The sequence below is a fragment of the Ustilago hordei genome (assembly GCF_900519145.1).
Source record: "Ustilago hordei strain Uho2 genome assembly, contig: UHO2_contig_12, whole genome shotgun sequence".
NCBI lineage: Eukaryota > Fungi > Basidiomycota > Ustilaginomycetes > Ustilaginales > Ustilaginaceae > Ustilago > Ustilago hordei.
The window spans coordinates 237,123-295,885 of NW_024545263.1; the positions used below are offsets into that span (position 1 = coordinate 237,123).

General features: G+C 52.7%; 15 protein-coding genes across 15 annotated transcripts; 9 read left to right on the forward strand and 6 right to left on the reverse strand.

Moving 5' to 3' along the window:
* Positions 1-1,872: 1,872 nt before the first annotated feature.
* On the forward strand, positions 1,873-2,964 carry UHO2_05139 (uncharacterized protein; the record flags this gene model as incomplete). Its single annotated transcript, XM_041556141.1, has 1 exon — positions 1,873-2,964. One exon carries the CDS (start codon positions 1,873-1,875, stop codon positions 2,962-2,964), a length of 1,092 nt encoding a protein of 363 aa, XP_041412075.1.
* Positions 2,965-7,074: 4,110 nt separating this feature from the next.
* Positions 7,075-8,574, forward strand: UHO2_05140 (putative PPZ2 - protein ser/thr phosphatase of the PP-1 family; the record flags this gene model as incomplete). Its single annotated transcript, XM_041556142.1, has 1 exon — positions 7,075-8,574. The coding sequence occupies one exon, from the start codon at positions 7,075-7,077 to the stop codon at positions 8,572-8,574; it is 1,500 nt and encodes a 499-aa protein (XP_041412076.1).
* A 399-nt stretch (positions 8,575-8,973) lies between these two features.
* UHO2_05141 (uncharacterized protein) lies at positions 8,974-11,277 on the reverse strand (the record flags this gene model as incomplete). The annotated part of the gene is made up of 1 exon (XM_041556143.1): positions 8,974-11,277. One exon carries the CDS (start codon positions 11,275-11,277, stop codon positions 8,974-8,976), a length of 2,304 nt encoding a protein of 767 aa, XP_041412077.1.
* Positions 11,278-12,510: 1,233 nt separating this feature from the next.
* Positions 12,511-14,148, forward strand: UHO2_05142 (putative SRP1 - Importin alpha; the record flags this gene model as incomplete). Its single annotated transcript, XM_041556144.1, has 1 exon — positions 12,511-14,148. One exon carries the CDS (start codon positions 12,511-12,513, stop codon positions 14,146-14,148), a length of 1,638 nt encoding a protein of 545 aa, XP_041412078.1.
* A 605-nt stretch (positions 14,149-14,753) lies between these two features.
* Positions 14,754-15,344, forward strand: UHO2_05143 (uncharacterized protein; the record flags this gene model as incomplete). The annotated part of the gene is made up of 1 exon (XM_041556145.1): positions 14,754-15,344. The coding sequence occupies one exon, from the start codon at positions 14,754-14,756 to the stop codon at positions 15,342-15,344; it is 591 nt and encodes a 196-aa protein (XP_041412079.1).
* A 4,052-nt stretch (positions 15,345-19,396) lies between these two features.
* UHO2_05144 (putative NADH dehydrogenase (ubiquinone) 78K chain precursor) lies at positions 19,397-21,652 on the forward strand (the record flags this gene model as incomplete). Its single annotated transcript, XM_041556146.1, has 1 exon — positions 19,397-21,652. One exon carries the CDS (start codon positions 19,397-19,399, stop codon positions 21,650-21,652), a length of 2,256 nt encoding a protein of 751 aa, XP_041412080.1.
* A 1,240-nt stretch (positions 21,653-22,892) lies between these two features.
* UHO2_05145 (uncharacterized protein) lies at positions 22,893-25,940 on the forward strand (the record flags this gene model as incomplete). Its single annotated transcript, XM_041556147.1, has 1 exon — positions 22,893-25,940. One exon carries the CDS (start codon positions 22,893-22,895, stop codon positions 25,938-25,940), a length of 3,048 nt encoding a protein of 1,015 aa, XP_041412081.1.
* Positions 25,941-26,245: 305 nt separating this feature from the next.
* Positions 26,246-29,284, reverse strand: UHO2_05146 (uncharacterized protein; the record flags this gene model as incomplete). The annotated part of the gene is made up of 1 exon (XM_041556148.1): positions 26,246-29,284. One exon carries the CDS (start codon positions 29,282-29,284, stop codon positions 26,246-26,248), a length of 3,039 nt encoding a protein of 1,012 aa, XP_041412082.1.
* A 1,301-nt stretch (positions 29,285-30,585) lies between these two features.
* On the reverse strand, positions 30,586-32,436 carry UHO2_05147 (uncharacterized protein; the record flags this gene model as incomplete). Its single annotated transcript, XM_041556149.1, has 1 exon — positions 30,586-32,436. The coding sequence occupies one exon, from the start codon at positions 32,434-32,436 to the stop codon at positions 30,586-30,588; it is 1,851 nt and encodes a 616-aa protein (XP_041412083.1).
* A 708-nt stretch (positions 32,437-33,144) lies between these two features.
* On the forward strand, positions 33,145-34,326 carry UHO2_05148 (uncharacterized protein; the record flags this gene model as incomplete). The annotated part of the gene is made up of 1 exon (XM_041556150.1): positions 33,145-34,326. The coding sequence occupies one exon, from the start codon at positions 33,145-33,147 to the stop codon at positions 34,324-34,326; it is 1,182 nt and encodes a 393-aa protein (XP_041412084.1).
* Positions 34,327-34,517: 191 nt separating this feature from the next.
* UHO2_05149 (related to TCB3 - protein localized to membranes, bud-enriched) lies at positions 34,518-38,804 on the reverse strand (the record flags this gene model as incomplete). The annotated part of the gene is made up of 1 exon (XM_041556151.1): positions 34,518-38,804. The coding sequence occupies one exon, from the start codon at positions 38,802-38,804 to the stop codon at positions 34,518-34,520; it is 4,287 nt and encodes a 1,428-aa protein (XP_041412085.1).
* A 7,049-nt stretch (positions 38,805-45,853) lies between these two features.
* On the forward strand, positions 45,854-47,608 carry UHO2_05150 (uncharacterized protein; the record flags this gene model as incomplete). The annotated part of the gene is made up of 1 exon (XM_041556152.1): positions 45,854-47,608. The coding sequence occupies one exon, from the start codon at positions 45,854-45,856 to the stop codon at positions 47,606-47,608; it is 1,755 nt and encodes a 584-aa protein (XP_041412086.1).
* Positions 47,609-47,820: 212 nt separating this feature from the next.
* UHO2_05151 (uncharacterized protein) lies at positions 47,821-49,795 on the reverse strand (the record flags this gene model as incomplete). Its single annotated transcript, XM_041556153.1, has 2 exons — positions 47,821-48,049; positions 48,156-49,795. The coding sequence occupies 2 exons, from the start codon at positions 49,793-49,795 to the stop codon at positions 47,821-47,823; spliced, it is 1,869 nt and encodes a 622-aa protein (XP_041412087.1).
* A 994-nt stretch (positions 49,796-50,789) lies between these two features.
* On the reverse strand, positions 50,790-55,995 carry UHO2_05152 (uncharacterized protein; the record flags this gene model as incomplete). The annotated part of the gene is made up of 2 exons (XM_041556154.1): positions 50,790-55,253; positions 55,471-55,995. 2 exons carry the CDS (start codon positions 55,993-55,995, stop codon positions 50,790-50,792), a joined length of 4,989 nt encoding a protein of 1,662 aa, XP_041412088.1.
* A 676-nt stretch (positions 55,996-56,671) lies between these two features.
* UHO2_05153 (uncharacterized protein) lies at positions 56,672-57,029 on the forward strand (the record flags this gene model as incomplete). The annotated part of the gene is made up of 2 exons (XM_041556155.1): positions 56,672-56,837; positions 56,917-57,029. The coding sequence occupies 2 exons, from the start codon at positions 56,672-56,674 to the stop codon at positions 57,027-57,029; spliced, it is 279 nt and encodes a 92-aa protein (XP_041412089.1).
* Positions 57,030-58,763: the final 1,734 nt, after the last annotated feature.

Here is a 58,763-nt window from a genome sequence, read left to right on the forward strand (position 1 = left end):
AGTTCATCCCTGGACTTTGCAATTGTACTATACTGTGAAAGTCACATTTTGAGATGGTGCCAGAGGTGTTCAATCAGGTTTAAGTCCAGCAACTGTGCTGGCCATTGCATAACCTTAATGCTATTGCTTTCCAACCATGTTATTGTCTTCTTTGACATGTGTTTCAGGTCATTGTCTTGCTGAAATGTGATGTCAGTGTATGCATGCTGAAGCTGCAAATCTGAGATTGTTTTCAAAAGCTTGTCATTCAAGATATCAATGTATTGGTCTGAATTCATTGAACCCAGCACCAAGCACATACCTCCCACCCCTTCCCATGTCATACAGCCCCAGATCATGATGGAGCTGCTGCTGAACTTGACCATCAGCCTGACAAGCTTGCTGTTGAAGCTGGTGTTCTTAATCCAACAGAACTGCTTACCATCCAGTCCAAAGAAGTTGATCTTCATCTCATCAGACCATACCACATTCTTCCAATCCTCAACAGTCATGTCCTTGTGCCCATTAGCAAATTTGAAATGGGCTTTGCAATGTCTCTTGAGTAGCTTCAGTTTTTTCACTAACCTTCATGCTTTGTAACAACAGTAATGAAGTGCTTTTCTTACTGTGGTTGGGCATGCTTTGATTTGAAATGTCTCCTGCAGTGCATGACTTGCTTTCCTGACTGTGGAGGTTGAATTGAGCTCAAAATAGTGATCCAGGAAGCAAACATGACAAGGCTGGAGTTTTCTCAGCTGGCCCCCCTTTGACTTTGGAACATCAGCAGAGGTGCTTTTGCTGATGCAATTCACTGTAGACTTGCTCAGACTGAGTTGCTCAGCAACTGAATGGGTAGACTCCCCATTTTGGATGTGAAAGAGTGCCAATTGGCACCTCTCTGGGGTGGTTTTTGGCATGATGGTATAGATATGATGGTGTCAGACTGGAAGTGCTGCCAGATTACTTGCAGTCATCTGATTGAGCTGAAACTTTCCACATCACTACTTTCGATGTATATGAAGGCTCCCACCAAGTTACACTGCAAGTTTCATTGTAGTCAACAGCCCACAAGGTCAGGAATGGAGTGGTGTTGCTATTTGGGAGCATGCTCCATAAACTGTCCCACAATAAAAAAAAATTCAGCTCTTCTTCATAGCACAATTTTTTTAGTCAATGTCAATATCAATTCCACAGTCTTGGAGAGAAGAAGCAGGGCTTTCAGATGATATCAGACAGTGTGGCAATACAACTTATAGCTATTGAGCATTAGAGTGATGTATGGTGACATGTAAAATTATGGGACAGTTTATGCACATGCTGTATATCAAGCTGAGAGCACTAGGCTCTCAGCTCGCTCCACTAGTCAATTGAGTATATGTTTCTGCCTTAACGGAGTAGTGACATCGTACTTAGACTATCCCCGATCACCAGTATCGGGACCCCAAACTTCTTTACGTATATCATAAGATACAAGGATGATCAGGCTGAAACGTAACGGGGAAACTATGTCGGATGTCTGATAGCCGGTATGCCGATCAGACATGTGACTCGGCTTGGCGCTTGAGGCCAACTCTCGACACTTAGCTCAGCTGTTTCTCTCTTCTCCTCCTCCTTGGCTTCGACCGGAAGGGATGGACGGCTTTGACGATCGTCGAAAGGCATATCCCTTGTCGGCTTCTCGGCTTCGTCAAGAAAAGTATGTTTCCCTCCAACTCGGCCCCCATTTCGGTCAAGTGCCTGCCTCACTGGGCCCAACATCAAACAACTAAAGAGCAACTCGAATTCGAAGATACCATCCCGAATAATCCCCCTCAAAGCAGTGTATCACAACCGCTTACCCGCAGACTATTCCTCCACAAGGCCTACCACCTAAACGTATAGCAAGCCGCCAACATGTCCGAGCTTGGCAACGACACGCTTCAGAACAGCTCCCATAACGGCCATGGTTCGGGCAAGCGGCCCGACATGACCAGCTCTTCCGCGCCTCAGGCTCACACCAAGGGCCTCGTCACTGTCCAGCCCTTGCGACGATCCGAGATGCAACCTTCCTACAAGCAGAACCTCGGCCTTGACACTGTCGAACACGGCTTCTATGGTTCGATGATCAACGGTATCGGTGCTATCGCCGGTTGCTTCGGTCAGATCCCCTTTTGCTTCTGCTGTCCCAACCCTTTCAAAGAAGTGGAGCAAGGAAGTGTCGGACTGGTCTCTCGCTTTGGGAGGTTCTATAGGAGTGAGGACCCAGGTCTAGTTCAAGTCAACCGTTGTAGCGAATCTCTTCGACGAGTCGACGTAAAGATCCAAACACTTAGTGTGGCCCAGATGTCGTGCATCACGCGTGACTCTGTTTCAGTCTCGTTGGACTCTGTCGTCTTCTGGCACATCTCGAACCCTTATCGAGCCGCCTTTGGTATTGCCGATGTCAAGTCAGCTTTGACAGAACGAGCTCAAACTACACTGCGAAACGTAGTCGGAGGGCGAACTTTGCAGTCTTTGGTCACGGATCGAGAGCAAGTGGCGCTCGAAGTGCAAGAGATTGTTGGAGACGTAGCCGATCGATGGGGTGTTCAAATCGAATCCATCCTCATCAAGGATATTCTCTTCTCCAAAGAACTTCAAGAATCTCTCAGCTCAGCTGCAAAGCAGAGACGGATTGGTGAGAGTAAAGTGATTGCAGCTCAGGCTGAAGTTGATGCTGCTCGACTCATGCGTCAGGCGGCCGACATTTTGGCTTCCAAGAGTGCCATGCAGATCCGTGCACTCGAGAGTCTACAGGCAATGGCAAAGACTGCCAACAGCAAGGTCATCTTTGTTCCCATGAACCTCAACTCTCTTTCGGAGAACGACGATTTGCCTCCTGGTGGTACTGGCCCGGGGGCTAATATTGCGCCTAGTGGAGCAGCAGCGTCTGCTTCCGGGTCTGGAGGCAACAGACAGGCGAGTATGATCAATACTGCTGCTTTGACGCAGTTGGCTGAGATGTAAGGCGGTCTCAACCTCGACCTCGTACTTTGACACGGCTGTTGATCGAGTGACCTTGTCGGTCAGCGTTGCGATCAATCGTTCCAGCTTGTCAGCAACATGCAGGCAAAGGCGTCGAACTGTGCGACCAACCTGAGATCTGGATCGATCATCAACAACACCTTCGAACCTCCCGACCAGCCTAACTAGTACAGACTGGCACACTGCCAAACATACAAAACAACAACAACAACAACAACAACAACAACAACAACAACAACAACAACAACAACAACAACAACAACAACAACAACAACAACAACAACAACAACAACAACAACAACAACAACAACAACAACAACAACAACAATCTCATCTCTTCCAGTCTCAACATGACTCAGGTTGTACATACAATGTCGCAGATGCCTTTACCTCGCCTTCTGGCGCTTGCTCTCATACCCCATGCCCGCAGAATAATGATACGTGGACAGTTGAATCCCATTCTCCTTCTTGCCTCCTTGTGTGTGTGTGTGTGTATGTGTGTGGGCGCGGAACCGTGGTAGTGTGTGCTAGATACGGTATGTTGAACGGTGTGGGTGGTTCCATGCAAAGCAGGGCGATGGGAAGAATGTTGACGAAAGCACGGTCGGGGCAATATAGCGAGCGGTGAATAGTTAGCATTACATGAGAACTAAGTACAGCAATGTCAAGAGTATATATGCTTCTACCGTCAGTGTGTTAAGATGAAGTGGCACGTATGACTGCATGCTGTGATCGAATGAGATAGGGGTCGTTGGTGGGCAATGACGAGTGTTGGTGCGAGTTTACGCGTGGCGCGGGCGTGTTAGGGGTAAATACACGGTCATGTGATTTAGTTGAGGGAGATGTAACAACGTAGGAATTCCGGTTAATGAAAATTTTTGCAGCCACACACAAGTGGTGAAAGACTTGGGGACCTCCAGACTCAAGCTTGTACTTAGACCATAGCATAGCAAAGCAAAAACTCCAACATCACAACTGATTAAGAGTCTGAAGCTCAGCAGCTTCCAGCACTTTGCAGTCAGCATGCCACCCAGCAACACCAACAATCGCAACCAAGACAGTACAGTCCCTGTGCATAAGTTTGGGGACAATTGGGTAATTTCCTGATTTAGTCAGTTACCCCACATTCAGGTCATCATTGTCATTGAGCAATAGCACTACCATCATACTAATCAAGAACACTTCAAACACCAATATGGTCCATGGCAATGAGCTCTCTCCAAGCAAGCATGCTTCAATCATTGCAATGCATGATACTGGGCTGCCAATTCGATGAATTGCAGAGCTAAGTGGTGTTTCCAAAACAGCAGTTCACAAGACCATCCATAATTTTAAGGAGCATGGTTCCTTCAAAACAAAAGCATGATCTGGCCATCTGTGCTCCTGGACAGCTACCTCAGACTGATACAGCATGAGGTACTCAAAAACCCATTTCTATCATGGCAACAGCTGTCAGCATCGCTTGGCAGCATTCCAGTTATGCAGCTCCAGAAAGCAGCATACTGGGCCAGTATTAACCACTGGATTGTGCTCCAAAAGCCATTTCTGATAGCCAAAAACCAGCATAAATGTCTAGAATGGGCCAAGGCTAACAGCACCACTGATTGGAGGGGTGTGCTGTGTCAGGGGTCTCATGCCTGAAACCCAGGTCAGTCTGTCAAGATACTCGGTGACTATCAAACTGTGCGACAGCTATTGTCTCGGTATCAGTGACTATCAAGTTGTGCAGTGACAGCAGGTGGTGTTCATTGTATATACTATCGTAGGTTTCGGCTGACCTCTGTGGACACTTCATTCAGGGGTAGCTTGGCACGATCAATATCAAAGCTATGATGACACCAAGGTCTGGTGTGAGTGTTGATGATGATGAGGTTGATGATGTTGGTGATAAGGTTGGTGGGTGTTGATGATAATGAGGTTGATGGTGTTGGTGATAAGGTTGGTGGTGTCAACACGAGCATCCAGTGTGTTGACTTGATGCTTGAAGTGATCCCCAGACCACAGTGGACTACTGCCTTTGGTTCTATCTTGATCCGGACCACTAACCTGCTATGGGCACCTTCGGACATCAGGTAGTGGTGATACAACACACACACTACAATGAGGAGCAACCTTGATAGATTGCTGCTATGCTGACTGAAACTAATATATACTTATGCTGAAGTGATAACTAGTTATGGTGAGTAGAGTGGATGAGGATCCACTCGACCTATGATGATGAGAAAGCATGGTTATATACCTCTTCACAGCATCGCCAGCGATGCTGCTCCTGCTCTCTCTCCAGAGAGTACCTTCTTCATCGAGTACTGCTCAGGGGCCTCTCCTGCTTGGCACCCCTGTGCCTCTTGAGTGGTGTCAACTCCTTTGACACTGCTCCTCCTCCTCATGACCTGGTGTCGACTCCTTTGACACTGCTCCTCCTCCTCATGACCTGTTGTCGACTCCCTCGACACTGCTCCTCTTCCTCAGGACCTGCTTGCCAGTGTCCTATGACTCTTGTCTCTCGAGCCCCTGAGTGGTAACCATCTGAGCTTGGTCCTCTTTGTGGCTGTGCCTGCTCCTTGAGCTTGGTCCTCCTTGTGGCTGTGCCTGGCCCTCCTTGCATGTGGCTCGGTTCTCCTTTGCATGTGAGTCCATAGGAGTCCATGGTCTCCATGGAGACTGCACTACGACCATGCTCTCTACTGGTATCAACTAGATCTTTGATACCTGTGCTCCTTCCATATGAACCAGTGACCCTCCTGCTTCTTGAGCATCCAGGCCCATGACAGGTGGTTCATAGCAAACCAGCAGTCTGGATAAAGATAGAACTGAAGGCAGTTGTCCACTGCAGTCTGGGGATCACCTCAAGCACTCAGTTGACACACTGGACACTTGTGTCAGTGGCATCAACAATATCAATCACACCAGACCTTGGTGTTAGTACCAGATCATATCAAGTTATTGATTGTGCTGAGCTACCTCTGGATGGAGTGTCCACAGCAGTCAGTCAAAACCTGCAATAGCAAAACAACTATTACATCTTTGGGCAAGAAAAGTCATAGAGGTTTATCTATGACATACCTCGATAGAAATTGTAATACACCACATGTTACCACATATCTCAACAGGAATCATAATAGATGTGTTTCTATTACAGATATCAGGTTTTGGGTGCGAGACCTCTGACATAACGTAACAGCTCCTGTCTTGCCGGGAATAAGCTTGGAGAACGTGCGGAAGCTCAAATTGATACCAACCGGAAGCGGTGCTGAGATGACTGGTATGCACGGAGCACAACCCAAAAGGAGAGCAAAAGGGACAGGGCGAAATGAGAAGTGACAAATTTGGCAGTCGTCTGATCTCGCCAATCTCGATTGGGAGAAAGAGAGTTGTGCACAGTGACTAACTTTTCCCCCGCTCTTCAGCTGCTTCACTCACTTACCACACACAGACACGCACGTCCCTTCCACTCCACTCGACTTGACTCTCGCCTCCATCCTTCTCCTTTGCTCTCCTTTGCTCTCCTTGCCACATTCTCCATCCTCTGATCATTCTTTCCTTCTACCATAGCCTCGTCGAAGCTCGATCTGGCTAAGAACAACTGTTGCTCTCTTTCATCCTAACACAATTGCAACCCCATTAGCTCAGCAAGCTTTCCTCTCGCGTCCCTTTAAAGGGAAAGCTTGACTTCGATACGAGCTTCGATCACCGGCAGCAAGCAACCTTTACAATCCAAAAAAAAAAAAAAAAAAAAAAAAAAAAAAAAAAAAGAAAAAAGAAAAGCTTCATTGGACTGCTGCTACACTTTGTCGCTCTTTCGGACGCTTATCTCTCGTTTCATCCGAAGTACTGCCGGGCTTGCAACACGTTGACACTCAAAGTGTCTTTCTTTCACCCTTTTGACGATCCCACATTCTTTCTTCTGCTCAGTATAGCTCGTAGCCGTCGAGGAGGACACGCACAGATCTAAACGCCGTTCCTGCATTGCAACCTGGTCGAAAACACCTAGCTTACATTGCTCAAACTCTTGCCCACGCCGCCAGTTGCCCACGCCGTCAGTCGAAGCACCATACGCCCTTCTCCTACTTGCATCTTTACGATACTGCAATCATGTTCAAATCATTCGGCAAGATCATTGGTGGCTCTTCCCGAAAGGGCAAATCCAAGGTCCAAGACGGAGAGGACGCTGCCGAGGCTTCCAACGGTCTCTCTGGCTCCGACTCTTCCAACCTCCTTCGCGCCAAGAGCAAAGACTCGCTCGCGGTCAACGACAACGGTGCAGGCAACGGCATCAACAGCGGCTCATCCGCTCCTGCCAAGATCGAGAAGCGTGGCGGTGTCAGCAGACACGAGTCTCCCCTGCCATCGCCATCACCCTCTGCACGCAACGTGTTAGAAGGTGCCGAAGAAGGAAGCGAAGTTGGTAGCCCAGCTGCCGCAAGATCCGCAGCTGGGCGAAGCGATCTCGATGCTGCTGGATCTTTGTCGGTCAACGATGCTGCAGCAAGCGCTTCTGCTCCCACAGCAGCCACCATTCTCTCTAATCCACTTGCACAGAGCGGTTCCGGCTTCCCAGCTTCCCTCGGTAAAGGCTCGCAAGCCGCAGGTGGCAGCACAGACCAAGTTCGCACATTCGACATTGACGACATGATCTCGCGTCTCCTCGAAGCAGGTTACTCTGGCAAGATCCCCAAACCAGCACTCAAGAACGCAGAAATCACAGCCGTTTGCCAAGCAGCACGCGAAATTTTCCTCTCTCAACCCACACTCATCGAACTCAGCCCACCGGTCAAGATCGTAGGCGACACCCACGGACAGTACCACGATCTTCTGCGTTTGTTCGAGATGTGCGGATTCCCTCCCTCGGCCAACTACCTCTTTTTGGGCGACTACGTTGATCGAGGCAAGCAATCGCTCGAAACCATCTTGTTGTTGTTGTGCTACAAGATCAAGTATCCCGAAAACTTTTTCCTTCTTCGTGGCAACCACGAATGTGCCAACGTCACCCGTGTCTATGGCTTTTACGACGAATGCAAACGACGTGTCAACATCAAGATCTGGAAAACTTTCATCGACGTTTTCAACACACTACCCATCGCTGCCGTTGTAGCTTCCAAAATCTTTTGCGTTCATGGCGGTCTTTCACCTTCGCTTTCCAACATGGACGATATTCGTCGGATTGAAAGACCTACCGATGTTCCCGACTACGGCTTGCTTAATGATCTGCTCTGGTCCGATCCATCAGATACTGCATTGGATTGGGAGGATAACGAACGAGGTGTTTCCTATTGTTTCGGTAAAGCGGTTATCCAGCAATTCCTGGCCCAGTACGACTTTGATCTCATCTGCAGAGCACATATGGTGGTGGAAGATGGCTATGAGTTCTGGAACGAAAGGACTTTGGTTACGATTTTCAGCGCTCCTAACTATTGTGGCGAATTTGATAACTTTGGTGCGGTAATGTCGGTATCCGAGGATCTGTTGTGTGCGTTTGAACTACTGAAACCCTTGGATGGAGCAGCGTTGAAGAAGGAAATGGCGAAGAATAAGAGAAGGAGTCTCTTGCAACATCAATCCCCTCCCGCGAGGAATGGTCAACAGTCCTATTAGATCTAGGTTGGACGACGGAGGATACTGCTAGATGTAGAAGAAAACCTAGATCGAAGCGCTGCTATTCATTGGTGTTCGGATCCTCAAACACTGCAGGCTCACCACATAGGCGAGCACGTCTATACTCATCCCCCAACTCTCACTGTCAGACGTAACTAAAGGTTACTACATTCTTGATTGAAATGGTCCACTTGTTTTTTATCGCCTCTTTCACTTGGCTTTGTTCACCATCGTGCGTGTTTGATTCAATGTGGCTGCTCAAGCTGCAATTTGTGTTCGTAGTCTCACCAGCGCCCTTTTTTTTTTTTTTTTTTTTTTTTTTTCATCACACACAAGCAAGGCTTTTGAGAACAGTGTCAGAAAAAGGTGAGAAAATTGATTCATCTACTGTACTTGCATCTAAACAGCAACATATCTCTCCCCTTCATCCTCCGAATTAGGCTGTGAGACAGGCGCATCCTCCCCCTCCTCCCCTTTCTTCTCAGCTTGATCCGGAGGCAAAGCCAACAAATGCCCCATTCTCTCCACCTTTGTCCTCAAATACTTTTCCAATTCAGGACCCTTGGTGATACTTGCACCAATCATAGTTGTACCTGATCTTCGTAGTACATGATCGATATAAGAATCGCCTGAGTCACTACCACTATCCTCCCCCTCATCTGCGGCATCGCTGTCTTTGTGTTCGTCAAGGTCGGATTCGAAACGGTCTCCAGGGTTGAGGATGTCTTCTCCTTGATGTCGAAGTCCAGCTGTGGTAGGGTCGACGTCGGAGTCTGAGGTACTGGCTTGGGATATCACGTTACTTTCCATGCCTCCGAATGATATTCGACCGAGTAAAGAAGAAGCTTTCTTCCCGTGTCCACCCTGCGCAGTAGATCGAAGAGGAGAGTTGCGGGCTGAACCACCCCCAATCTTAGCTTCACTTTTGCTTCTCCCACTACGTGTCTTCTTACTCTTGCGTTTCAACCGTTTGCCAAACTTCCAAACCCTAGGAACCATCCCCACCCTCTCCGTCACCCTAACTCCCTCAGCCTCCAACGCTTCCATCTTCTCCGGATTATTCGTTAACAACCTACATTCATCCACCCCTAGATCCCTCAAAATGGCAGACGCAATATCGTACTTCCTCGCATCCGGCAAATGACCCAAAAGAACATTAGCCGAGACAGTGTCATGTCCCATATCCTGCAAATTATACGCCATTAACTTATCCAGTAAGCCAATGCCTCTCCCTTCTTGGCGGAGGTAGACGATTACACCTCTACCCAACTTGTTCGGCTTTTTCGAGTGATGCCAAGGTTTAGACGTGTCGTAAGCCTCTGAAATAAGCCGAATCGCCTCATCTAGCTGTTCGCCACAATCACAACGTTGACTACCAATAGTCTCGCCCGTGAAACATTCCGAATGGATTCGAACCAAAGGTGCCAACTCTCCATCATCCGCAGATTTCATCTGTCTACCGTGCAAAGGATGCGCATGACGTGGTAAAGGTTTACTTGCCACTTGGAATGAGGGACCTAATCTGCCCATGTATGCTCCTCGGACGATGCGTTCCATATCGCTCTCTTCTGCTCCCCATACTTCGTCCAAACTCTTACTTCTCAATGCATGCTGCTGGTAGAACTCGTCTGACTCCTTGAGAGGTCGACCATCAGGTCCCATCTGAGTAGATTCCTCGTCGTTTTGATACGGATCGATAACCAGCGCCAGATGCTCCTTTGTATCGTGCGTGTTCTTGTAAAGATGACAAAAGATCTCGCCGTGAGGTGTCGGGACTCTTGTCCTAGCATAACACCTAACACGAACAGGTGGAGGACGAACGATGGAGGAAATGGCAGGTTTACCCACCGGCGTGCCAACTTGCGCAGGCAGCGTCTCGGCGAAAGGAGTAAGCGGCATAGCAGAGGCACTGACAGCTGCTACGGCTGCTTTGCGTTCGTCGAGTGCCTGAGCTATCTTTGTCGCAGGTGCAGGAGGTGGAAGCTGCACAGTTTGGTGTGCTTGGTTACCCGATTTATTGAGCAAATCAGGTTGAGCAGGTTGGCCAGAGGCACGTACACCAACGGCTTGAGCTACGGCATGGGTTTCGGCTGCATCTGCAGCGGCAGCGGTAGCAGTGGTGATGGGTTGGACGGCGGATTTGGACTGCATTCGTCGTTGTTCAAGCTCTCTCTGTTTTTGCAGTCGAACACTGCGAGGAGCTTGTCTACTAGCATAGAAAGCTCTTTCCTCATCGGTGACTTCGGGGGGAGGTTCGATCTTGATAGCGGAAGAAGAAGCCTTGTTGGGAGTGGGAACTTCAAAGTCGTCAAAGTCGCAATTTGCGTAGGAACCACTTGCAGCCGAAGGTCTCCGAGAACGAGGCTGGGAAGGTCGAGAGCCACTACCACTCGAGGTGGCAGTGGCAGCAGCTTTACGCTGACTAGCAGGCATCTGTTGCGACTTGCTACCGTCAGCATGACTACCGAACGAGTGGTAGAAGTGGTGGCGAGTGACATGAGGACCCGAGCTTAGACTTGCAGCCAAGACCATAGGGTCGATGGGAGGTCGACGGAGAGCGTCGAGCGTAGAGAGCGGCCTTGGTTTGGTAGCTGAGGAAGCATAGTCAGGCTGGTGCGGGAAAGAGGAAGGCATCGAAGTGAGGGCATCGAGAAGCTCGAGGTCTCCTTGAGAGACGGAGCTGTGAGGGTTTGCCGCCATCATGATTGTTGATTTGAAACAGGCGTCAACCTAGAGTGTCGGTGCTCGCAGTAGCGCTGTTGCAGACACCAAGCGTTGATGTGAGCCAATGCTATTCGAGATAAGCAAGGACGATGGTGTTGAAGGATAAGAAGGAAAAGCGTCATTGCAAAACGCCGCCGACATTCGGACAAGGGCGAGTGCAAGTACCGGGAGACATTGCTGTAAGAGACAGACTTACAACTAACTTCGCACGAGGGCGGGCAACGCTGAGGCTGTGATTCGCTCTCTTTTCAGCTTAAGGCCGTGAAGCCGAACCAGCTCCGGACTTCGGCCTTGGTTTCCCCTTTTTTTTTGTTGTTGTTGAGAATGTTAGATGTGAGACCGAGTTCAGACAACAAACGACCTTCCCGAAAACCGGCGGTGAGATCTGATGTCTGATCGGCAGACTGAGCATCACAGATCTAGTCACGCGCTGGACTTGAATTGCAACGGCTAAATTCGTAACCTTGAACTTACAACTAGCTTTGCTCTGACGTCGATGTGTATTTCAAACTGACGATGACTGTGCTCAGATGCCTGAAACAAAAACAGCAACAGCAGAGCACAGCAGCCTGTCTTCTCCTCTGGGCGTGTGCGCCTGACTTTCCGAAAAGCAGCAGGAAGGAAAGAAAGCGGTGAGCAAGCACCTTTTTTTTTCTTTTTTCTTTTTTCTTTTTTTTCTTTTTTTTTTTTTTGGTGTGTTTCGGTCTTTTGAGTGAGCCTGGACCACAATCTTTGGTGAGCGAGCGAGCGTGTGAGCGTGTGTGTGTGTGCGGCTTGCGCCGGTCGCTAATTCTGGTGTGGTCTGCGTGAGGGCGAGCTGAGTTGGTTGATGTGTTGGTCTCCGTTTTTTTTTTCTTTTTCTTTTTCTCTTTTTTTCGTCTTTTGATTTGCAACAGCAGAAGCAGAGTTCATCTTCCGCCGCTGAGCTTTCAAACAACTATCAATCTCGTCCCCTTGCCTCATCCGCATCTTCCTTCCCAAACATCATCATCATCCCACACTCTCTTCTTTCTTCTCCCTCGTCATCTCCTTTTCGGTCTCATCTCGTTCTACAGACCGTCGCATCAACCGCACACTTCGGCCGCTTCTAATCCTCGTTCAATTTCCCGTCTTTGTGCTGCTACTACCACCGCAACACTACACAAGCAACCAATCGTAAATCCTCCGACCACTCCTACACCACCACTACTACTCTCCCATACTACACTCACAATGTCGGCCCGTGACATGTCCCGTCGTCAGGACAACTACAAGGCAAAGGGTGTCTTCAAGCAGGATGAGCTTCGTCGTAGGCGTGAGGAGGCTCAGGTCGAGATTCGTCGTCAGAAGCGTGAAGAGTCCATGGCAAAGCGAAGAAACCTCAACGTTGGCGATGATACCGATGGTGCCGATTCCGACGACGATGACGCCCAATCCGCTGCTATCGACGCACAGCTCGCCGACGAGCTTCCAAGGATGATCGAAGATGCTATGAGCGACAACCTCGACCGACAACTCGATGCTACCACCAAGTTCCGCAAGTTGCTCTCCAAGGAGAAGAGCCCTCCCATCGAGCGTGTCATTGCTTCTGGTGTCGTTCCTCGCTTTGTCGAGTTCCTCAGGAGCCCGCACAGCATGATCCAGTTTGAAGCTGCTTGGGCCCTTACCAACATTGCTTCCGGTACTTCCGACCACACTCAGGTTGTCATCAACGAGGGTGCCGTCCCCGTCTTCATCCAGCTTCTCTCCTCTCCCGTTCTCGATGTTCGAGAGCAGGCTGTCTGGGCTCTTGGTAATATTGCCGGTGACAGCCCCAAGTGCCGTGATTACGTTCTCCAGGCCGGTGCTATGCGCCCTCTCATTGCTCTCTTGAGCGAGAACCACAAGCAGAGCATGCTCCGCAACGCAACATGGACTCTCAGCAACTTTTGCCGTGGTAAGAACCCTCAGCCTGACTGGCTCATGGTTTCGCCCGCTCTCAGCGTTCTCACCAAACTCATCTACTCGATGGACGATGAGGTCCTCATCGACGCCTGCTGGGCCATCTCTTACCTTTCCGACGGCGCCAACGAGAAGATTCAGGGTGTGATCGAGTCTGGTGTCTGCCGTCGTCTTGTAGACCTTCTCACTCATCCTTCCACTGCTGTTCAGACTCCTGCTTTGCGTTCCGTCGGTAACATTGTCACTGGTGACGACTACCAGACTCAGGTCGTCATTTCCTCAGGTGCTCTCCCACCACTTCTCTCGCTCCTCTCCTCCCCCAAAGAGGGTATCCGCAAGGAAGCATGCTGGACTATCTCCAACATCACCGCCGGCTCTTGCCAGCAGATCCAAGCCGTTATCGACGCCAACATCATCCCTCCTCTCATCGAAATTCTTCAACACGCCGATTTCAAGACTAAAAAAGAAGCCTGCTGGGCCATCAGCAACGCTACCAGCGGCGGTCTTTCCGATCCCCAACAGATCCGATACCTTGTCTCGCAGGGCTGCATCAAGCCTCTCTGCGACTTACTCCGCAGTATGGACAACAAGATCATCCAAGTTGCGCTCGATGGATTGGAGAACATTTTGAAGGTGGGCGAGATGGATAGGGAGACAGCTGGTGGTGATGCATCCAATGCGTATGCGCTTCATATTGAAGAGTGTGGTGGAATGGTTTCGATTCACAACTTGCAGCATCATGAGAATTTGGATATCTACAAGAAGTGCTTCTATATCATGGACAAGTACTTCCCAGATGATGAGGCCCAAGATACTGGATTGGGTGCTCCGCAGGTGGATGAGACTGGTGCATTTGCTTTCCAGTCCGATTTGAACGCTCCTCAGGGTGGATTTAACTTTGCTCCCTCGCAGAATGGGATGCAGCAGTAAAGGAAGCTCAAAGCCGAAGTCAGGGCAGGGTGTAACGATTGATACCAGGTTGCAACTTTCAGAGTTGTAGTCCGCCCCTTCAAAAAAGGTAAGTTTGCAAAGGCGCACCTGATCTTCACCCAATTGATGGTGAGGTGAGGGTTGGGGCGTCATTAGCGCCAAACAGTGCAGTCTCGAAATATTACCAATGTGCTTAGATCGCTCAGCGCACATAGCAATGTTTATGTGGTCGATTGTTCCTTAGCGATTTCAGTCTTCCGTAGTCACCAATGAAGGAAAAGGAGTGAGTGAGTGAGGTGTGCTTCCTGTTTTTATGTTGAGAAGTGTTGAGGAAGGTGTGTGGGGCCGGGGTGAGAGGCTGGATCGTGCGAGCGTTTCTGAGGTGGAACTTCCACACCTTTTTTTTTTTTTTTTTTTTTTTTTTTTTTTTTTTTTTTTTTAGCTGTTCCGCGGGCGGAAACTTGGCTCTCTCTCTTCAGGGTCTTTTGGCTTTCTTCTCAAACATTCGATCCTTCACATCCTTTACTGTATTTTCCCTCTATCACCGCCACCATCAGTTAACCACAACATTATTAGCACAGCCCAGATCGGCTGGGAAAGGCACAATGATACCAATCAAGCCGACCTCAGTAGCATCTAGATTCGTCTCTCAATCAGAACTAGAAGCAGCCCGTTCCTCCTCCTCTACTGCCCCTGACGGGGACTATGATCCGCGAAGCCTATTCGAACGACTCCAAGCAAATAAGGAGGTGAAGGATGCAAAGTATGATGAGATGTTTAAACTTTCCAATCAGTTCCGGGGGATAGATGAGAGCGAGAGTGAATTTTTAGCGGGTGTAGCCGAGGAGAGGAAAAGGGAAGAGGAGGAGAGAAGACGGAGGGAGAGAGAGGAATTGGAGCTCTTTAGGGCCCAGAAGTCTGGAAAGGTAAAGTTTGGCGAGGGAACAGAGGAGGAACGGGTACGGAAGAAAGAGGTGGAGAAGGAGGAGGAGAAGGCGGATGAGGAGGAGAAAGGGCAGAAGGATGAAGCGAAACTGCGAGGTAGTTGGGGAGGAAAGAAGAAGAGAAAAGCCAACTCTTCGCTATTAGGAGTGGTGAAAAAGAAGCCTTCAACACCCGGCACCACATTTAGCAGTGGCGAAGCGGAGAAAGCGAAGCCCAGCACAATACAAACAACGCAAGGCAGGGAAACGTAGTCATCGCATTGATGAGCTAAAGAAACTCGGCTGGTCTGATGGCAAGATTCGCGAATATCTTGGGGATCAACATCCCGACTTCGAATACCTTCTACGATACACTATACTTCGATCACTTGCTCATAGCAATAGCGTCCGTGACGCAGCCTCCGGCCCTCTTGCGTCCGCGACGCTTATCCTGCGGACGATACGCAGGTCGCCAAACTCTCAATGACGACGATGATCCCTCACAGGATGTCGGAGAAAGCGAGGACGAAGATGAAGCCGATGAGGATTTCCAGGATCGCATTCTGGACCTGGTGAATGATATACATATCGATGGCGAACAAGACGAGCAGGAGGCAAGGGCCGACATGATTGGTATCAGTCTTTTGTCGAGCGACAGTGGCGACGGCAGCGACAACTCGATCCAATTTGCGGGTATGCGGGACAAACGAAGTTAAGTGCATAGGAGCAGAGGCAGAATCGGGAGGGACACGATGTTCCTTCCTCCATATTCACAGACTCGCTGTCTGGGGTAGAACTCTACCCTAGGACAGAGGGACGGACTTGGGTGGCCCTTAGCTGTCTTCCGACAGTCTCTGGGGAACAGTGCCTTTTGCAAACCCACGTTCCCCGTCCGGTAGAAGTGGGTATCGCCGCCGAAAGGCTGGCAGTAAACCAGCACCAACATCAACGGCATCATCAGCACAACCACGAGCTTCGAAAGATGACTCGTCCAAGTCATGACAGCATTCCCACAAGCAACCCTCTGTACAGTCATGCGCACTCGCAAAAATCATGATACCCCGAGCAATACAAGATCGAACCAGCACGCATTGGAAAGAGAACAAGATCATACTGGTACAAAGAGACGCTCGAAAAGAGAGGGGAACGTACTGGCACAAAGGCGCGCATCAGGAACTTGTGAGGTGAAGAGCGGGAAAAGAGAGAGAGAGAGAGAGAGAGAGCATACGTTGCCTGCCAATTTCGTGTATGGACGAGGCGTTGTAGATCGACAGCCTGCAATAGCCAGCGCCCTTTCGGTCAGCTTTGGACGCTCCGATTGAGGACTCGATGAGCTGGGATGTCCGAGGGATCGGGACACTGTCTTCTTGCGAGATGCAGCTGTCGTCCAGCTTTGTGCTCAGTGTCCACACGTGGCGGTGTAAGGCGTGACAACGAACGAGCGAGCGGGATGGCGCTTAGATTAGGCCCGCCTTATGCGCAGACCGTCTGGACCTACAAGAGTCGCAATATGTCAATCAGCTCACACGCCAGCAGTTGTTACATCACTTTCGACACACACCGGTGTTCTGTCCCGTGCCTCGCTCCGCGGAATGATGGAAGGCAATCATAACTTAGACTGCGGTCAGGGATAGATCTCATCCCTTCGTCTTGCAGTCTTGATCCGAAGGTGACGCTGACTACATGCAGCTGAGCTGGGCTCGAGAAAGAACGAGAGAGAAAGCAAAGCGGCGATCTGTTAGAGTGGAGCTGAGCAACAAGCACGAGTTCAAGACATGTGCGGAAGACGGAAGAGCAAATTTCTCACGACGCTTGTCAAGCTGTCTGTTCCGAACCATCAATTCATACCATAGCAACGACAATACGAGAGCATAAAGGGAGGTTAAGATTGCGGCATGAGCATGAAGACAAGGGGGGGAATACAGAATGGGGAAACACTTGAAGAGACGGCGAGATTCTACGAAGCGAGAATGGTGGGGATTGGGGAGAGAGCATTCTGTAGCTGCGCGATGACTTGGCAGAATCTCTGACCACGGATCACATCACGTGATTACCAGTTCTCTGTGTGTGCTTCTGGCAAATTCTGAGAAGCATGTTGAACAGCGCATGGAAGAACTCGAAACTCCACTTCGGCGCGTTTAGAATTGGAAGCTTTCACTTTTCGCAGCTTGGGATTGATGGATGCCTGATCCGTGCTGTTGCTGCTACATCAACTTGTCTTGCATCCTCCCTCTGCTCCATCCGATACCCAGACCGTCAATCCCATTCGACCTCGATCCATCCAAACCCCAATATGTCGACCTGGAACAAGCACTATCACTGGAAAACCAAGGGTTGCACGCCTTGGGCCAAGAACCACATCACCGAGAACACGGTCGGCAAGTCGCTCACTGTCGGCAAGAGCGGCCATGTCAAGATCGACCGTCTCTCTTCCTTTGAGGGCGACGTCGAGCTCGGCAACCGCAAAGGAAAGCTCATCACCATCTACGATTGCTCCATCACCTATGCTTGGTCTGGTGCTTCCGATGACGGTACCGAGGCGAGCGGCACCATCACTTTCCCAGAGGTGAGCCACGAGGTTGAGGACGAAGACGACGAATACCGATTCGAGACGGAGATGTCAACAAAGTCCTCGGCGGAAACCAACCAGCTCTACGATGCTGTACGCAAAGAGCTTGCGCCTTCGCTTCGACCTGTCTTCCACTCGTTCCGTACCAACTTGATCGATGCCCATGCAAAGGATCTCGGCCACGACAGCCCAGCATCGACTCCCGGCGCTGCCACTTCTTCGACCAACAGCAGCTCCTCCGCAGCAGCTGAAGCCACCGCGTCAGCTGGCACGGCATCGTCAACCTCCTTCGCTAGCAAGCAGGCCAAGCCCTCTGTCTCAACCAGCTCCAGTGACGTCCGTGTGTCCAGCGAACTTGCCATCAGCACTGCAGATCTCTGGGACCTTCTCACCAACCCATCACGCATCCCCATGTGGACTCGGGCACCAGCACAGTTTGAGGCTAAGCCCGATGCCGACTTTGCCCTCTTCGGCGGCAACATAACTGGAAAGGTGGTTAGCATCGATGCCCCTAAGCAGCTCATCCAGAAGTGGCGTACACCTCAGTTCCCCGAAGGTCACTACGGTACACTTGCAGTCAACCTTACTGAAGGCGGTGACTCTACCAAACTCGAGCTTGTCCTTAGCGGTGCACCATCTGGAGACGAAGAGATTGTTGAAAAGAACCTCGAGACCTACTATATCCGAGGCCTCAAGTCGATGGGGTAAGTTTCAGCCTTGACAGTCATGAAAATCACGCTCGTGAACCCGATTTACTGACTTTTGCTACGTCTTCTGCATCTACCTTGTCCCTTACAGTCTGGGAACGATCCTATAACCTGCGCTCTAAGAGACCACCAAAAGACAAGAGTACATGTAAAGACTTTTGTTGCAGAATTCAGTCATCTTTGCAAGCCCGCTTATCTGTCATACTGTTTATGGTCCAGCTGTATTGGTTCAGCATCTGTAGAGCTCTGGCCTGTTCTGAAGAATTGACGGCTCGAACGAGACTACGAGTGTTGAAGCTTAAGGATTGTTGCAATTTATCTCGAAAGTGTTACGCCGCTCAGGATCACAAATTCTCAAGCTGACCCGACAAATCAGCCGGAACGAAAGTTTGACCACCAATCAACGACCTTCTGATTGGGCGGCGGCAGGCTAAGCACCGGATGCTCTTTCTCAAAAAGGTCGGAAAATCGCGAAATTGGCAGGTGCGCTGGGCTTGCTGTGTTTGGAATTCAGATTGAAGCCAAGCGTTCGTTTCGCGCGCTACAAGCCTGGAAATTCTGAGCTTGTCCTTTGTGAGAGAGAGAGAAAATCGGAAGATGTTGCAAGCTGAGAAAGAGATCGCAGCGGATCATCACTTGGGAATTAGTCAAGCAACCCCAGCGCAGCGTAGCCCAATCCTTTCAGCCTGACAGAGACTTGTGTTGCTCGCTCGCTCGCGGACCATCGCAAATCGGGTTTGGCGCACTTTGAGTTGCTAATCGACTTGGAGACGCCTAAGCCTTTACTTCCTCCTACATCATCCTCATCACCATCCTCTCTTGACCTACCCGCCACCCTCCCTACACGTTACTACCTGACAGACACATTGGGCGAGACGCACATCATCGGCCCTCGTTCGAGGTTTGCATCACACGTTGTCACCTTCAGCCGCCCGCCTGTTTTGCGCCTCCTTCTCGACTTGCACTGGTACCTTCTTCATCACAGATCAATCGTGACATAGTCCACAACCACACCTACACCCACACCAACACACTTCCAACATATCGCAATGTTGCGTTCTCTGACCGCTTCTAGCTCAGCCGCCCGCCTTGCCCCTCGTGGTGGCGTTGCGGCTCGCGTCCCAGCTTCCACTGCCTCTTTCGCCACTTCTGCTTCGCGTCTTCAGGCCGCACCCGCCCCCGCCCCACCAAAGATGGTCAAGCTCACCATCAACGGCAAGGAGGTTGAGGTCGAGCAGGGCACTGCCCTCATTCAGGCTTGCGAGAAGGCGGGTGCTCAGATTCCTCGATTCTGCTACCACGAGCGTCTCATGGTCGCTGGTAACTGTCGAATGTGCCTTGTCGAGTCCAAGGGTGCTCCCAAGCCCTTGGCCTCTTGCGCCTTCCCAGCTATGCCCGGTCAGCAGATCTTCACCGATACTCCCCTCGTTGCCAAGGCTCGTGAGGGTGTGATGGAGTTCCTCCTCGCCAACCATCCCTTGGATTGCCCAGTTTGCGATTGGGGTGGAGAGTGTGACTTGCAGGACCAGTCGATGCGCTACGGTTCCGATCGATCGCGCTTCCACGAGATCAAGGGCAAGCGTGCCGTCGAGGACAAGAACCTTGGCCCTCTTGTCAAGACCGTCATGAACCGTTGCATTCAGTGCACACGTTGTGTTCGTTACGCCAACGACGTCGCCGGTGTTCAGGACATGGGTACCACCGGCCGTGGTAACGACCTTCAGATCGGCACCTACATTGAGAAGACCATGAACTCGGAGATGTCCGGTAACATCATCGATCTTTGCCCCGTCGGTGCTCTTACCTCGAAGCCTTACGCCTTCCACGCTCGTCCTTGGGAGCTCAAGAAGACCGAGTCGGTCGATGTTCTTGACGCCGTTGGATCCAACATTCGTGTCGACTCGCGAGGTGTCCAGGTCATGCGCATTCTTCCCCGCACCAACGACGACGTAAACGAGGAGTGGATCAACGACAAGACCCGATTCGCCAACGATGGTCTCAAGTACCAGCGACTCACCACCCCTCTCATCAAGCAGGGCGACCGCTTCGTGCCCGCCTCGTGGCCTGAAGCGCTCGCCACCATTGCTGAGGGTCTCGCTTCGTCCGGTGCCAAGGGTGACGAGATCAAGGCTGTTGCTGGCGCGCTCGCTGATGTCGAGTCGATGGTCGTTCTCAAGGACCTCATCAACAAGCTCGGCTCGGACAACCTTGCCACCGACCAGATCAACGGCGACCAGGCTCCCATTCACGGTGCTGACTTCCGATCCAACTACACCTTCAACACCACCATCCCCGGTATCGAGGAGGCTGACGTCTTGCTTCTTGTTGGCACCAACCCCCGTCACGAGGCTGCCATCGTCAACACCCGTATCCGCAAGGCTTACCTCCACCGTGAGCTCGACATCGGTCTCATCGGCGAGAAGGTCGACTTGACCTACGAGTACGACCACGTCGGCACTGATGCTAAGGCCGTGCAGGAGCTCCTCTCGGGCAAGGGTGCCTTTGCCAAGAAATTCAAGGAAGCCAAGAAGCCCATGATCGTCGTCGGTAGCGCTGTTGCTGAGCACCCTGATGGCAAGGCCATCCTCGGTAATCTTGCTGAGCTTGTCAAGGCCAACAAGGGCAAGTTGCTCAATGGTGAGTGGAACGGCTACAACGTTTTGCAGCGCCAGGCATCGCGCACTGGTGCTCTCGACATTGGCTTCACTCCTTCGCCTGCTGCCGCCAAGACGACACCCAAGTTCATCTACCTGCTTAACGCCGATGACATCACACCAGAGAACATTCCTCGTGACGCCTTTGTCGTCTACCAGGGTCACCACGGTGATGTCGGTGCGCAGTTCGCCGATGTTTGCTTGCCTGGTTCGGCCTACACGGAGAAGGCCACCACCTACGTCAATACTGAGGGCCGAACACAGTTGACACGAGCGGCAGTGCCACCTCCTGGCGCGGCACGAGAGGACTGGAAGATTGTTCGTGCGCTTTCCGAAGTGATGGGAGCGACGGTGCCATACAACGACATCTTGGACGTACGAGACCGCATGTTCGAGATTTCGCCCACATTGGTGCGATACGAAGTTGCCGAGCCATCGACCACCTCTGCGCCATTGGCAGTGGAGGAGCTCTCGAAGCTTGCCAAGTCAAAGGTTTCAGGTACTCCTCTGTTGAGACCAATCCAGAACTTCTACCAGACCGACCCCATCTCTCGCGCATCGCCAACCATGGCCAAGTGCACCGCTGCATTCGTCGAGGGATTGCCAATGGACAAGGTTGATGGCAAGGCGACACTAGCCGCTTTCAACTAAACCACTTACACATATAGCATTACTCGTTCTCTCTGTTGTTGATACATCTGACCTCCTCGCTTGCGCTGTCATGCTGGGCAATTCTAGCTTCTAGGTTGTTCGCATACCGCATGTCATTTGCATTAGAAGTGTCTAGAATATTAGGGCCCGAACATCCTTCTCTGCCATTAGGTCGTGTCCTCATGAGATAATCCAAAGTATGGCTGAACAAAGGCTTTGGTGCAACCTCATCTGCGGTGGTCTTGTGTCCCGTGGGTTGGAGAAAATGCAGAAGAAAAAAAATGCGTATGTCCGATGACCGAATGGACGGCGGAGAAGCAGTGCAGCAGCGCCCAACACTCCGGATCGCGAATCACGAAAATAACAAATAGATAAAAGAAAGAGGAAAATAGACTGCCGAGGTGCGAGCAGAATGTCGGTTGTAAATCTCAATCGCCTCTTGAACGCGGAGACGATGATCTCTCTTTCAGCGTAGGAAGCAGAGGCAGAGTAGGATCGTAGCAGAAATGGGTTAGTAGTGAGAAGGAGAAGAGCCAAGCAGCCAAGCTTTAGCAGCCTCCGGAGAGAGGATGCCGAAAGAGAGAGAGAGTGTGTGTGTGTGTGGAAGGCGCGAATTTACAACTGATGTTTTGGCGCAGTCCGTGGAAGTGAAGTATCTGACTGTGGCCTGAAGGCGAGAAGGTTTCCTTTCAAGTCGAGCCTGAGTCGAAGCTTGGCTGTGCGTCTGATAGGGTTAAAAGTTCTCAGTAGCCGATGCTGTGACTACAGAGCAGCTCAATCCAGCGACGAGTCGCGATTCCTTCAGCCGTGCTAGCTTCTCAATCTTGCTGTCACCGCCCTCGTCCATCTGAACGATCATCCCTCACGGAGCCCCTCTAATATCCTAGGATCGACCCGTTCCCTTCTGCAGTCTTGACGCTCGCTTGCGCCCAGTGTTGCCAAAACATCAACGATTCGAACTGGGCCTTCGCGTTCTCCATCACACCTACTCTTTCGACTATCACAACGCTATCGGCCTTGCTCTTGGTCTCCACGCCCTCGTCACGGCACATCCGATTCGACTGGAAGCGCATCTTCCCACGCCTCTTTTCGCACGCCACCATCTCGCCTCTCAACAGTCACACTCGCTGACGCACCCATCGGTCCATCCGAGGCAGTGGCGTAGTTGCTCAGCCATTTCTCCGCACATCGCAACCTTTCCTCACCCTTAGCAGCAGCAGCAGCAGCAGCGAGAGTGAAGATGCGGCCGATCCATCGTATACCCTCCTCTATCCGTGTTCGCAGGACCGAGTCCGAGACAAACCGCAACAACCTCTACTCCTCCGTCGACGCCTACAACAGACGCTCTCCACAGCCCCCCGCCACCGCCTCAGAGCAGCCAAGCAACCGCACTCCATCTCAACCTGACCAGCCATCCACCGACTACTTCACGCTTCCTGCAACGCACAGAGGCTCCTCGTCAACCCCAGGTGGTGAACCAGCCACAAGTCTTCTTGAACGTACCACACCCAACAGAGAGCAGCCTGTAAAGGCAGATGGCGCAGACATCGAAGCCAATGCCCAAGATGACAATGAGGATCTGGACGACAATGAGGATCTGGACGACAATGAGGATCTGGACGGTAATGAGGATCCGGACGACGATGAGATGCTTCGTCTCGAGATGCAAGCAGCAAGGCGTGCAATTCACGACGAAGAGCAACGCGAAAAGCGTCGACGACGTGGACTGCCCAGCCGCAGTGCCAATCCACCTGGCGACTATCCACCCATCCGACTCAGCGACGAGTCCTTGCATCCGCAGATCCCTTCCAGAGGCGCAAGTCGTAGACCGGGTGCTGTCGAAGGCCTTGCTATGCGTCACCACCGACTCCACAAAGAAGAACGCCGGCAAAAGCGCAGGGAACAACGCAGTTCCGTGTCGACATCATCTTCATCCTCAAGCTCAAGTCCTGCGCCACAGACTGCTTCGGATGACAGCACAGCACAAGGAAGAAGCGAAAACGCACCGATACATCCACCACATAACCGCAACCTTTCTGACGTGCAAGAGGAACAGTTCAGTCGTACCAGCACCTCACAATTCTCGCAGTCCCGCCAAGCTGATCAGTCCACTCAGCCAGATTCCTCCAACCAACCAGAAGAGCAGAATAGTCAGAGACAGAACCGTGCACGCCGTAACACTGTCGCAGACGAAGGCTTCTTGGCTCAATCTCGCAGGCTGTATGACACTTTGACACGGCGTCGATCCGACAACAATGTCACCAACGTCGATCCGAAGCAACAAGCCAAGTTGATGCGCTCCTCACGTGACAGTGATGACAACAACAACAATGGCCGCAACAGCTTTGATGACAACCTCTACACATCCGAGTCATCGGAAAGCAGTGATATGCACGAGGACGAGGTGGTCGACTACCTTGACGTTGTGGATCCTGAGGTCGCCACAGTAACCGCTCTACAAAATGTCGGCAACTCGATCTTCTTCCCTCCTATCCCAATGCTTTATAACCGCAGACCCACAATCAGCCTTCCGTCTGCCGTTGCAAATCGACAGGTTGCTGCCAATAACAGGAACACGCCACAATACGAGCCCCAACGCGAGGACATCGAGATGGGTCTCAGGCCGAGTGCGGGACAGGGCTCAGTGCAGCAATCCACCGATGACGACGGTGTCAAGCGTCAGGCCTTTGGCAACATCCGCCGGGTTGCTTCCCTTGTTCCCGGTCGAAAGAAGAAGCAGGTCCCACCCACCACCGAAGAAGAACGTCGCAAACACATCAAAGAGTGGGCTGAGATGGACGAAGAAGAGCGCAACCAACTCGACGACCACGTTCACCAGCTGCTCACTAAGAGGGCAAAGTTCAAGCGCGCTGCTCGAGGTTTCTGGCGATACGTCAAGACACCGCACGGTTTCATCATCACCACTTATGCCTTCCTCATCACTTTCTGGGGTACAGCCATTTGCCTGTTTTTGCTCAGATGGATCGATGTCGGCAACCCTGCGAGGCAACGATACTGGATCGAGATCTGCGATCAGATCTTGTGCGCGCTCTTCGCAGCGGTTGGATTGGGCTTTGCGCCGTTCCGAGCCGTGGACACGTATCGCATGGTTCAGATTGCGCACTACCACTTTTTGACGTACAAGCGAAGGCGAGAGCTTGACCTTCCCGAGCTCAAAGATAAGAACGAGTTACCTCGTGCTACGCCTCGTCTCAACATGTCGCAGATGACCAACACTATGATGGTCTTGACTGGGCTCAGGAAGGGACCGGCTCAAGTGACAGAGAGTGGTAAGGCTCCCGATGCTGAAGGTGCTGCCGTTTCTGATGACAGCAACAATGTCAGTGCTAGCGAGCCCGGACCGCGACAAGGTGGAAGTGCTGATTCGTCTTGGGACTTTCTCGATGCGACTCAGTCCAGGTCGAGTGCAAACAAGGTTGAGGATCTCAAAGAAAAGTGTGAAAGGCGACACGAGCATCGGTTCTTCCATCGGCAGAAGCATCACTCCCACGAGAAGAACGATGCCGATAAGGCGGACAAAGAAAAGCAGACGACAGAAGAAAGCGGCAGCCCAGCTGCCTCAGCATCACCCGAAGCGAAATCCAGTAAGACTGCACACAAGACCTACCCCAACAAAGACGGCATCATCCCCCTCGGTCAGCTCAAACGCAACCCCTCCATCGCATCCGAACTCCCCCGTGACGCAGAAGACATCGTCGTTCTCAGTCCGAAACAACAAGCCAATCTCGAATATCAACAACGCAAATTCCACGAATCTCACACTTTCTACCGCTATCGCGAGACTGTCACCCATCGACCATTTGAGCTTTCGCTCATGATGGCAATCGTCATTCTGCTCGATTGTCATTCTTGCTTGCAAGCTTCGTTGGGAGGTACAACTTGGGGTATTTACTATAAGAATCGACCCACATCGGTGACGGCTACGATCATTACGTTTTCGTTGAGCTGCAATGCTGTAGCTGGTATCTTGATCTGGTGGGGTGGAAGTAGGACCAAGAAGAAAGAAGAAGTGGAGAGGTTGTTAAGGATTGCGTTGGAAGAGGAGGCTTTGAGAAAGATGAGGAAAAGACAGAGGAAGTTGAGAGAAGAAGAGAGACAAGCGGAGAGAGAGTGGGCGGAGCAAGGGAGATTGTTGCATCCAAACACTGCGATTGGTGTTGTTGGTGGAGGGAAGGAGGCGCAGAATGCAGCGGTGGGTGATGGAACTGCTGTGCCTAACGCTTCTGTTCAACAGACTTCTGCTTTGAAGTGCATTCAGGAACATTGATCGGATCGGAAATGCATTTGTACAATCTCTTTACTTTGGAACAATACTTTAACTGCTGTTACGACCATCTCCACACCTTGTGTGGTCTGAGGATGAGACTTGTTTGACTTGTGCAGAAGTGTCTTGTTGGGTGTTTGGGCATGATCGCAGACCGCACTTGTTTCAGAGGCCACGGCGTGGAATGTCGCACACAGACTCACAAAACCGCTCACTGAGTCAGGAGCATGATTATCATGTGTGACGAAAAGCATCGCTTTTGCATAGCTGAATGTCTAAAGTACAATTTTCCCCCATCTTTTATCCAACTACTTGGCCTTATCGAGAGTATTCTTCCAACTCATATAAGCCAATCTCCCCGTACTCGAACTATCCGATTTCGAAGCTCTGCTCGATCTTCTCACTACATCCTCTGCCATGCCACCGCCGCGCAATAGATGGGCGTTAATATCGTTGTTTCTCTTCCTCATCCCATTTTCCATGTAGTATTTAAACTTTAGCAGTTGATTTTTGAGGTGTAGTTCTCGATGACCTTTGGTACGGAGCCAGGACAGAAGTTCTTCGATTCGTTCTGGTTCGCTATACACCCCCCATTCTCCCGGCTGAAGGATTCCTCTTTCGCCGCCTAATTCGGATTCTTTACGAGAAGAGATGAGGGAGGGTGTGATGGGTTGGTGGAATAGTAAAGCATATGGGTTGGTTGGTTTTGGTCGTTCTTCCTCAGGAATCAGCAGCAAAGTTTCGGCTTCAGACGCTGCTTGAACGAACAACCTTCCGGTTTGATACGTGCTTTTCTCGTTACCCTGAATAAGGGAACACGACCCAACACCGTCAAACCACCAATATTTATCCCCGAACCTATCCCTACCAAGTGGAGTCATACGGGATGCATGCAACAACCGCCGGAACTCTCGTTCGATAGCTTCATCCCGCTTAACCAACTTCGCCTCCTCGTCATCGAGCTTTTTACGTTGAGCGGTGAGAATTTTGTTTTCGGCACGTTTCGCTTTGTGCGCTTCGCGAGCTTTGGCCTGTTCGATACGTAGAGCTGCTTCTTGGGCTCGTTTTTCGATGGCTTTTTGTCGAAGGATTTCTTGGCGGGAGGCCGAACCACGTCCACCGCCGGTGGTGCTGCGATCGGAGAAAGAGGAGTCTTCTCGGGCGGAGCGAGTATCAGGTTCGGAATCTGAGACAAGTTCATCTTCCTCCTCCTCCTCCTCCTCCTCCTCCTCTTCGTCCTCGCCTTCCTCTTCACCCTCCTCACCTTCACCTTCTTCCTTCTCCCCTTCTTCTTCATCTTCGTCCTTGTTCTTCCCCTCAAACTCCTCTCTCGCCTCAGCAAGGCGCTTCTTCTCCCTACTAACCTCAATCTTCTCCTTTCTCAATTCCGTCACCTGAGCCTCACATTCCTCGTAGAAAGATTTGATCACCTTTGCACCCACCGCTTGTTCGCATAAAAAGTAAATGATCTGCAACTTATCTTTCAATCCCAAAAGCGGGTACCTCTGTGCTGAAGAATCGTACAGCTCAGCAACCCATTCTCCATCCACGCATCCATCTGCGTGTTCGACCGCAGTAAGGTGGGAAAGAATCCCAATCATCCGTGGTAGCGACTCGGGAGTGGCACGCGCGGCGATGAGTCCGATTAGGGAATTCTCCCATCGTTCGCGTCGGTTGTCGGGACGGATAGTGAGGGTGGACCATCCTTTACTGATTTCTCGCGCTGCTTCGAGGAGAGAGGTGATTGCTTCTGCTTCTGCGGAATTGTTGTGAGAGATGCCGTTAGGGTGGGTGCCGTTAGGGGAGGGGTCTAGTTCGTCGACGTCGGAGGCGGCTTCGCTTGCAGCGTCGTCGTTTTCTTCCTCTTCGTCGCCGTCGACGCTGGCAGGTGCGGAAGCGTCCAGAGTTGCAGCTAGGGCTGAACCGTTCGCGACCAAACTCGACCCACCGTCACGGACGATGAGATTGATCAACGTACGGTGAATCTCGTTAATGAGCGCGCAGGATGGGTCGGAAAGCTTATGCTCCAGCGCTTGCTCGTAGTCGTCCAGCGTAAACGGCGACAGCAGCAATGGTTTCCCGTGCGAAATGAGGAAGTAGTAGGTCGTGATGAACTGCTCGAACAGCTTCGCAGGAACAGGTAAAGCATGCTCGCCTCGACCCGGAATAGGTCTCTCTTTCCGCCTCGCCAGCGGCTCGTTAGGGATCTTCGCCATCAGTTCTCGCTTCGTAATCGGATCCAACTCCAAATCTTCGATCGGGTACTTGAGATTCTTCTTACGCAACCTTTCTTCCTCCTTGGCCTTTTTGATTGCAGCTTTCTCCGCTTCATCAGCTTTTCTTTGCGCTGCAGCACTCAATTTCTTGCCACCCTCACCTTTAATCTTCTTGTGCGAAGAGGCGGATGATTCCTCGCCATCAGTAAGAAGATACTTCTTACGCTTGGAAAGTTTTGCATCCTTCAGCGCTTCGTTCTTCTGCGAGATCTCATCCGTAGGTTCCAACGGAATTCCATACTTGATAGCTAACCACTCTTTGACTCGCCACTCAGCACCAATGTTGGCAGCGCGCAAGATGCAGTCGCGCAGATACTTGCGGAGAATGGTTTTGGAGAATGCGAGACGGTCTCGACTGAGCTTCTCGCAGGAGGTGATGTGCGTTCCACCGGTGGCTTCATCTTGGTCGTCGAGCAGGTCGACTGTGTAGGTGTACTGCGAAGGGTTGTCCTTCAGGGTGGCTTCTTCGAGATCGAGGGTGAGGTTAGTGCCGATTGTATGGATGGGTGTTGGTGCGGGCGAGGTACGAGGTGTCGAGTGGGATGAAGATTCGGTGTGACCGTTGGGCTCTTGTTTTATCTCTGCATCCGCCGCGTCTGCTTCTGCGGCTTCACCATTGGCAGCGGCGGAGGTGAGAGAAGCGGCAGGCTTAACCTCACTCACGCGAGCATAGTACTTATCGCCCTCCAGATCAAAGAAAACAGTTTCGCCAGAAAAGAATCGATCCTTGAACCGATCATATACCTGGTCCACCAGCTGATCGATTCGACCTGTGATCTGGAACTGGACCGACCGCAGGACCGGCGCTTTGAGCTGTTCGGGAAAGATCTTGTGCAATGCAATGGCCTCTTTACGTTCGCTCTTGACAGCTTCGAAATAAGTGAGATTGATGCGACCGGTGAGCTCGCATTGGAATATCTTTTGGTTATAGAAGCTGATGCGGTTCGAGTATGTGTCGAAGTCGGCAAATACTTCGCCGGTAGCGGGGAGATAGAAGACATCGGGATCTTCCGAGCCTGAAGCCGCGGGTGGGGGGAAAAGCTCGACGGGCTTTCGCTTGACAAGAGGCATGATGGTTGCGCGTCGGAGTCAGCGGCTGCGGGAGAGAGGACAGTGGAAGTACGAGGTGGGACAAAGGCTGGCTGCTGTGTTGAAGAGCGGATTAGAGTCTTTCCGGCATCCAACAAGGTTTAGGCGGACCGACCGATGCGCTTGAGATGTGTTGGTGCGATGGTCAAGAAGACGTGTGGAAAGAAGACGTGTGGAAAGAGAGACGTTTGGAAAAGGATCCGCCTGCTGGAGACTTGTGAAGGATCTATGTGGCCCCGGGGTGTGAGCTTAAAGGCGATAAGGGGTGTGGAGTACGGCGCGAAAAAGGAGAGAGCGAAGCAGTGGAGCCGATAGGACGAGGAGGAGCAAGTTGACACGTGCCTTTGACGAGTGAGGATGTGCGACAGATGTCCAGATCTGATGAGGAGCCGAGGTGTAGATCGACGCGTGAAGGAAGTTGAGGGAGGTGATGATGGAGTCGGGAGTGAAGATGTGAGGAGCTGCGGAAGCGGAAAGCAACGTGAATGGAAATGAAGAGCAAGGGTGTGTCACTTGGCCGAGGAGGAAAGCGTGACGAGGTCCGGGGAGGAGGGATACTGAAAGCCTAAGCTGAGCAGACGAGGCGAGGAGGCCAGAAACAAAATTCCATTCGAGGTGGGGCAGCTCCTCTTCCGCAATTCTAGAAGCGCACACAACTTTTCGTCGAGCTCATAAGCCTAGTCACATACTCAGCACAAGCAATACTTGCCCTCATGGAGCAGCTCGCAGGTGGATCGCCATGCCAATCGTAGCCGCTTTGAGGCAGCTAAGAAGACCAGGTTAAGGGCTGTCATTATTTGACAAGTCAACCAATGTTTCACGAAGAAAGAAGCGCGTTGCAGCGGCGCGGTCTTCTGGCTCTGTTCATTTCAAACTCCACTTGGTGAGTTTTTATTGTCGTGACCTCTTGCTCGTACAAAGCCTTGGCTTTGCCGTAGCGGGCGCAGATCTCCATCATTAACAGTCAGCGCTGTTCCCTGTTGATATTCGTATGCAGATGCTCCGTACGCTGCTCGTTGATGCCCAGTCAAGGTGGTCGAGCTAGAGCCGATATCCTTTCTGTCATTTACGCGGCACAAACTCGGCGTCTTGTCAGGCAACACTCAACAGACGCGTCCGTCTCACAATTCCATCACGATCCTCGCCTGCCCGATATCTCTTGCAAATCGGGCTCTGTCCCGCAGTTCGCCCCTCTGCAGAACCGACACTTGGTCCAGTGTTTCTGTTTCTGTGATCGATTGATGAAGGAATGTCTATTAGTCAAAAGAAGGTTCACATTCTGATCACTGACGATTATCGCGGTACAGGTCAATCTTGGACCGACGCATCTCCCTCCTCTCCCTCGTCATGTCTTGACCTCCGACCTGGGCCCAGCCTTTCAGCGGGATGACCATGACGGTGCAATTGTCTTGAGCGCCAAGCTCTTCCGCGAAAGTCAACACGCTTTGGGCTGCTTGACTCGGGTGCCTTGCGTTCCTGCACAGATCCACCACTTCTTGATCAGACATGACGCTACCGACACCGTCACTAAACGCAATGAGCAAGCCGTAGTCACTGCCCCTAATCACCTGAGAGACGATCTCGGGCTCAACAGTGATGCCGACCTTTTTGAACCTCGAATCGCCGAATGCACGCGTGTTTGCAAGTGCACCCATCCATCTCGCCTCGCCGAAGGAATCGGTGATCATACCTGCGCCCATCTTGCGCAGTCGTTCTGATTCGGACGGGTCGTCCGGGTGATGGTAGGTGGTGAGCGGGACAGCTTTGCCGTCTTTCGCTGCGCAGAGGAGAACGCGTGTGTCGCCGACATGAGCTACATGGACTCCCACAAACTCGGAAGAATACCAGGGAACGCAAGGCATATCGAGCGAATGCAAGAGGGCGACTGAAGCAGTGCTGCCTCCGACGTCGAGCTTGGGTGAGGACTGGATCTGGCGATCTGCGACAAGCCATGCGAGAGTAAGTCTTTCGGCCATGGTCATGGTCTCCTTTTCCATTCCATCCGGAGGTGGGATGCGTTCGATGAGCGAGTCCCATCCCGAGTCTGCACTGCCAGTGGGAGTTGGGAGATCCGATCCGCTGTTTCCAATAGGTTCGATTTTGCCTCCGAGCTTGATGGCTCCTTCTTGTCGTGTGGGCTGGAGGATGGTCTTGCTCGAACCTGAAGGTTGGTTTGAGCTCGCTGGCTTGCCTTCATGACTCAACATATTAGACAGTGTTTCTGGATTTGTGAGGTGGTCGACTTGCTTTCCCGATCCCTCCGATTTCGAGCCTTGTCCTTGAGCGTCAGTTTTGCTGGTATCGTCCTTCTTGACAGGTGCTCCTGGAGGCAACCGTCGTCCAGCCGCCGGGCCAGCTCGGACGGGCTTCAGCTTGTCCTTCCTCACCCAGCGCTCCAATATACCACCCGTGAAGCGACGGAAGTATCCGCCATGCTCTCTAGTATATTGGACTGTATCTGTCACCATATCGGTCTCTACACTTTCAAATGTCTTGTGCAGCTGGTCGCGCAAGAAGCTCGATACTTGCTGACCACCGTGTCCATCGAAGCAGCCAAACCAAACCACTTGACCTGCAATCTCTTTCCCTCCAGCCTTTTCCGGATCCCATTGCAACGCTGCATTGGCTGCTGATGCTCCTGCAGCGGACGAAGAGAGCGAGTGAAGCTTGAGGTAGTTGCGCCTCAACTCGTTGACTGGGACGTGGAGGCAGGAGACAGATGCAGTGTCTTCCTGGTAGGCACGTGTGCCTCGCGAGGTCGAAAGGCCGAATACGCCGTTGCAAGTCGACTTGAGCTGGATCCGTACCTGACCACCATTGGGCGACAGGGTGCGGAGGTAAGTCTGCTGATACCGCCTTTGCTGGGCGTTACATGTGCACGTCACTGCAGAACAAGGGAAGAAGGATGGCTCGAGCGCTCGCTGCTTGCCTTTGCTGTTCGACAGCAGCGATGCAGATGCTTGGAAGCGTCGTGTTGAAGTCTGTGCCTTGCAAGAGCTGGAGAATGAAGCTGATTGAAGCAATCTAGTGGAAGCTCTAGACGACAACGGTGATGCCGCTACAGCACGGGAAGCAGATTGTACAGCTCTAATCCGCGATGGTCCGGCGACCGCTCCGCCTACTGACGTGATCATCGCTTGGAATAGAGCTAGATGTGGTGAGGAGCTCCTTCCGGTGGGTTGCGTTGCGATGAGGGAGAGCAAGATAGAGGGATAGACGGGCCCCCAAGCCAAGTGGTCGAAGCAGTTCAAAGCTTGATGCATTCATCGCTTAGGGTCCAATCTTCAGCCGACCAAGCTCAGTTTTGCAGACACCGTGCGTGGCGAAATGTGTTGCAGATGTGTTTGCCGAACCTCAGTCTGGCATACAATACGAAATTTTTGTTCAAAAAAAAAAAAAAAAAAAAAAAAAAAAAAAAACTTTCTCAAATTGTGTAGCCGTATCGCCTTACTCGGCGAGCAGCCGTCATATCGGGATCGTCGGCATTGAGACCCAACTGGCCCGATGAGATTGGAAATACCTCCACCCACGTTTTATCTGCGCTTTTGACAGCTGTGTCAGAGCGCAAGAAGAAGCTCAGAAAGCCCGAGTTGGGTTAGCAAAGAAAAAGAGCAAGAGCGAGCCGAAAATTTACTCAGTCAAGAGGCCGTGGCACAGGCTGTCAAAGATGTCTCATTCATCATTGCGACGCTTCAAGCTCTCTCATCATCAGCCTCTCATCATCAGCTTGGACCCACTCTACAGATCAGCGAGTGTGCCCACCTTTGTCTTTCGTCCATCAACCCGACCATCATCATTTCTCTTTCCGATATTTCGAGTAACGCGACCCGAACGCTTCAATCATGCTCGTCAAGGCTTCCACTTCTACCTTGGCTGCGGCCACACGCAATGCAGTCTTGCTTCCTAGCACCTCCACTGCCGCCACCGTCGCTGCTACCCGCACATACACCTCGACTCGAGCATCGTCAGCACCCGCAACCTCGTCCTCGAGCAAGAAAGCGACGAACAAGGCCAACCCACTCCTCCACACGTCACAGCTCTCGCCCAGCGCTCCACCTCCCTCTGAGAAGCCCTACTCCCCTCTCACCGTCGCCATCGTCAAAGGTCTCGCTAAATTGATGGGCTACAATTCTCTCACCTCCACCTCTATCCGTGTCACATCCGACCTCTACGATCGCTGTGCCGAAAGAGCCCATGTTGAGCGTAACTTCTGGTACGGCGACTGTGCATTACCCGAAACCTACCAATCCTGGTTCCAGATCACCAACCTCCATGTCTACCTCCTTCTCGCCCGTTTCCGTGCCTTTGACAAAACCGCCAACAAGACTTACAGTCAAGAGCTCATCAACCATTTCTTCATCGACGCCGAATCTCGTATGCGTGATCGATTTGGCGTTCAAACCTCTCGACTCGTCAAAGGTTACATGCGTGATATGCACATGCAGCACCGAGGTTCCATCTTGGCTTATGATGAGGGTTTGGCAGGTGGAGATGCCAGATTGGCTCAAGCTATGTGGAGGAACATTTGGGGTGCAGGCTGGGCTACTGTTGCTGGTGTAAAGCGTAAACTTGCTGGTGTCGACAAATTGGCAGAGGGGGAGAAGGAGGATCCTGAAGGACAACCTGAATTGGCTCGTGATGCTGCAACGTTGGATCCTCGTATTGCAAGTCGACCTAATGCTAGTCCGTATGCTCGTGCTGCAGCTGCTTCGCTTGCTGCTGAGCGAGGCAACGCAGATCCTTCAACTTTGCCTCCTCAGGCGGATAACCCTGCTACTATGCCTGCTGCAGTCAACATCCTTCCTGCAATTGACCCGCTAGCTGCATCCCACCCAGAGCTAGCTTTCCCTCATCACCTTCACAGAATCGTTACCTTCATTCGTGCCGAATCGCGCCGTCTTGCAAACCTCTCCGACAGGGAAGTCATGCTCGGTAGGGTTGAACCCAAGTCGCCAGTTGCAGGTAGTCGCTCCGAAGAGGCGGCAAAGGCTACATCCAGCATCGCTTCCTTCCGTCGCATCTAATTTTCGCAATCCTTTTGTATACTCAAAAGGTTAGCAGAAGGTCTCTTAGCAATACCACATTGACACGAACAGAGCCGGACCCCAGTCTGGATTTTATCCAGATGGCATCGACAAACGAATGGTATTTTCAACAAGCTACAAGGACAGAGAAGAACCAAGTGTAATATCGACACGAGTCAAGTGAGCCACGCTTAGTTGTTGTGACGCTTGAACGGGTTGTGCAGCCTCGACTTGCGCTTTGATGGTGTGCCCTGAGACTCGGCCATCGAACGCGTATCATTGTCCATGCTGGCATCCGCTGCGCTATCCTCAGGAATGGGTGGGACTGGGATGCCGAGGCTGGCAGGCAAACCCGAGCCACTCGAAGCAATGGGCAGGCCTTCGGCAGCGTACGGTGCAACCACCTCGCCCGTAGCAGGGTCGATAATCAGCTCATCGCCCAGTCCAGCCTCGGCAGCCGAAACCTTACGACCACCAGGACGAACGATATGGCCGACACCCTTCGCAGCTCCACCGACACCCTTACCGGCAATCCCGACTGCTCCGCCAACACCTTTGCCAGCAATGCCGACCACACCTTTTCCCACACCGAATCCAGCCTTACCGACCCCCAACCCTGCCTTACTGACGCCGGTGCCGACTGCCAGCACACCTCCAGCTCCAGCACGTCCAACTCCGGCAACACCGTGCGTGAAAGTGCGACTGATACTCGTTCCCTTTCGTTCGCGGTTGGTTACAAAGTCAGGCTTGAACACAAATCGAAGCGTCACCTCCGAATTCTCGGTCGCACCCTTTCCAGTGAGAGGATACGTCTTCTCGAAAGGCTCGAATGGCTCCAGCACCGAAAGATCCACCTGAGTCTGACCAAGCTTGTCGGGTGTACCGACCTGTTCCCAGTCGTAAGCCTCAAAGATGGCTTCAGCAGCAACCCTAGATGGAACCTTGAACTCTCCCAAGTTCTCGTTGAAGTCTGGATTGAGTGTCTTCTTGACCACCTTGGACTTGGCCATGCGCTCGCCGTTGAGGACCAAGGTAAAGTAGGGGTCTGATTTGTTACCACGATCGGCAGCGCGCAGATTGCGGGCGTGGACAAGGTCAACACGCAAGAAGCCCTGATTATTGACGCTCTCAACGGGCTCGAGATGCAAGTTGATGGGGATGTACTTGCACTCGATCACGACGCTGGCAACCTGAGCACCTGCGCTGTTGAGGAGTCGGAACTCGTACTGTGAGTTGAGAGCCTTCTCCAGGACATCCTTTGTGTTGCCGGCAAACTCAGCAAAGACGTCATCGTCGCCATCGCCTGTTCGCAACTTAAGCAGGAACTTGGACCAGTCGAGCTCCTTGACCACAGACTCTCCGACCTCGTCCCAAGTGTGGTTGGAAGAACGAGCCTTCTCGGTCAGGTACGCAGGCCAGTATCCGTCATCAAAGAGCACCTCGAGACGAGCGTGCTTCTTGTGCTGGGGCAGGGAGCCCTGCAAGATGTTGAAGACAATGATACCAGACTGCTCGTTGAGAAGCTGCTCCTTGGTCATCACTACACCCTCGTCAGCCTTGTCCGTCGCCGTAGATGGGCGACCACTGACGGCTGTCTTGACACTGCCGATCGAAGCGATCGAGCCTGCATTCTTCATGTGTCCCTTGGCCAAAGCTCCATTGGCACCGTTCGAATCAAATGTGCCATTAGTCTGCTTGGCTCCGTTTGCGGCAGTGGACTCGAGAGAAGCGTTGGCGGCTGGCTTTTCCTCTTCCTCTTCCTCTTCCTCGATAATTGCACCGCGCTTGGCGGCTACCTCATTCTCACGCTCGTCAAACTCAGCGCCCTTGATGTTGACGGCTGGCAAGAATTCGCAGTCAAACTCGATCTGACCCTTGTATACACCACGTCCCAGGTGAATCTTGTCCTTGTGCACCTGTTTACCTGTACCAGCGTACCTGATGCGTGGATCGGTGCCAGTCGCTTCGGTGGCAAGCTGAGCAACATCAATCTCGACGGCGCCGAGGGAACGGTCTTTGCTGGTGTTTTGGTAGTCCATGACTTCGAGCGAGATCTTCTCACGCAGCGAGTGGACAGGTGCATACAGGATCTCGTTCCATTCTGGGTTGAGATTATTGTTGACGATGGTGCTTGCGTCGACGGTCTGGCCTCGAGCACGGATTTGGACGTATGGGTCGGACTTGCCTCCAGTCATGGCCTCGACGTTCTTGACATCCGTGGCGCGCTTGACCCAGAACTTGACAGCGCCGATGGCAGGTGTGTAGCCACTGCTGCCATTCATGCTGCCTGACATTTGCACTGGCTTCCATTCAGCGGACATGCGGACGCGACCACCCTTAGAGTTCTTGAGAGGGAACCAGTCCTGCTGCTTCTCCTTGGCTAGCAGAAGATCTTCAAGATGGATGCTGACGTGAGCAACAACAGGATCGGATCGGAGGTCACGGTCGTCCAAGATCTCGACTGTGATAACGGCCTTCTTGCGGTCGGTGACGAGAAATTCGGTCGGCATTTCGAAGATCGGGTTGGTGGATCGCTTGATGACCAAAGTGTCCTTGACCTTTTGACCATTGAGACGGACTCGACCTTTGGGGCAGAGCTCGCCACTAAAGCCAGAACGCTTGTCAAGCTCCTTTGCCTGGTGAAGAGTGAAGCGGACGATACCAGAACGAGTCTCGGGGAGCGGCTTGGGCTGGCCGTCTTCTCCAACCTCGGGCTTGACGACGGGATAGTAAGACAAGGAGTACTGCACCTCCCCACGCTCCTTTGCATCAAGGATGACCGGTGTGCTGAGATTCTCTTGCTCCGCATCTTCCATGAGCTCCTTGAGGTCGAAAGCAGCCTGACCAAGGTTCGAGTCGGGTCGGTGCTCGTTGAAGTCCATGAGTGCCATGGTAAGCATGCCGTTGAGGTTGTTGAGTAGAACGAACTTGGTCTCCTTGAACTGAGGGTTGGCAGTGCCCTTTTTGACGGCTGTCTTTGCAAGCACCTCGCGACCATCGATAGAGATTGCAACATACGGGTCCGGCGTACCGCCACCAAGCTTGACACCCTTGAGGTTGCGTGCGGACCAGATGTTGACCTGTAGGACACCGATAGCCGTGTCAAGCGGGGCACCGGACATCATCTGCTCTAAGTTGATGGTGAAGAGGTTGGGGTGGTACATCATCGGACCGAGGTTGGCGTGAATCTGGCCTTGGATGAAGTCGGAAAGACCAGGGATGTTGCCGATATCGAAGCCGAACGTGTTGCCTCCAATAGGCTTGAGCACGTAGTCGATCTTGGGCGGCTCCATGAAGGAGAGATCGACGAGCTGCACATGTGGGAAGGCGCTCATGAGCTTCATGCGGATGCGGATGTTACCGACAAAGTTGATGTCTTCGAGCAAGATGGGAAGTCCTGCACCAACGAAGCCCTTTCCGATTCGAACCGTCAGTACGATCTTGGGGTTGACCTTCTGACTGGCCTGCTTGACGGTGAGATCGAGCACATCGTTGGGTGTAAAGTTGAACTTCCAGTCCATCATGACGATATCCTCTTCGGTGTGAGGGAAGGTACGAACCGCATCGATACGGGGCGCCTTGGTGCCGAGAGTGAAGGTAGTCATGCGGATCGAGTCGAGGAAAGACGGGCAGTTCTGCACCAAGATCTGGTCGACAATGCCAATGATGGTAGCGGACAGAACAGGTTCGTAAATGAGCCAGAAGCGCGAGAGGAAGTGATTGATCCATTCAGCAGATTCATGCTCCGAGATCATCTTCTTCTTGGAGAGCTCGCGAGTGATGTCGTCTCGAGCACGCTGGCGAGTGCGCCGAATGCTAGTGTTGTAGTAGGTCGAGCAGAATGCGCCGATGATGAGCAGAGAGGGGATACCGCCGCCAAGCATTGTGGCAAAGTAAGTGAAGAGAACGGCAAACATGATGATGGCGGCATTGATGTAGAATTGTCCGAGGTAGGCATCGCTAACGAAGCTGCTGATGAGATCGGCTTTTGCCTCATCATCTGCAGAAACGGCTTGCTGTGGAGTGAGACCTCGAGCAGCAAGGGCAACATCTAGCCAGCCGGCTTGCGTACCCGGTGGCAGGTTGCTGGTGGGCTGACCGACAGGAAGGGAACCTGGGACCCCCTTCTCCTTCTCGTTGAGCTTCTCGACGTCTTTCAGGTTGAGTGTAGGATCGACCTTCTTACCGTACAGGTCTGAGGCCAACTCATGACCGTCGTCTGGCTTCGTGGCCATTGCATTCTTGGGCTTAAGCTTGTCCATAGCCTTGGCAGCCTGAGCTGCCTTCTCTTGGGGAGTAGCATTCTCGTCGAACTCCAAAACTCGGGCGCCGGCAGCTTCGTTCTGCCTCAAACGAGCATTGACGGCTGCGTGCTCAGATGCGTCCTGTGCCTGAGCAGCGTTGATCTGCGCCTCCGTAGGTCCATCCGCGGAGGCGGCAGTGACCGCATAGTCCTTGTGCTTGAGGAAGGATGCCATGGTCGTGTATTGCTATCGTCTTAGTGTGCACTTGCTCAGAGGCAGGTTGCGAACTCGTTGCATAGGGATGCAAAGGTACGAACCTGCTGATGGTTCAGCGTGAGTGGCTGGAGGGAGGTATACGATGCAGGATTCTTGGTGCCGATGGTGGAGATAAGGAAAGGAGGGTTCGGATCAAGAGCTCAGCCATATCACACCGGTATCCGAGGCAGCTCAGCTTCTTGGTCGGCAAGCGATCACGTTGACAAGCTTATTCTGCTGCGGGTGATGCGACTTGGCATACAAGAAGACGGCTTTGCCGACTCGCTTCAGATGCCAGGCGTGAGAATGCACGATTTGTGCAGCTGGCCTGAGCGTCGGGACGTGCCGAAGAAGAAAAGTGCGCGTATCCATCCTCTTGTTAGAAGATTGGGCTCTTATCGACGCTTATCGGGCGATGTCAATCTAAGCACAGTGTTCACGCTATTCAGCTAAAACACTATACTATATTGACCTGAAAGAAGAACGTAGCGGTAGCCTCAAGCTCTCCGCTTGGTATCTATATACAGTTGTGATATGTGGCTGAATGTGGGAGCATCCCACTTAATGACGGAGTATGTCAACGAGCGGGACCCAGTCCCTGATCCCTATCATATCGGCCAGCCCGTTCTTCGATCAGATCGTCTTTCCCCGATTCATCATCAGATCGTGTTCTACTGGATCGTCATTTTCAGCACCTCTCTCTCTCTCTCTTCTCTCTGTCTCTTTTCTCTCTCTCTCTCGTCTCTCTCTCTCGTCTCTCTCTCTCTCTGCGAATCCAAGGGTCGAAATGGCAATTACAAGACTGTGGATAACCTTGCAGGAAGGCGAATTGGCGGAATACACATTCAAGTGTTGAAGATTACGATCCAATGCGACGCTAAAGGATGACGCGGAGCCGATCTGATCGGAGTTCGAGGATAACCGATCTCACTAGAGATCGGGTACAACAAAGTCCCCTTCGTTGTCAGACTGGATGATTAACAGTTGAAGCATGTGACACCTCGGCGATTGATGCATGCAAATGCAACCTTCGCCGAGCCCACACACCCAATCGCCAACTTTGCTCGCTTGGACTTAGTGTGTTGTGCGGGCCGACTGTCGAAGCCCAAGACGCCGGTCATCAGGCAGCTGGTATTTACCTCCTCAACCTCTCACTCACTCCCTCATGCTGTTGCCTTATTGGCCCTTAGTATCACACACACACATGAGGAGGATTGAGACATATATAAGCACTCAATTCAACATGTACCTAGAATAGAATCATCTATCGCAATCGACACTTGTGATCATTGACTTTGACGCACTTCCGATTGATCTCGACGACGCTCTTCAACTTTAACTATAGCAACTCCCACACTCGGCATGTGTCACCCATATGTATATATATCAAGCTGGGAGTGCTAGACTCTCGCCATATTCACTTAGTCAATTGAGTATATTTGTTTCTGTCTGTAACCAGCAGTGACATCGTACTTAGACTCTCCCCGATCGCCAGTATCGGGACCCAAACGTCTCCAAACTTCAACATCAAGCTGTCACACAAGAATGAACTTCAAACTGAGCTGGGCAGGGCCCAGACAATGAAGACACAGGTTGCTTGATCTTTCTCAATTGATTCACCGCAGCGGCTGGAAGGATCGTTGCTGGCCTCCTTCGAGCTGACAGCATCCGAACTTTGGAGCCAAACCGGAGCAGCTGTACGAATGTGTCAATCTGGCATTGCGGGTTCCGTTCACGGACGGAAAGACATCCTCTGCCTTCCTCTTCGAGACGGCGTTTGCTTTTGACAGTTGACAGCAGGCCCTACAGACGCGATGGAGCAAAGGTCGAGAACTTTGCATTGGCAATGAAGAATCCAGTGTCTTACGAGTGAGCACAGATCATCTGACCAGCAGCGCCTTCAACCACGACAGCTTCATGTTAGACCTGTCGCTAAGACCTTGAGTGTTGAGTGTCTAGAGAGCCCTCTTGTTGAGGCACATACTACGACGATGCCCAGCGAGAGCGGCTGGGGCAGTTCCATAGCCGCCAGGGGATGCTAGACCACCAGCGCCAGTACCAGCACCAGCACCAGCACCAGCACCAGCACCAGTACCAACGCCAGTACCAACGCCAGCACCAACGCCAGCACCAACGCCAGTACCAGTACCAGCACCGGCACCAGTACCAACACCAGTACCAGCACCAGTACCAGCATCGGCACCAGCGCCAGTACCAGCACCAGCACCAGCACCAGTACCAACGCCAGTACCAGCACCAGCGCCAGTACCAGCACCAGCACCGGCACCAGTACCAACACCAGTACCAGCACCAGTACCAGCATCGGCACCAGCGCCAGTACCAGCACCAGCACCAGCACCAGTACCAACGCCAGTACCAGCACCAGTACCAGCACCAGTACCAGCATCGGCACCAGCGCCAGTACCAGCACCAGCACCGGCACCAGTACCAACACCAGTACCAGCACCAGTACCAGCATCGGCACCAGCGCCAGTACCAGCACCAGCACCAGCACCAGTACCAACGCCAGTACCAGCACCAGCGCCAGTACCAGCACCAGCACCAGCACCAACACCGTAGCTCTCAGGCAAGCCACCAGACCCCTCAGCACCCGGCACTGGAGCAGCAGGTTCATCCTGTCGGACCATACCCGAGCCCTTTGGCAGTCGACCAGCTGGAGTACCGCCACAAACAGAGCTTACGATACCAAGAGGATCGATGTTCTGACAAATGCTTCTGTTGCGTGGATACTTGTCCGGAGCCGGGTGACCGGTCTGATCAGTCTTGCCACTGTAAGGCGCAACTTGAGCGTCATCAGCTCGCTGAGAGCCGGAGCGGTCGATGATACCCACCGGACACCTGACTCTCGTAGGGGTCGAAGCTAGTCCAGGGTTGTCTCCGAACACAGTGAAGCGGAAGAGACAAGAAGATCGCAGACCTTCAGGGAGACCGCAACAGCTTTCCTTGGTTCCCACTCCTCCGTACTGCTTGCCCCAATCAGTTCCCCACTGGTTGCTACAACCCTTGTTGTATTCGCCGACGCCTCCTCCAGCGAGCATCATGTCCCAGCTATCATGGGGAATACCTTCGCTTGTGTTGATGTTTTGCAAGATCATTTTGCGGATCTTCATTGGCTTTCCGTTTGGGTCTTGGGGGAGGAACTCTGTGAGGTAGCATGCGCTCTCGGTCGTTCCGTCGGGGTGTACGTGATTCCATGCGCCGAAGCCGTAGGCAAGCTCGGGATCCACAGAGTCGATCCACGGTTGCATGCAGTTGCAAGCGAACTGGTCTCCGCCGTCGCAGCCATTCTTGCCGTTAGCACTCGCCGGAAGCAGGGTGTTACCGTCTTTTTGACAGGCATCAACTGGAGCGTAGAGGTTGGCCTTCGGGTGAGCATAGCTAAAAGCAGGTCGGCAGCAGTCCCAGAAATGGGTTGCGAAAGGACCAGTTGGTTTCTGGTAAGCTATAGAAGGAGTCGCCCAGCACGCCAGCGTGATGGCAGCGAAAGTAAAGGAGAGAAGTTGCGCGTTCTTGAGACTCATGGCCAGGAAGCTTTCTTTGGATTCTTTGATGTTTGAAAGATCCAGCCTAGTACCGTTGAGGTGAGATGAGTGTGTCCAGCACGTTTGATGTGTTCGAGGAGAGAGGGGAGAACAGTAGTTGAGCAACGGCGCCTTTATGTTTGCTGGTGACTCTGTCATCCAGCTCATTCCGGGACCAGCTACGCAACGCAGCAAAGAGAGGTCCCTCTCAATACAGCACCAGGAACCCACCAATCCTTGCAGCGTGACAACTCTGCTTGAATGGCTGTGCTGAAGATGACTGTCGGCGTCTTCATGCCCACCAACGCGATCGTCACTCGGACCGTTTCATTCCACCCATGCCGGACCCTACGACAAAGTCAGCAGATCGACTCCTGCTGTACTTTCGAGCACCAAATTTGCCCCTATGCGGGTCGGCGGATATGAGGTGGGGCAAAGTTCTACTGTTGTCAGATATTTCTGCTGTTGGTCATTGTTCTGAATGTCGGTATGAAATCGACTTACTTCAAGCTGGCGATTTCGACGCATCACGACGCATGGTGGACTCAGGGATGCACAATCAAGCTCCAAAAGGACTTCTTTAGCTCTAGAAGCCTTTGTAAGCTTTAGATGAGGCGTTGCCTAGTCTCAATCTTTATGATTGAAACAAATTTGACAGTTACGCACAGTTTTGAGCATATTTCAGAGTGAACTGTTGCCTTCGAGGAGTGCCACTGACATGCACTGCGTCCATTGTAATGAGTCTGAAAGATCGTAAATGTGCAAAGAAGGATCCCATTCGTACTGACGCTTGGCTCTACCGAAGGACACCTATCGACGGCAATCTAGTAATAAGAGCAGCGTGAGTCGCATCGCTGACCACGAGGAAGCCCCATGCGAGATGTCGCACGATACGTCTACTGCATGAACATCGAAGACCTATGTGGATACCAACTTGAAGAACTCCGGGTTAAACACACTGTAAAGCCGATAGATGTAACCTCGCTTACCCCGTTTCTCAATCTGTATCATGGTCACGCTGCCATCTGGAAGCTTCTCTTGATCCTCCGCCGACAGACCAGGAAAGACATCTTTGACCAGCTGAGCATCCGCAATGCCGTAGGCCACGACTGGCGACTGAGCAAGTAGGATACGTAGACCCGTTTTGTTCCAGACGGTTCGATCTGCATGAAGCGTGTCTGTCGAGAGCGGCTTCAGAGGCATCTGTTTTGCAAGGTCTACAAATCTCGCATATCGAATCAGGGCTTGGTCTCCTGGACGACTTCCGGCGGCGTTATAGAACTTGGCGACGCCTTTTTCGCGGAGCTTGAGAAGATTGTTACCTGGAAGGATGCGGGAATGGTTAATCTTGTCCTGCAACTCTGTTTTATTTTGAGGTGGTGACCAGTAGTTGTCTCCGATCACCATTCTTTCTAGTAGCATCGAGTGCCCTCGCCATGGATTCATATGCGTCTCGGTCGATGTTGAAGCGGCGACACTGTTCAAATAGTGTTCTGTCTGGACAGCTGAAGTTGCTGGGCTCATTCCGCTCCAAGGTTGGGAAATATGTTGGTGGGGCCGGAGCAAGCTCGAACTTGCGTGATTCTGGCTCGGACGCTGAGGAGGTACAAGCGCTGTCGAACTCTGCCAAGTGGCATCAGGATCCATCTTGGCTATCTCAGCCGCTCGTGAGTGTGCCCGATATTGGGCACGAGCCTGATGCTGAGCGAGTGCCATTGGCTCATCATCGCTTAGGGCAGCAAATTCGCTCGAATGAGCTGGGACCTGGTTCGGCAATGAAGCGTGTTCGGGAGGGCTCGCACCACACGCGGGGACGAGCCGGTGCTGTGCTTAAGCACAACCGGCGAAGGTTGTCGCTGAGCTCGAGCTACACTCTAAGCATGTATTCGACCATCCTGAGGCAAGAAGGTTCGTGCATCAGTCTGCAAGGGCGTTTTCGTGGGTCTTCGAGCCCGTTGGAGCGAAAGGCGTGGTCGCTTGTCACTTGCGACACAGACTTGAATGGTAGGACGCGGTTTTATTACGTGTGGCGACAACGAGTGGTATGTACAGACAGCAGATGGATGTAGTACTAATGAAGAACGAAATAACTAAGCCTTATGTTTTTATTCGTCTACCCTGTGGACAATACAGAAACATGCTACCCTGTGGACGAGGCTGAAACATGACGGGCAACTATCTTCTCCTCCTTGGGCATCGGATAGCCGGTATGCCGATGCCTATCGCGATAATCGGCCTGATGCGAGCTGATACGCCGCACAGGCCTCCTTCAGAGTCGCGCCTTTTTGTTGCTTCTTCAAGGAAAACTTCACCGGATCAGACTGCTTACCCTTCCCCTTCTCTTTCGGTTCAAGCCGTCTAGGAACAGTCCCCAAAAGGACTTCATCAAGGGGCCCCATCTGATGCTCGACCAGAGTGTCAAACTGAGGCTGAATGATCTGGGGAGATGAGGCGACGGGCATACTGTCTTGATCTGTACGGATGCCTTGGTTCATCCGCGAAATTCTCGCCACCGGTATGCCTTCGAGAACCTGAGCCTGGTATTGCCGTCCAGCATTGCTGTGATTTAACTGAGGCAGGTAACGACGAGCAAGACCGACTGAAGCAGCTGCGTTGAAACCTCCTTCCACATCGTGCCCTTCCACATCATGCCCTTTCACATCGTGGACTGTTACGCCGGATTCTGGGATCGATCGATGCCTTGAGATGGAGCCGACAGAGGTGGAGCCAGGGGCAGGCCGAGCATGGATTGGAACCGCCTGTGAAAGCACGACCAGCCCTCAGGCTATGGGCTGAGCGAGGAACATCTTGGCGTCGTAAACCAAAAGAAGCAGAGACGAGGCGGTGGGGCCGCCATCAAGTCACCGCGACCAGATCTTCTCCATTTATTTTTGTTCCAGCAACTCCTGTCACGGTCCGGACCAGAGAGACACCTTGGCTGCAGACCTTCGTAACAACATCAGCAAGTCATACAGACGACACCGAATGATCTCTGTGAGCTCAACTTTGAAGCAGTACGAGCACGCGGAACACGATCCGTACTGTAGGAATGGCCGCGAGAAGCGCCACTCACGCCAGCTCAACGAGCAGAGCGCAAGCTTTTCCACGCCAAGCTACAACAACCTTTCTTGAATCGTGGTCGGATCGCCGGAAACCTCGGTCACATGGCTCTCATCAGCCTTTGAGGGACGCCAGCTCGATTCTTGGCGATGAAGCTGGCTTCATTGGGGAGCATCACCATGCGTGCATTATCGACGTCGACAAATCTTCACCACATAACCTTGTTCTCAGCCATGTTTTCATATATTGACGGCTACGCCGACAAAACTAACAATGTAAAAGGCAGGGAATTCCGAATCCCGACATTCTGTCTGTGTCCGCCCGCCGCTGCATGCACACAAAATTGTCAAAGCTTCACAAGACCCTTTCTGCCTTCCTTCCGACCCGTGAACTTCTCACATCTGTCCTGGACGTCAATCACCTACGATGTCAGACAGATATCAAGGCTCAGCATACCGTCGTGGAGGCCCACCTCCTCGCGATGAGCGACGCTATGCTCCACGCAATCACAGGGACGAGCACGACTTGCCCAATGCAAGACCCTACGGCGGACCGCGCGACCCATACCCACATTCTTACTACGCTGAGCCGCGCGGCTACGGCTCAGGTCGTCCACCACGTCGTGTACACAAAGCTATTCCACCACCCAGGCCATGGGACTACACTCGTCGACCACTGCCTCGCAGCGAGCAGGAAAGGATAGAGCTTGAAAGGGAGCGTGAAGCGTGGGAGGCGAAGGAGGCGGAGAGGTATCGTCAGCGGATGGAAGAGCGGGAACGCGAGAGGGAGAGAGAGGCCCAGCGAGGTCATCCTGGCCCTCACTCTGGGTGGGACCATGAGTATGAAGCGGATGGTAGGATATATGGACCTCCAGAGGGATACGACCGTGATCGAGTAAGGCATCCTGATCATGCTCCGCTTGGCCCTCGCCGACCACGCTCGAGGAGCCCAGGACACGATCCACGATATGCAGAGAGAGGTACGTGGGGAAGAGCTTCCATCGGCTCGGCCGAAGGCAGGGAACGAGTTCTGGACCGTCTTGTAGCTGCTCCTGCGGCAGACCGTGTTGCGGAAGCAAGCGGATACCCGGACGAAGCGTATCATCGACGATCGCCACCACCTTCCGCACCCGCCTCGCATCTTGATACACCAGAGGCTCAACGCTATGCAGCTGCGTCAGAACAACCCGGATCGCCGCCTCAAGGACCCTCTCGTGGTCCAGCAGCACGTACAGCAGCAGTAGATGGACCATTAACACCTGGATTCAGCTCAACCCCTCCGACGGGCCCACGAGCAGGTCCTGGAGGATACGGTCGACGAGGTGGACCGCCTCTGCACTCGCCGGCCTTCCGTGGTGGTCGAGAGGGCACAGGCTCTGCAGGTCCCTACACGCCTGGATCAGACCGAGGTGATCGTGAGGCTAGCAGCTACCTCAGCCCTTCCAATGCCAGATTCCCTCGTTCAGCGCGCGATGGTCCCATCCCATCTGGCCCGTACCGTGGCGGACACCCATGTTTTAGCCGTGGAAGGAGAAATACCAATCCGTACGACTCGCACTTTGCGGCTGCAGTCAGCGAAGAAGAAGCAGCAGCATATCGAGCAGGCTACAGCACTACACACGCAGGTTCTTCGCCACACGAAGCATCAGCCTTCCCACCTTCTACCTCGACTCCCGGCAGTGGTCTCACAGCACCCCGTCTTTCCCGCACATCCTCCTCTCAAACCCCAGCCACTCCGACCACCGCCATTCCCACCGGTCCATCCGCCGGCACCACCACCTCTGCCGTCGCTGGCATAGGCTCCCCTTCCACCCTCACCCCCAACCTGCCGACTTCAACTTCAACTACGGTTCATTTTAGTGCAGCCTACAAACTCTGCCCTGACCTCGACGCAGATCTTCAAGCGATCGAAGCTCAACGCAACACCTTTATTTGCAACCACATCCTTGGACCTAAACGTGCCGCGATCCGAACTGTTCGTATGGAACTCAAAGATGCAGAGTTGGATCACGCTACAGCTATAAGTCGAAGACAAGCGGCTGAGAGAGCATTGGAAGTAGCGAGAGAAACGGCAGATGCTTATAGTTTGGAGGAAAATAGGAAGGAAGAATTACAACGATTGTTGGCTCAACAGTTGCAACAACAACAGCAGCAACAGCAGGCTGCTGCAACGGCTGTTTAGGGCTTTTGGATTGACAGCATAAGTTATGGATTCATTATGCATTTCATTCGTTTCTTTCCACAGCGTGCACAAGTAGGAATGATATTATATTGAGCAGCAAAGAACACGCGAATTCTAAAAACCGAAGACCGGAATCAGAGAGCGCGTTCTGTGTATGAAGGTGTAAAAGGGTATACAGAGGAAATTCTAATCGACATCCGGCTAGAAATCACTTAGTTGGCAATGGGTTGACCCGTGAGCATGCTGATCTCCTTATCGAAATTCTTCGAGTGCAAAAGATGGTGGTGCTGTTTAGCAATGTCCCAACGGGGAGCTGGAGCCTTGACAGCATACGACTTTGTCTCACCACCACCCCTGACCTTCTCAACGCGAATATCGAACTCGAGCTCTGCCGTTTCCTGGTGGTACTCGACTGAACACCAGTTGCGTGCTCCGATAATGCTGCAATACCACCAAAGCAAGGATGGAAAGAATGTCAGTGAATCTCTTCTTCTAGAGAAAAAAAAAAAAAGAGGATTTTGAGCGGTGGAAGTGAGGGATAACTTACTACTTGTCTTTCTGCGCCTTCCCCTCCAAATCCGTCTCAAATAGCGGAACCATCGTTTCCTTAGTACCACAGTAGAACAACGAACGATGCTTCTTACTAGCCAACTTATTGAGCATCGAAATGACCGCAGGTGGAGGAGGAGTGTTGACAATCGCCGAAGTGATCACAGCGAGCGAATACTTGGGGTCCAAACTGGGATCGTGCTGATGGTAACCGAAGAAAACACCGACACCGGCAGCGTGCACATCTCCACTGATGTATGAGACTCGCAGATGTTTCTCGAGTGAAATCTCTTGAACTCGCTCGACAAGCCAGTTGCGCTCATGCTTGTGTGGACCTGCACACCAGTGGTCACCCAAGTCATCAAGAAGTTCGACTTGGCCGTTGAAGTTGTTGGTGAAGCCGGGGGAGAGACCTTTAGCAAGCATAACAAATGGGTTTATGGAGCTCGAAAGTGCGCGCTCCAAGAAGACCATGCGTGGGTAAGCCAGAGGAACACCAAGCAGGATGATAAGGTGCTCGACACCAGGCGGCAAGTTGCGAACGGCATCAAAGAGACGTTGGTAGGTGGGCTTACTGCAAATCTGATCGATCTTGCGCTCGGATCGGCAATCAGCAAGCAAGATCCACTGCTTGGGCCCAAGGTAAGCCAACAAACTATGGTTGCGGAAAGGAATGTACTCTCCATTACCACCAATAATCATACTCCTGTTAGGATGCGAGGTCTCGCTGACACCATCAATCTCGTCGTTAATGAAAAGCTGGAAGAGGAGGAAGAAGAAGTATCCTCGGCTGCCAACGTGGTTGAAAACAGGTGCACGCATGAGCTCGTCAGGATAAGTGCCGAAACCGTCGATCAAGTCGTGGTCGTCAAGCATGTTAATCATGGGGACCTGTGCGATGGTTTTGGCGAAAGAGCCACCGCCGAACCATTCGCAGTAGTGGTTGAACATGTATCGGTCGATGCAATTGCGGATTTCGTCGGTCAAAGGGTGAGCCATACGCTTCTTAGAGTCGGTTTGGTTGTTCCAGTCTTGCATCTCGGGCTCACGGACGAGCTTGTCACAGTAGATCTGATCACCGCCGCCAATGAGGGCATGGTATGGCTTGGAGGCGTGCGCCTTGAGCAGGTCGTCCCAGAGAGGGTTGGGGCCGTTGAAATCGGACTCGTCGACGCTGGCACTGAAGCCGTTGCAACTGTGACCAGCCCATCGGAAGTTCTGCGACTTGGCGGGAAGGAAGAAGGTGTGTCCAGTCATACCCTTGATAGCCTCGGACTGAGAGGTGGGATGCGCTTCGCCATCGATCGAGTAGTGCACAGCGAGCTCGTGATCAGCCAAAGGAATCTCGATCTTGAAACGCCAGAAAGTGAAAGAGCCCTGAGCGCCGTGGTACTGGTAGAGCTTGATGGCTTGAGACTGCTTGCTCGAGTTGTCCTCCGAGACAGTGGTGGAGCCATCTGCGGTGGCTGCCGAGAGGGCCGTAGCTTTCTGCCACCTGAGCTGCATGTTAGGTGTGATCGAGTAGTCACTGGTAGCATCCTCGGTGACGATCATGGCAAAAGCATGGTAGATGTACTGGTTGAGATCGACGGTGTCATATCGGAGCATAGGCCCCGTCTTGACGTTGAGAGTCGTCATCTTTGCCGTATTCTGTGATCACTTTATAGGAACGCGGTTTTAGGGCAGATGGGAGCAAGGTAAGGCGTGGAGGCAATAGCAAGTGTCGTCGAGTTCTTTCCGAGAGATTTGTGATCGTGAGAACTAAAAAGGAAAAAAAAAATATATATATAAAATGGTTGACTAGGTTGTGGAAACTGACGAGCGTCAAGTGTACCTGTACACCAGTCTAGTGGAGCCGACGAGAGCTGCTGTTGCTGCTGCTGCTCTGAACACGCGGGAAAATGCATCGCTTAAACATTCCGATCTCGTGTCGTTTAATTTCCCTGTTTTCATTTTTTATTTTTTTTTATTTTTTTTATTTTTTTGAGGCACTTCACTGCAGCTCTTTTGTCTAAGCGAATGGGAAAGGAGATGTTTGAAAATCGCAACCTTGCGCGCTTCTCTCCATCGACAAACACCAACGGGTCAACATGACACGCAACAGAGCTGCTCGTCCAGATTTTTGGACCCTTTGGCTGATCACAGTAGTTGGCACTTCCAGTAGACTTGGCTAGCTGCGGTAGGTCTGTTCTTCAGAGTCTGCGTCAATCCAAAATATACGTCTCAAAGGAGTAGACATCCTATTTGGCAGTCGGCAGTCGATGAAGCGCTTGTCAATCTGGTGCTATTGAACTCGAAAAGCAAATACGGAAAAGATATGGTCATCACACCAACCGAAAACCTTGAAAAGCAAACAAGCACGGCACGAATGACGATGAATACAGTAAATGTGCAAAGATAGCAAGTGATAGAAGAAGATCAAGAGAAACAAGAAGATGGAAGAGTAAAAGAGAAGAAGGCCGTTGGCCCGGATATCATGGCGCCGATGCGTGATCCTACCGACAAAGCGGGTGCGGGTGACTGTGTAACAGTTTGTTAGTGTGTATATTGATGAGCTCCATGGGTCAGAGCACATCGATCAGGGCTGAGATATCACACCACCACCACCACCAGCAGTAGGATGCTACCTGCATCAGCTTAGAACCGCCCAGGGCTGGTCGGCATTGGCGTCTGATCCGAAGCCTCCGCCCATTGTGCTAGCAAAGTGGTCAAGATCCCACCACTCGTCACCCGAGCCTGCGATGATGCCCTGCGAACCAGGTCCGAGCTCAACCTGGTTGATCGCTGTTTCCTCCGGAGCCTTGACCGTGCTCTGGTTGGCTTCCTTGGTCGACTTGCTTCCCTCGCTTGTTGGGGCAGCAGGCGCCATGGTCAAGCCGATGCGATCCAGTCTCATTCTATGAACGAACGGGCTCTTGTCGAGATCAATCTCATCGCAACTACTCATTTCCGCCGGACTCGTGCTCGACGGTCCGGCAGAGCCAAAATCCAGCCCGTTGCCTGCCAGCGCTCCTGGCATCTTGGCTCGAAGCGAGTTGGATGTCGAGTTGGATGCCGTCGATGCATTCGAGCTTCCACCGGGAAGTCGAGCACTTGCAACCAGCTCTGGGGTCTCAATAGGTGGTTCGCTCTCCTGCGTCGCTGCGTTCAAGCCTCCCGAGCCAAAGACGCCGCTGAGATCGACATCCGTGTCGTTAAAGGCGTCGGGTCCTGCTGCTGATGCCTCGATGAAGTCGAACAGGTCGATGTCCAAGCCAGTATCGGCGTCTGCCGAGGGCAGCGAGTCCAATGCACCCTCCAAGAAGCTCGATCCGTTGCCAGCGTTGCCTTGACCTGCATCGAGACCTTTCGATGGCACGTTGAAACCGTTCGCCGGCATGCCTGAAAGCATCGAGTCCTGACCAAGTAGCGACATGAGGGATTGCAACGCCTTGGGATCCGAGCCGTTCTGCGCAGATGGTCCAGCACTGGGAGCGCCAAGCAGCCAACTGTCGGCGGCGACACCGTTGGGGCCACGAAGACCGTTGTTGGCGTTCCCCGTGGCCAACAGCTCTTGCCATGTCGACTCTACCAGACCAGCCGGGTCTTTGCCGGCTAGCTCGAGATCCTTCTTGCGCTTCTCCTCAGCCTCTTGCTCAGCCTTGATGTTGGCAGTGTCCACCTTAGCGTTCGCTGCTGCGTTGCTCGCGGCGGTTGCAGATGCATCGCCACCTGCGCCGCCCTCATGGCGCTTGCGTTCGGCTTCGGCCATCTCTCGCTTCACTTCGGCCATGATGTCGGCGCTTGTCTTGAACTTCTTGTCAGGCTCAGCAGCGGACGAGGTTGGAGTACCAGCAGCCCCCTTGCCCTTCTTGGCGGTCACTTTTCCACTCTTGGTGGTCTTGTCCGCCTTCTTGCCACCTTTGCCAGCTGGCGTTGAACCTGCGGGCGTGGGTGTGTCTTCCGGCTGAGCGGGCGACGGAGCAACCTTGGGCGACTCGTTGAGCCCGCCAGAAGGACTCATTGCCTTGCCGGCTCCAGGAGTGTTCTTGGCGCGTTTGTTCGGCGGCAGCTTGAGGTTCTCGGGTCGAAGGCCTCGCTTGATACCGTGCATAGCAGCGGCAGCATCAAAGGTGCCGTCGGTGTTCATGCCAGGGGCAAGCTCCGATGCCTGTATCTGGTTGCCAGCTGCCTCGGCAGGAGCAGGTAGAGGAGCAGGTGCCACAGGGACGGCGGATTGCGCCGCTTGCATTGCGTTGAGTACTTGGGCTTGGTTGGCGTTGGCGGGTGCGAGCGCAGGAGCGGCGCCATTCTGCTGAGCGGCACGCGTCTGTTCGCCAAGCAAAGTGACGATGCGCTGTGCCAACTCTGGATTGCTGGAACGCACAAAGCTGATACACCGGCTCATCTGCATCTTGAGCTTGTCCAAGTCGGCCAAGCGGAGGATGCACTGCTTCTTGGGCAGCAGGTCGTACTGGTCCTTGTACATGAACGCCATGATCTTGAGACGCTTGGCTGGTTCCAAATTGCCGTTCATCGCATAGAAGGCTGGCAACAATGCCGTAACGGTCGCCTGAATGGGTGCAAGCTTCTGCACCTGATCCAAGATTTGGTCCCTTTCGTCGTCAGCAATGTTCTGAATGATTGGTAATCTGGGCCTTTGTGTTGCCAGTTCCTGGTCGATCTTGGCCATGGCTGCACGTGCTTGCTCCAGCTGCTCTGAACTGACGGCGATGAAGCGAGCCTGTGAGATGTTGTTGGGACGACCGGCCATTTGACCTTGCTGACCTGGCTGTTGTGCTGATCCGGTTGCGTTCGTCTGTGCTGCCGGCTGTTGCTGCTGTGAAGGCTGATTCTGCATCTGCGACTGGTGTTGCTGTTGCTGTTGCTGCTGCTGACCTGGCTGCTGGCCCTGGTTTTGCATCTGCTGAGGGTTGAGAGGCTGTCCTGGCATGCCGGCACCAAAGCTGGCGGGCTGTGTCTGGGAAGATGGAGCACCCGAGGTTTGAGGCATGATGGGGCGCTGCTGGTTCGGCCAAGCCAATGGCTGCTGAGCACTGGACTGCCCTGGCTGCTGTTGCGACGGCTGATGAGGCTGTTGCTGTTGCGCTTGCGGTGGCTGCTGGATGCCATTCGAACCGGGTCCCTGCATGTTGTTGGTGCCAGCCTGGTTGGCCTGGAAGGCCGGGTTCATCTGTCGCTGTTGGTTCTGAAGCTGCTCCTGTCGCCAGTGGTTGAGCTGTTGGCTCATGAAGACCTTGTTGAACTGATCTTGGGTCATTCCGAGCTTGGCGAGGTTCTCGGCTGTAAGAGTTGGCGGCTGAGGTGGATTGAAGCCTGCGAGGGATGGCTGGGTAGGTCCTACCGCTGGCTGAGCGTTCTGCGCCTGCATCTGAGGCTGCGGCTGCGGCTGCGGCTGGTTGGGCGGCATCATGCCAGCCTGCTGACCCTGGAGCTGATTCGGCTGCTGCGACTGCATCTGCGGCGTCGATGGAGGTCGGAATGCTGGAGCTTGTGAGTTGTTCTGACCAGCATTCTGGGCTTGTCCGAGAGCTGCGCCTGCCATCGACATTTGGTACTGGTGCTGCATAGCACGCTGCCATGTCTCTTCGAAAGGTGCAAGGTAGTTGCGGTACTCGGTCGCCAGCGCTTGACCGAGTGCTTGTGTCTGAGGCGAGCCGAGCGGAGCAAGTTCGAGAGAGATGGCGATGGCGGGCCAGGCTCCCTTTTGATGCGCACCTTCACTGCCGCCATGGGCTTGCACGATCTGGTAGAAGCGGTACAGATCAAGCTCGCGTCCGCCGACCTTGGGCAGAGAGGTGATGGGCGTACCTCGCTTCTTCATGAGATCGACCAAGGCCTTCATGAATTGCTCAGGGCGAAGCGATGGCACACCTTGGAGGCCAGACATGCCAGGCTGACCTGCCATGTTCATAGTTCCCATCTGCGGCGAGGGATGCACCTGAGATGTTTGTTGTGGTGGAATCTGCGGCGCATTCTGAGTCTGCTGGTTGAGCATAGGGCTGCCGAACTGTCCTTGTGGCGGTCGGGCAGACCCTGGCCTGTTGGGTGGTCGGATGACGGGAGAAGCATGAGGCTGAACAGGAGTGTTGTTGCCCATCATGGGGTTGCCCATCACGCCGACGCCTTGTGATGGCTGGGGCTGCTGTTGGACTTGCTGGGGCTGCTGTGCCTGTTGCTGGGGCGGCTGCTGCTGCTGCTGCTGGTTCGCCTGTGCGTTGGAAGCTTGCTGCCCTTGCTGACCTTGCTGCCCTTGCTGACCTTGCTGACCTTGCTGACCTTGCTGCCCTTGCTGACCTTGCTGACCTTGCTGACCTTGCTGACCTTGCTGCCCTTGCTGACCTTGCTGCATCAGTGCTGCAAACTGCTGGGCATTCTGTACGTTAAGGCGTTGCAGCAAAGCAGATTGGAGCCTCTTGGCCTCGGCATGCTGTTGCTGCACCATCTGACGCTCCTCTGCGCTGAGATCCGAGTTGAGCTTGCTCTCAATGTCAGTGACACGCTGATGCAAGAGACGCAAGAAGTTGAGCGGATTTTGCTGGTTTCGGGTATCGGGAGTCGGTTCCGGTCGACCGGCAAGGGGTCGCTGCTGCCCTGGCTGACCTGGCTGTTGGCCCATAAGCTGTTGTTGTTGCTGCGTGTTTTGCTGCATTCCTGGCATCTGCTGTGGTGTCTGGGCACGCGCCACCTGCTGCTGGTTGATCTGACCTGGCCCTTGCAAGGAGACTTGAGGTGAAGATTGTGCCTGATTAGGCTGCTGTGGCTGCTGTGGCTGCTGTGGCGGTTGTGGCGGTTGTGGCTGTTGTTGCGATTGCTGCTGCGGCTGACCTGGCGCGGATGGTTGTAAGAAGGCCTGAGAGCCCATAGTGGGTGTCGACTGTGGTCCAGCGGGACGAATCTGCTGAAGACCAGCCATCATCTGTGCCGCTGCCTGCATTTGAGGTGTCCTCTGCAGGTTGGCAAAGTTCTGACCATTGGTATTGGGCATGTTCATCATAGGCTGACCAGGCTGTGAAGGCCTTGCACCGGCGGGTTGGTTCTGAGCTGCCTGCTGCTGCGCCTGCATGGCCTGTTGCCGTGTGATAAGCTGCCGCAACTGAGATGAGACAAAGGCAAGAGTTGCGAAAGCGGGTAAGTCAGGAGAAGATTCCAGGAAGCATGGGTAGGAGACGAGAAAGAGAGAAGAAAAGAAAAAGAAAAAAAAAGAAAAAAAAAAGACTTACTTGAATCATTTGCTCTTGTGTGAGGTTGCCCTTCTTGGCCTGCTCGATGGCATGCGAAAGCTGGGCAAAGGTGGGAGTGGGGCCGGCAACGCCGCCCAACTGAGAAGTGCCAGCCATGTTGGCAGCTTGCTGTGGCTGCTGTTGAAGATGAGCAGGTTGCAAAGTGGCAGGTTGCTGAAGCCCCATCTGAGCCTGCAATTGTGGGTGCTGCTGGGGTTGTTGTGGCTGCATTGGATGCTGAGGTTGCTGTTGCATCTGCTGCTGAGGTGGCTGGGGCTGTATGATCTGTTGAGGACGCATGATCTGCATGAGTGGGTTCTGATTATTGCCTAGGATGCCATTGGCGGCAAGCTGTGACTGCTGCTGTGCCATGAAGGCCTGGAGCTGCTGCTGATTGAAGCCAGGAGGCAAGCCGCCGAGCTGAGACATGATAGGATTTCTTTGCTGCATCTGAGGTTGGGCCGGAGGTGGCGGCTGTGGTTGCGGCTGCTGCTGTTGTGGCATCTGGACAGCTTGTTGCATGTGGTTCTGTTGACGCAACATGTTGAGCTGTTGTGATGTGAGGTTGTTGAAGTTGAAGAAGGCACCATTGTGCGACTGATCAAAGCCGGACATGATGGGGGATAATAGGCGCGAAGGAGCGTTTGTCGAAAGACTTGGTCGAAGATGCTGGGCAAAGAGCGGGCGAGACGGATGTCTCGAGCAGCTTCAGTGCCGAGCAATTCGGTGTAGTGTAGGTAGGAGCAGTGAAGATGTGCTTAGATGGACAAGATGCGTCGACCAAGGCTTCCAGTAGGGGACCAAGGTGTGCCACCAAGAGGGTGGAAAGCTCGATGATCGGTAAATCAGCAAGACAAAGCGAGACGGTGATCGCCCGACATCCAAGTTTCAGAGGGTAGCCAGCGCTGGGCGATGGTATTGGTGAAAGATGGAATCTTTAGGAGAGATTGTTTGCAGAGTGATGCAGAAGGTGCGGGCTGACGGCGAGGTCGATCTGTGCGCTGTCGCTAATGAAGAGCTGGGAGAAGAGATATGAAGCTGAAGCGAGGGAATCGAGGGAAGCGATGCGCGCCAAGGTGTGAGGCGGCAAGGTATGATGCTGGCAAGATGAGAGTAACCCTGGAGCGGAGGTGTACTACTGGGAGTATGAGCTGATAATGGAGACAGGGGGTTAAATCTGCAAGCTTTTGGGTATAAGCGGCTGAGAACAACTGCAGCGCGATAGAGATGGCCAGCTACTGAACTGGAATGTGAATTGCGATGAGGAACGTGTAAGCTGGAAGTGCGAAAAATGTACGGGATGCGGCTAGAAGAAGCTCTTATGGATGGATGGGACTCGAAATGGTCCAGACACCAGAGCGAGCAGGACGAAAGCGAGCCAAGACGAAAGCGAGCCAAGACGAAAGCGAGCCAAGACGAAAGCGAGCCAAGACGAAAGCGAGCCAAGACTGACGCAGGTGCGAGAAGGAGGTGGAAGGATTGCTCCGGTCGAAAGGACGGGTCGAACAGGGCGACGATGAAGGGTGTATGGTGCAGATGATGGCGACAAGCGGCAAGGAAAGGGTAAAAATGAGCGGAAAGAGGACGAGGGCAACGGCAAGAGAACGCGAAGGGCCACACAGACAGGACAAGTCAGGGACAGTAGATGAGCAGAACGAGCGGGTAGGCGGCGGCGGCGGCGGCGGTGGGCTCGAAAGGGCGGGAAGCACGAAAAAAAAAAAAAAAAAAAAAAAAAAAAAAAAAAAAAAAGAAAAGAAAAAGGAAAGAAAGGAGGCCAAGTGGCTGCACAGTCTCTGGTTGTCGCACACACTCACACACAGCAGCAGCAGCCAGAAAGTTAAGACGAGGTCCAGATCAGTAAATCAGTCTCGACGCCTCTCAAGACGCAACAGACTGGAGTTCCTGCCTCGGTTTTTTTTCTTTTCTTTTTCTTTTTCTTTTTGGTCCTTTGGTTACACGCTCTCGTGTCGAAGCGGAGACGGCGGTGGCGTGGCCTTGGAGACTCCGTGGTCGCAAAAATCGTGGTTGCAGATACTCTATCCGCTCTCAACGACGATGATGATGAAAAATTCACAAAATTATTCCATCTTTTCGAACTTGTGTCGCTGCCACAAACAGGCTCTTGACCACTGTCCAATCGAGCACGGCGCCTTGCGCAAACAGAGCGAGCGGGAGCAAGCAAGGAGGAGAGCAGAATTGAAGCCTCTTGTTCATACGACGTGGGCGTACAGAGATGAGACTGCCCTTCTCCATTGTTTCAATTTGCAAGGCTCCGGGTGGGGCTCCATGAGACGATGATGATGATCGTGAGCTCGGCTTTGCCATGGCTTCAGCAGCGAGCAATGACAAGGAGAGCTAGCCAATCCAACATGACAAGGTTGTCAGTCAAGAGCTTTGTGCCCCTGATGCTTAACTTTATCCTTCAACCCCGGGCCTTGACTCTTTGCCCTGGTGTACAACAAGACAGTCGCGGGTGATGAGCGTTGTTTTAAGAGGTCGTCGATGAACCCTGTTCGCCACTCTCTTTTCTCTTCTCTCTTCTCTCTTGGCTGCAGCTTTCCAATTTCGATTTTCTGCTGCAAAAGTGTAATGCTTTCTATTCATCAAACAGAAGCAAATACAAACGACATGCATGACATCTGTTGTCTTCTCTTTCGCTTGTCTCTCGCTTCCCACGCCAGCTATTTCTAGCTTCCGGCTCCGACAACTGTATCTTGAGTGCCAAAAGCTCCAACCGAACAGACAGGTCGCGTTAGGCTTGCCTGCAGCTCAGCTCTCTTGTGCTTCTGAGGCGAGGGGGCCAATTTGCTCTTTCTTTTCCCATTCGACTCAGCTGAGACGCGAAAACTGCTGAAGATTACCATCCAGTGAGACGCTGAAGGAGGACGCAGAGCCGATCTGATCGGAGATCAGGCAGAGCCGATCCGCTTAGATGACCGATCTGAACAGGGATCGAGCCGAGCCGATCTCACCAGAAATCGCATACAACACAGTCCTGCTCCTTGTCAAGCTAGGTCATGAAGTAGAATGCTCCCACACTCAGCATGTGCCCACCACAATATATATACAGTACACACATAAACTGTCCCAAGTTTTTACATGTCACCATACATCACTCTAATGCTCAATAGCTATAAGTTGTATTGCCACACTGTCTGATATCATCTGAAAGTGCTGCTTCTTTTCTCCAAGACTGTGGAATTGATATTGACATTGACTAAAAAAATTGTGCTATGAAGAAGAGCCGAATTTTTTTTTATTGTGGGACAGTTTATGGAGCATGCTCCTGTCATGGGCCTGACTGCGCAGGAAGCAGGAAGACCCAACAGTTCATATGAAGGTAGCACAGGAATCGAGGGATCAGGTAGATCAGTGGATTTACA